We start from the raw sequence: 72089 nt of genomic DNA on the forward strand, positions 1-72089 counted from the left end.
TTTAAGGTCAGGCTTGACAAAGCCCTGGCTGGGATGATTTAGTTGGGAATTGGTCCTGCTTTGAGCAGGGGGTTGGACTAGATGACTTCCTCAGGTCCCTTCCAACCCCGATATTCTATGATAATGCTTTACACATACTGTGCAGAATATAGCCCTTTGACAAAAACAAAGTGCTGTAAAAGAGCAGAGGTAGAGTTTAAGTGATTTATACAGTCAGTCAATGGCAGAGGCAGGATTAGAGCTCAGAACTTCTTGGCTCACACCTCTGACTTGAGTCCACCAGATCATGGTGACTTTTCCATACCCCTAAGGGAATTAATAAGCTTTTTCAGTGAGCATTATACATGGGAGACATCATGGCCACGCACAACATAACATTTCTCAAAGATCAGGGTTTGATTCACCACAGATCATGTAGCCCCATGTCACAGCAGAGACAGCTGTGCCCCAGATAGAATTTCCCACTAGAGGCACGCATAGGTGTTTTGTACCACCACTTTCCCCCAGATGGCATCTTTATGGAAGTAGATCCTAGCGACATGCACTGCCTACAGGACCCTTCGCTGCATCTCCTCACTGGACAGGGCCATGCATGTCATTCTTAACCCCACATTCCAAAGACTATGGCAGCTGGAGCAGGAGCGCCAGATGGACTTTCTGACACTGTAAGGAGCCCGGTGGAAACATGGAAAGCATCAAGTCGTGAGTATGGCGCCTTGCTGCATACGGCCCTTCTGCAAGAAATGAAATACTTCCATCCCTTCTGGACATGGGCCCTTTGCAGCGCTCAGACACCACGACTTTCCTGGTCACTGGTACTGTTCAACTGGGCTTTAAGAATCCCAGCTTCTCTGCTGCCCTTGGCTGGACTGCCCCAGCCACCATGTTTTTCAGGAGAGCAGCAATTCATCATCACAAAATGCAGCTTGAATTAAAGTATCACAGAGTGACCACCGTGAAGCTGCAGAATGCATTCAATTGCACTTTCTGATAAAAGCTGCCACTACATAAAACATTTACCTGGGAAATTATATTCAGTGAAATGGACTAAACTAAACTAGAAAAGATTCACCCATTAGCCATTGTGACAAAGTTCCTCCTCTATCTTGGTGGGTCCTGCGCTTATTGGCAGATTTTCTTGCCTCAGAGATTCACCATGTGGGTTGGGGAACAGCCCAGAGACCTTCCCCTCTGGAAGAACCCACAGTCCAGGTCAATTGGGAGGTTTGGGGGGAACCCGGGCCCGCCCTCTACTCCGGGTTCCAGCCCAGGGCCCTGTGGACTGCAGCTGTCTATAGTGCCTCCTGTAACAGCTGCATGACAGCTACAACTCCCTGGGCTACTTCCCCATGGCCTTCTCCAAACACCTTCCTTATTCTCACCACAGCACCTTCCTCCTGGTGTCTGATAACGCTTGTGCTCCTCAGTCCTCCAGCAGCACACCCTCTCACTCTCAGCTCCTTGCGCCTCTTGCTCCCAGCTCCTCACACTCTTGCACTACAAACTGAAGTGAGCTCCTTTTAAAACCCAGGTGCCCTGATTAGCCTGCCTTAATTGAGTCTAGCAGCTTCTTAATTGGCTCCAGGTGTCCTAATTAGCCTGCCTGCCTTAACTGGTTCTAGCAGGTTCCTGATTACTCTAGTGCAGCCCCTGCTCTGGTCACTCAGGGAACAGAAAACTACTCATCCAGTGACCAGTATATTTGCCCTCTACCAGACTCCTGTACCCCACTGGTCTGGGTCTGTCACACCATCCAGTGCTGGTATCAGAAAAAAAGGTGAGCAAATGTGTTCCAGAGAATGCCCTGCTAGCCCCCCCCACCCGGACCCAAGCTGCTGGAAGCTCAAGTGCTTGAATGGTTTAAGGAGTAAGGAGGGAGTTGTGAGAAAAGGGGAAGCCCTCCCCAAGGGTCTAGCCTCCTTCTGCCCCTGTAGCCCAGGAGGAAGCACCTGCTAGCTAAAAGTTCACATGCAACGTCCCCATTGGCCTTCAGATAGTCAGCCCTGTCTCAAAAATGGGCCGTGCTTGCTGGGGAGGGGTGCTGCTGGCTTGGTACAAAGCAAAGGAAATTGGGGGTCAGGGTCAGGCTCTAGACAGAACATGGCTTCTCATCCCAGTGCTCCAGCATATCTGTAATATAGTCCCTATGACTAGGCTGGAGACTTCTCTGACAGTAGCTGTTCAGTTCCTGCAATTAGGCAGCCATCCTATCAGTTTCCTGGCCTACAACTGGCAAACCTTCTAAGCCACCCAGAGTCTGTTAAGATTTACAAGCTGCTAGCACACACGTCTAGGCGTCAGCTCTGAGCTATGTGTCCTGTGGAACTCTCAGAATTTCCATGTGCAGTGAGACATAGGAGAAGGGAACAGAGCGGTTTTGTAAAATTGCCTCCCTGTTCTGAGAGTGGCTGATATGTTGTCAAGAGGTAAACGGGAAAAACTGCTTTCAGTCAAAATGTCTTCAAGCCTTTTTCTTTAATAACTTGTCATTGCTGGGTGAGAAGAAGTCCCGCAGCAACAATTTGTAGTGAAACTGTGAAAAACACGCTGTTAGAATTATGAAAAATAAAACCCAGCCGTGCAACCATGGCAGTTCACAGGAAAAGCAAAAGGAACCAAGTGAAACAGCAGTTTACAAATATATATATTTGAAGCTGTGTTCATTAACTAATAACCGGACTCAACCTAGATCTAATGAGCAATGGCTGCACTAAACACTCAAAAAGGTTGGCTTTATTCATTTCTCTCTAGAAAACTATCCAGATGCACTTTTAGGCTCCTGCAAAGACTTACGCATATGCTTAACTTTACACACTATGACTAGTGTCATTGAATTCAAGTAAAGCATGCATGGAAGTCTTTGCAGCATCAAACCTTAGCGCTCAAACCTACAGTCCTGATGCAGCCAAAGCTGCCACTGAAGTGTATGAGTTTTGTCTTTGTCAGGATTATAGTACCCAGCCCTTTTAAGGACAATCATTTCTAATCTGGTTTGAAAACCTATGAACCAAATTCTGCTCTCACTCAGGTGCAAAAACTGGGCAAATGTGCAAAATGCAAACACCTGCTCTGCACAAGTAAGTTAGGTAAACGTGGCATGCATAGTTTTGCATGCCCAGTTGCACGTCTGGTTGAAAATGACGCTGAGTGTGTCTAGAGCTGGCTGAAAGGTTTTGAAAATTTCAAAGTTTTGATGAGAAACGTTACATATTTTTCACAAAACGTTTCATGAAAAATGCTGCTGACCAACTCTCCTCTGAACACACTAATTCTGTGAGAATGAATGTCCTGGCTTAACAAATGGAAAGCTACAGATTGGGAGTGAGTTTGATCTAGCAGGCTTGTATCTATGTAAAAAGTTCCCAAGTGCTATTAGTTACACACAGTCTGTAAAAATAACCATGAATAAATAATCACAAATACACATCCGAAGTGAGACCTCTGTAATAAAATAATAATGAAACTACGATAAAATTGCATTTCCTAACAGATTGTAAATACACCACTTTGTGGGGTGGAAAACAAGGTATCAGCACAGAAGTCAGACTTTCAGGTTAGGAATTCAGTAGCAGATGGTCAAAAAATAACTAAACCCCAAATTTTCAAGCCCAGCTCCTGAACTTGCTTGTGCAAATTTTGCCTGGACACCAGTCTGCATGAATAGGTATTCGTCGTACAGGAAGGTTGGACAATTGTGCATCTATCCAATTAGATAAAGTCTTCTGAGATTAAATTTTGGGAGAGTTCAAGTATACTAGGCAAGAGTACTGGAAGTGTAGACATTAGAGACGATAAATTCCTGGATTATAAATGAGTGCTGTCTTTCATCACTTACAATTACTGTATGATCACTATGATGATATTCAAAGAATTATCATGCTTCAAAGCAGAAGCTAATCACCATTCGTGGACAGGAAGAAATGTCCCCCTATGGCAGTTGTTCTCAATTTATTTATCATTGTGGGCCGCATATGCGGCTCTGTGTTACATGGGTCACATCCTCAGGTATATACTACCTCTATGGCCCTGAGGGGGTCACATGGGCCGCAGCTGTATGCTGATTGGGCCAGAAGCAGCCTGTAGGCCACAGGTTGAGAAGCAGTGCCCTATGGTATAGTGTAGCCAAGTTAGATACATTATGGGGGTTTACTCCATTCTTCTGAAGCATCCAACTTTAGCCATTGCTGAAAGTAGGACACTGGGTTAGATTTGCTATTTCTCTGTTGCAGTATGGCAATTTCTAAAGTCTTGTAAACCAAAAGAGATTATTTATAGATGTAGGGAGAGAAGATAAAAAAAAAACCCACAGAGAAAAGGAGAAGAAATAATGAATCCAAAAGGTACTACTTTTGTATTAGACTGTCCCATGTTTGTATACAGGTCTTGATTAATGACCTAGCCCTTCCTTCCAACACACAACCTGCTTGCTGTGTATCTTGATACAGCACATGCCTGTCCAAGAACACCAGCTGATATTACAATATGCCAAGTGATGCATGCCTTGTATCTGATAGAAGGCTCAATTCCCAAGAATTAGGCTGTTGCTTCCAATACAGTGGATCCACAGTATAACAACAAAGAAAACATTTTGGAGACACAAACTCCTTTTTGTGGTTGTTGTCTAGAAATTTAATCAGAAAAGGAGTTGCAGGCAGAACATCTGTAAAGCGGACAGATGTTTGCAGTATACAATTGGGTGCTTTACCTTTTTCAGAACTCCACATATTAGCATGGCATTTCCTCCCCAAACCAGCTGATTCTCTTTTAAAGCAGTTTACTCTATTGTTTCACTGTAAACGGGGAGGAAAGATTTATTTATTAATCATTGCCATAAATATTAAATAGATCAGGGTTCTGTTGAGAGGACATCTAAACAAATTCACATTGCTACTAGCTGGCTCTTTGGAGCTTTTCCAGATCTCTTTTTAGTCTTTTTGGGGACGCTAAATCAAGATTTAAAATGAACTGCACAATTGGAACAAAAAACCCCATAAATAATTCAGAAGAAAATTAATGGCATTCAAGATACTCGTTTCTGATTATCAACATGGCTGTTTTTTTTTTTTTTTATATACAGTAGCAAGCAGCTGGTACAAAACAGAACGCTAATCAGTTAGTGTCTTTCACTTTTTTTTTTTTTAAACTCCTTGGAAATGCATCCCCAGTTAACTGCTTTGAAGTTCAATTTTAATTTAGATGCAAACTACCCCAAAAGTACGGATAGTCTAAAAAGTGCCTCTGGCAGTCTATAATTACAATGCAATAGTGCTGTCAGATTTGATTAGAATGTCACTTCACTCACTCATTCCACACAGCACAGTTTAGCTTCACCTGATGATTTAAATATTCCTCCTCATCCTTCAGTCCCTAGCCCTGCTGTTAGGGTATATAATGGATAGGACTTTATTTACTTGCTGGTTTTCAGTCATTCAGGTCCTCTAGACCATTTGAATGATAAAATAGAGCAAAATAAACCCCAACCCTAAAAACTTCTTGGTGATGAAATATTTCAGTTGCAATGTTTCATCTGCAAAAGATTCACAGCATAGGCTTAAAACAATCTATCAGTATTAAGGCTTAATAAAATGGCAATACTGAATTATAATGCACGGCTTTCAAGAGTATCAAATTAGCTAAAAGATGCTTTTCTACCCAAATAAATAATCTTTGGGTTCACTTCAATAATCTTGTATTTGGGAATACTTCAGTGCTTGTGAAGGGTACTAGACTGAAGTCCTCTATTTACCCACTGAACAAGTATACAGGGATCGGCAACCTTTCAGAAGTGGTGTGCCAAGTCTTCATTTATTCACTCTAATATAAGGTTTCGCGTGCCAGTAATACATTTTAAAGTTTTTAGAAGGTCTCTTTCTATAAGTCTATAATATATAACTAAACTAGTGTTGTATGTAAAGTAAATAAGGTTTTTAAAATGCTTAAGAAGCTTCATTTAAAATTAAATTAAAATGCAGAGCCCCCTGGACCAGTGGTCAGGACCCGGGCAGTGTGAGTGCCACTAAAAATCAGCTCATGTGCCGTCTTCGGCACACGTGCCATAGGTTGCCTACCCCTGAAGTATAACATGGTCAACAGCAATGTAATATCTTTCATGCTGTCTTGCCAACATATAGCAATCCTATTCTGATGGAACCACACCTGAAGATGAAGACGTAATTTTGGCTCCATATCCATTCAGTCATTGGCTTTGCTGCTTTGACTAGTAATGTCAAAAGTGGAGGTGGCCTTGTAGCATAGATACTTGTAATTTAACATGTGCCTGTCATATGATAACATTTGGTCACTATGTCCTGGGATGGTTAGGAACTGGGGACCAAAAGGTGAAAGGCTCTGTATCCAGTTGCTACTCTCCTTGAGTCATCCATTCCCTCAAGAGTGAAATTTACTGCAGAAGTCAGGATTTTATTAACTAAAAACAGGTGGTAATTGACAGGCTATGCATTAGCTCCACGACAGTCTTGGCCAGATCCTCACCTGGGGATCAAATCAGTGGAGCAACACCAGTTTACGCCAGCTGGAGATCTAGGAATCAGCTGGTGCAAATCAGCAAAGCTCCATTGACTTAAATGGAGCTAGAGCAATTGACACCAGAGAGGGATCTGGTCCGGAGTCTATTTTATTAATATTTGCACTTCTTGCTGATTTCTGTACAAGCCAAAGGTGGTGAAAATGGATCTGAGCTCTGGAGATCTCAGTCACAGACCCAGCACATGACAAACAGGCTTTAAAAGAGACTGGTGTTATGCCATCCAAAATGAAGGATGGTGACAGGCCTGCAGAATTTTCATTTCAATACAGGCTGTAAGCCAGAGGCGTGAATAAAAACGTAGCTGAGTAAACATTCTGATTTCACGAGAGGCATATTCTCTTGTGGAACTCAGGCAGGAGCATTCCAGAGTCGTCATATCATTAATGCAGCTGAGATAAAAAAAGAATATGGTTGGAAAGCAGCAGTGTGGCCAAGTGTTCTCTGGGTAAAATCAAAGTTTTAGGGCAAGAAGTGAACTGCATCCTGGGAGATTTCTTCTTCCTTAGCAGTGCACCTCTGGACAAGCATGGGAAAGCCCATGCAAGGCTTTCAGGGGACATGAACATGTGTTCCAAGTTTGCCAGGTTCACAATGCGAGTGGGGAAATGAAGCACATATAAAAGTTATTCTGGCCTTGTCTTGTGATCAATAGCAGCAGCATAATGCTGCCTCTCTGGGGATCTCTTCAGATCTCAGGCTCCATCCTGAACATCGAGGCCAACAGGGTCTGCGAATGATGCAAGATGGATGACCATGGCCCGCGGGAGAGGAAACCACAAGGCGTTCCGAGGCCACAACTTCCTACAGCTAATAGAGCTGTGCCAGCTGACTCTATAAGTGACTGATTCTAGAGGAAGTACCAAATACCTTAACTAGTGGGCTCTGAAAGGGTGGTGGAGAGATGTACTGCTACTCTACAGGGGGAAATGATATTGGGACTGTGAGAAAAAGACCTCACAAGTCTCACCCCAAAACAGTTTGGGTCTCCCAGAACGTCAGTGGTAAACACAGGTGATATTCAATTTTTTCCAGCCATGGGGTTTGTTTTGTACAGCCATCCCCACCTCCCCTCCTCTGAGCCAGCAGACAACATGCTCTCCCCCCCTCTTGAATCGGCAGGCACATACCTCCCTTCTCCTCATGGAGGCTACATACATGGGCTTCTATGCAGATGATTTGTGAAAAGAAACCCCCTTTAAACAATCCGAGGCACTGGTTTGAGCTCCCATTCCCTCCTGATCCACTGCCTCAGCTGCTCAGTAGGGGCTGGGGAAAATTTGGCATGTTAGGACTTTGACCAACATTGCCCTCTTCACCCACTGCTCCCTCCATCTTTCAGGTGCTTTTCAAAGGGAGAAAGCAGACGAAAGCACAGTCCCCTTTTTCATTGCACATGTTGTATTGGAAGCAAAGAAAGCAGGGAAGACTGGACGTTCATTTATAGCCTCTGGGGTTTCTATTTCTCTCAGTCTCTCTAGTCCTCCCCAGCCCTAATCCATGGTCTCATCACGGCATCATGGTCTTGTTCTTCACCATGTCTGAAGGTTCCAGCAGCAGTCCCTATGATTCCAGCCCTTGTAAAAAGTTTAATTCTCCATCTGTCTTTGGTGTCATGAATGTTATGTTCAAGGCACACAGAGAGAGAGGTTAGATAAAAAACAGGTGGCACTCTTGCTGGAAGGTTGCAACGTGATGTTATTTTAAATCTTGGAATTCCAAATGATGACACACCAGAACCCTAAAATAGAAAGGGACAAAGCAGGCTGCTCCCCAAGGCAGAGAAGCACAATCACCCCACGTTACTCTAAGCTGCCTGTCTGCAAACTGACTGCTGCAAGGCCCAGATTGCACCTTCCCTACAGATGCCCCTACCCCGTAAACAGGACCAGGAAAAACTCTGAAATTTAAAGTGACAGCGTACAATTCTAAACAGTTTTAAATACATCACAATGAACTTCCACAGGGAGGGGGGTTAAAGGAGGTAAGGGTGAGACACTCTTCATCAATAGCCTTTTGGACCCATTTAAGGTTGTGCTGAAAAATAACCCTATTAGTGTGTTAGAGTTCACAAGATTTCAGGGGCTAGTGCACCAGGTTTTGTATCTCCTGGGCAAACTTCCCCGGAGGCTGTGTTTCACTAGAGCTGGGTGAGAAACAGTTTTCTGGCTTTTGAGATTTCAAACATTTTTCCTGTTCTACATACAGATGAAACATCTTTAACAAACAAACCGATAGGGAGAGCCCACCTCATGATAGTTACTAGTCTGGTGACTAGGATACTCACCTAGAAAATGTGAGATCCCAATTAGGAGCAGGGCTTGAACGTGGGTCTTCCATATCCCAGGCCCTAACCACTAGCCTACCTGGCTAGACTGGAGTGGGTGGGTGGGTGGGGGAAGGAGCGTCTGTCTCAGGTTTTGACCAGAAATTCCATCCCAACAAAAGTTTTGTCAAAACCGACCCTTATACAGAAAAAGTTCCAGTTTTGACAAAAACAGTTAATCATTTTCCAACCAAAACCACCCTCTCCCCAAACCAAACAGGACAGCTCTATCCTTCACTCTGTACTCAGTAATTCTGAATATCCGACAAGACACTTTACAAGCCATAAAAGACCTATAAACAGAACTGAATCTTCGATCCTTCCTTCTGTCCAAGTGGCTATGGACCCAGGGGTTTCGCATTTCGAACAGAGTCACTGAAGACAGCCTAATCAGGGAAGATTACTTGGAACGTTAGCCAATACCTCATTGCCAATGGAAATGTTTCTTAGGTCAAAAACAGTGCAACCCTTGAATACTGCTTACACGGGGGCTGTATTCATTCTTGCTCCTTCATCTGTCACAGCGGGAGGTGTGAGCATATGTGGGAGGTGTAAGATGAAAAAAAACCCACAAAGCTATAATATTAAGATCTTCGTTGCAATCATTCATCTAGAAAGAGAGCAACAGCAGGTAGCAAGGAAGAGTTGGGAGCCAGATTTTCTCCATTTTAAGTCTGCAACAGAGACAGGCAAAACTGAATCAAAAGCTTGTGAACGCATTGAGACTAATGGGCATTCAGTTATCAGTACGTGATACCAGCTCATGTAAGTGGGAGCACTTTCCGAAGTAGGGCTTTATTTTCCTCTTGGAGATTCTGTGTTTGGGGGTTTGCTTGTGAGTGTCCTTTTCATGCTGTCTGACAGTCTGAGAAAAGTGGTAGGTAGAGAACAATTAAGGGTAAGCAAATTAAAAAATAAATGGAATAATCCTTCACACAGCATGTTGTCATCCCCTGGCATTCACCACTTCTGAGAGGCAGAATCATACATTGAGATTCTACTTTCTACAAACTTTTGCAAAGAGTCAAATTTCTGGACCCTGATGTGGCCCAGAAGGAAATTGTGAACATTTTAATGTGATGTCGCTGTGATATTTTCAGCATTTTACATACCACTAATTATACTTCTCTATCCAGCCCTTTCTCTCTCTCTGTAGATCTACCATTATAATTAGACAATATAGGCAGCAGGTGAGCTGTGACCAGTACTTATCATGTTGATCACAATTGTCTCACTCTTACTTTGTATTCCCCCCCTCATCTGTTTGGTGCATGCACCTGTTGTCTCTCACCTTAAACTTAGACCGTAAGCTCTTTGGGGCAGGGAATATCTTTTTAGTTATATGATTGTACAGCATCTAGTACAATGGGACTCAGATGTATACAGATAAAATATTAAACAACAACAGTTGAAATGTGTGTGTCATGGGTACCTCACATAAAGTAGCATGCAATTTAACCAGACTGCATTGTATTAACAAGGTAGCGTTGTTGTTTTTTTAAAATAACCAGGAAGACATCTATGTAGATTTTCCTATTTCTTCTGTGGATTTGGACTGAATCTAACTCAGGAAAAAACAGGCACACAAGGTGGTTAAGAGGAAGAGAAGGCTCCATGCCTGAATGAACTATTTCCCAGGAATAAGGAAAGAAAACAGGATTGGCTTGGGATTTATTTCTCTTGAGGCAAAATAAGACAACAATGCAATCCATTTGTGTATTAAACGGTGGGAGGCAAGAGGGTACAAGGATGGGAATATCTGCACAAGCAACCCCTTTGAATAATAAACAGCATACAGTGGCTTGGGATAAACGTCTGGGCAATATGCAACACACACACACACACACACACACACACACACCACCAGTAATGCAGTAGCAGAAATGTGGGAGGGGAGAAGACACACACGATGGGCGTAGAGTAGATGAGGGACAGGTATTCCATTAAATGGCACAACATCCATTATCCATTTCCTCATACACACTCAATCTAAGGGTAGCGTTAATGGAAGAAGCTGTTGGCAGGCAAATTACCTGTCACATGCCAGAGGCTCTTAATGAAGAAAGATTCAAAAAGCATAGGGAAATGCAGCCTATAAAACATCCCAGGGTCTCCACGCTAAATGCAAAATAGATGGGGAGGCTTGGCAGAGGTGCGTAGTTCTTGTTTTATTGTGGAACCTTAAGGCTTGCAAGAGCTGATAGAATATGCTGCCCCCAGATTGGCACATATCTGTAATAATCTAGCTTCTTCATCAAGAACGATCCAGAGCTACAGAATACAAAACTCTCCAAGCAATACTGACAAGCATCACCCGGTGCACAGTGTATGTGGGAACGTAAGGAGGAAGACTGGAATGAAAGGGTGGCAGAATGGGTTGGTCTCTAGACTGGGATTTAGAAGACCCGTACTCCATTCCCATGACCTTGTGCAAGTCATTTAATCTAGACTGTGCCTCAATAGTCCACCCATAAAATGATGATAATACTTCCCAATCGCACTGGGGCAGTGAGAGAATAAAATCCATTAACACTGGTGAGGCAGTCAGAGGCTCCTTAAGTACCTAGCCAGATGATAAAAGCCTAGCTCTTACAGATATTTTATGAGGTAGGATTCATGGTCTAAACCGCACTGCTCACTTTATTATTTATTTCTAACATGCATCAAAGAGACAAAATAAACTGAAGCTTCTAAGACCATTCTATACAATATCAAAGACAACTCTACAAAGCAGCATATTATTTGGACACAGATATTATAGCGATTTCGAAAAACCAAAGCCAAAAATGGTTTGGACGTAGGTTCTATTCAACACTGCAGAATTTGATGGGGGGTTTGGAAAAGTGATGTTCGTTAGGGCCCATTTCTAAAATGGGCTATTAAAAAATCTGAATTCACAGATTAGAGCTGATTGGAAACTTTTCCAATTGGACAGTTTTGTGCCAGAAAGTGCTGATTTGACAAAACCTAAACGTTTCACAGGAATGTATCCATCACTTGAAAGTTTTCTCTGGGAAAGGTATTGTTTTGATAACATCAAAATGTTTCATTTTGACTTTAGATAGAACACAAACGTTGAAATGATAAAGTTGAAACATTTCAAGTTTTATATTCTACTTTCAATTTTAACATACGACACTATACATCAAAGTAGAGTCAAAATGCAATCTTTCTGTAAGGTCAAAAGAAAGTATTTTGGAATATTTCATTTCAATATTTCAATTTCCTGCAGGATGGAAAATCCACTTTTCAGCTAGCTCAACTACAGATATCGGAAGCAAATCATACACAATGCTAATATTATTCATTATTTGGATTGTGGTAGTGCCTAGAGGTTCCAATCAAGGAGCTCCACTGGGCACCTTAGAGGTTAACTTCTCATTCACTCAAGATTAGTCCTGAACCCTGACTAAATATTCAACTGCAATTGGACGCATGAGCAATGAATGGCATACAGAAAGGCACTGGATGATAATGATCTGAGGACTTCTGAGCACCCTTAGTTTTGGCACTATGTAGATTCATCTGAACCTATTTGGTTTCTCTCTTCTAAAAGTTAATATGCTATTAGACAAGCAATTCTTAATACTACCTTCCCACCTTAAATCCTGTCCCTTCTGAGGAGATCCTGTCTACCAGCTGCTATTTGATTTGAAATGCATACACGAGAGATTGAAATGGACAGAGTATATTATCTCTGGAAGCATTTGTTACTGACAAAAAGTATTAATTGCACATGGAAATCAATGCGGAGCACTGTAGCTTTCAAACAAGACACCGAATTAAATACAAGGCCTATCAAATCTGATAATCCCTCATTGAATCAAACACATTGTCAAGGTCACCACAAATATGCAGCTTGTAAAATGTCTCAGTCAATAGTAAATCACATACTTGGCTGTATTGGTGCATTATACTGTATATACTGTGTGGTGCTTGCCATTAAAAACCATCAGCAATTAGCAACAGCTATTACAGTAGGCTATCTAAGAGAATAGAGTTATTTTCTAAAATATGTCAGTGTGGAGGAAAGGACAGTTCTTATGGTCCAGGCCCTGAACTGGGACTCTAGAGATCTGGCTCTGTCTCAGACTGTGTAGGATTTTGAGCAAGTCACTTAATTTTTCTCTACCTTGGTTCCCCATCTATAAGAAATGTGGATAACACTACTCCTTTACCTCATGGGACATTTCTGAGGATAAATAAACTTACGTTTGAGAGTCTTTCAGATACTATGGGGATAGGGCACAAAAGAACCATGTAGAAAAACTTAATGGTGCACTCCATATAGCAAGGCTGCTGGTGTAATACAGAAAATAGGACCACTCTTCTTTTGATTGTCCCCTAAGCAGCTTATTTTTCTCACTTTAAAAAAGTCCAGCTTTTTAATATAATTTGATACGCCCGTCTCATCCTTTACAATTTAAGTTCATGTCTTCAAGTATTTTGTAAAAGCATATTCCAGGCTCTGCTGCCCCATTTTTCAGGGTAATATACTTTCTTTTGTTTTTCAGAAAAGGTCAAGAAACATCAAATATTTTGGAAAGGATGCAATTATCAGGATAAATTACAATCAGCCTAGTTCATTTTATTTTAGATGGCTGCATTTCAACTGCCTGTGACTCTCCCTTTCATTCTTTTACCTACCATAATCCATGAAAATGTAATTGCCGGTAGATTTTGCTCATCATCCCAGAAAAATATATCAATAATAAACCATAATTGTTGCAGTGGGAACAAGAGCCTAGCATTTATCGGGCATACACACACATTTCCCATCATTATAAATCCTAACCTTGCTAATTTCAGTGTCACAATCGGTGCCTTTTCAGATGACCTGTCACACCATGGAGAGTTGCCAAATATTAGCTTTAAGTTAATATTCAGTTGCTCCAGTGGTTGTCTGTGAACTATTCTGCTTGGATGGCAACTGTATGTCATACGTGGAGTTATTCCATTCAAGGAGCTACTGCCACTACAGGCCAGTCCTCGCTTACAGACAGCCCCACAACCTGAAGCAAATACTCACCAGCAACTCCACATCACACACTTAGGCGCTGACGTCTGCTCCCGCTGGTGGGTATTCGACCCCCACTCTGCCCCCGGCCCTGCCCCAACTCCATCCCTTCCATGAGGACCCACCACTGTCCCCTCCCACACCTGCCCCCATTCCAACCCCTTCCCCAAAGTCCCCGCCCCAACTCCACCCCCTCCCTGCCCCTATTCTGACACCTTCCACAAATCCCCACCCCAGCCCCACCTCTTCCCTGCCTCCTCCCCTGAGCGCACCACATTCCCACTCCTCCCCGTCCCTCTCAGAGCTTGCTACGTCGCTAAACAGCTGTTTGGTGGCGGCTGGGTGGGAAGCGCTGGAAGGTAGGTGGAGGAGTGGGGAAGCGGTGCGCTTAGGGGGGAGGCATAGGAGGAGGAGGAGGTGGGGCGAGGGGTAAGGGGAGCTTGGCTGCCGGTGGGTGCAGAGCACCCACTAATTTTTCCTCGTGGGTGCTCCAGCCCCAGAGCACCCACGGAGTCAGCGCCTATGACCACACAACAAAAACACTAACCCAGGAGCCTATCCCTGCAACAAACCCCGTTGCCAACTCTGTTCACATATCTACTCAAGGGACAACATCATAGGACCTACCCACATTGGCCACACCATCAGGGGCTCATTTACCTGCACATCTACCAATGTGATATATGCCATCATGTGCCAGCAATGCCCCTCTGCCATGTACATTGGCCAAACTGGACAGTCTCTACGCAAAAGAATAAATGGACACAACTCAAAAACCAGTCGGAGAACACTTCAACCTCCCTGGACACTCAATAACTGACTTAAAAGTGGCAATTCAACAACAACAACAAACACCTTCAAAAACAGACTCCAACGAGAAACTGCAGAACTGGAATTAATTTGCAAACTGGACATCATCAAATTAGGCCTGAATAAAGACTGGGAGTGGATGGGTCACTACAAAAACTAAAAACTAATTTACCCGTGCTAATTTCCCCCTACTGTTACTCACACCTTCTTGTCAACTGTTTGAAATGAGCCACCCTGTGATTTTTCATTCTGTTGATAATATCCCTCTTTAATTGAATTTTCTAGTTAGAACTGACTGCCCCACTTGGTGAGGCAACTCCCATCTTTTCATGTACTGTTACATATATCTTCCTACTGTATTTTCCACTACATGCATCTGATGAAGTGGGTTTTAGCGCACAAAAGCTTATGCCCAAATACATTTGTTAGTTTAAGGTGCCACAAGTACTCCTCGTTGTTATTGCCACTAAAGTTTACTCACTGAGTTATTTGTGCCACCAAAAAAGGTCTCATGCAGTAATGCAACTGAAATAAACTGTGGCCACTCAAAATTACATGGTGATTTTTAAACATAAATTTTTGGCTGAACGTGATTACTTAGGGGCTAAAACCCCACAATATTATGGCTCTCTAAGCAGAGCATCAATCTTTAATTGGATTTCATTGATGTGATTCTAAGTCATAGACCTGATTGTCAGAAGCATGGTTTGACATTACACTCCATATTCTTTATAGAAAAATGCTTATGATATGAATATGGCATAACTAAGATATATTTCATGCAAGATGGGTCATGTGAGGTATCATTGGAAAGGTTATGATTTACTGAATGATTATCTAATCTGTATGCATGTATCATTTCTGTATCTAAAGTTAAGAATATTGACTATGTAAGAATTACAACTGTGTATACTTGGGAAACACTCACCAGACAGCAGGCCATCAGCCTTGATGGGCCATTGCTTTGACACTACAAGTACATGGGGTCATGTCACCTGGTACCATCTTGGACTTCTAGTGATTTTCTACTAAAAGGAGGAGGAGGTCAAGACTGGGAAACAAAAGGTTCCTGCCTTATGTAAATTCTATTTAAGGCTGGGGAGTAAGTTGATCTTGTTTCACTCTTCACTGAATCCCCACCCAGGATGACAGCTGGAAGGATCTGAGAAACAAAAACACGGGGGGTAGGGGAGAAGAGTTGAGCTCAGGGTGGAAAGGGGATCTAGTCTGTGAATATGGTGTCTGAAGATTTAAGCTGCAAGCAGGGTAGCTAACCTTCAGGAATTTCTGCAACCTGCCCAAAAGCAATATTTAGGGTGAGAAATTACTTCTTGAAACCAATCTCTTCAAGATCTTAAGCTTAGTATGCGTGTTATGTTTTATTTACTTGGTAATCTGCTTTGTTCGGTTTGCTATCCCTTATAATCACTTAAAATCTGCCTTTTGTAGTTAAACTTGTTTTTGTTTATTATAAAACCCAGTTTGTGCAATTTATAACTGGAGGGGGGGGGGAAGAGGTTGTACACATCTTCCTCCACATTGAGGAAGAGGACGAATTTATGAGCTTACGTTGTATAGATTTCTCTACAGTGCAAGACAAGATAATTTTGGGTTGACACTCCAAAGGAGGTGCACGTGAGTGCTGGACAATTTCCTAGCTGAGTCTTCCCATAGAGGGCTGTTTGCAGACTGTGTGATTCTACAGCTGGGCGTCCCGACCTGTGTGTGCTGCCAGAGAGCCTGATTCAGCAAGACAAGGAGAGGGAGCCCAGGCTAGTATAGCAGGCAGGCTCAGGGAGACCCCAGCACATCAGGTGACATCTGGGACAGGGCGTCCAACCTGTCACATGTGGAATCCCGACAACCAACTGACATCACTAGGAACTGTACAGTGTCCCCCTCTCCCAGCCATATGAGTATTGGGAAAGAAACTGCAGGAACGAGCCAGCCAGAGACTGAACCCAGCAGAGCACTGCAGAAAGCAGTTCACACAGGCACTGTCACCAGGCTGCTTCCTGCAGTTCTCCCTCCCCTGTGCTGACTGGCTGTTTGCTGCACCCCTCCTAACCCTTCCCTTCATTTGTCTCTCCACAAAGCTATTGTTCTCCTAACATGACCCCACTGAAATAAAATAAAAACCAAAACAAATCATGGAACGAACATGATGTTTGCAACCACTGCATTTTCCTCTCTACTTGTGTGTTCGATCCTTTTCCTCTTCCCCTTTGTGAGTCTCATCTATTTACACTGTAAGCTCTTCAGAGCAGGGCTTGTCTTATTCTGTGTTTCTACAGCATCTACCACAGTGGAGCCCCATTCTCAGCTGACCCATAGGCACTCCTGTAACAAACATGATTAATAAGAAGAGGAACGGTGGGTACTCAGCATTTCTGAAAATCGGGTCCATACTCTTCATTAAAAAAGTCAAACAAAAAAGGAAAAAGCAATGCCTGGCTTTTCCCTTGGTATTTCTGGCTGTTGCATTCTCAAGAGTTCCTTTGATTTATTATCCCAACATGTTATTAAAATAATGAATTATGTGTTGGTACATTACATTTAACACCATATACACAGAGGCAAGTTACATCTGCTAGCTATTAATCAAATATTCACCAACAAAGGTTGATTAACAGCATTTTACATATTTACAGCAAAGATGAAAAGCATAATAAAGCTCAACCAAAGTTAAAAAGGTAATAAATTATTAAACTGCATTTATACAAGCACTGATTAGAGCGTGGAATAGATAGAACTGTAGGTAAGGTTTTGTTCATCTGGCAATACCATTTACATATTGACAAAGACAAGGCATTTGTTGCAAGCTTTTGTATATATAATTTTCTAATAAATTACTTCCAGCTCTGCCTGCTATACACAATGTAACCCAGAAGAAAATGGAACTACCTGGAGAAACGCACGTGTGAAGTCAGTCAGTGATGGGGTGTTAATTTCAAATAAGTTCCCCCACACCACTATGTGTCTCAGGCCTACAAACATCAGGACCTACATTTTCGAATTTAGTGATTTTCAGTGCCTTAGTTTTTTGGGGCCAGATCCACAAAGGTATTTAGGCTCCTAACTGCCATTTAAGTCAATGGGAGTTGGGTGCCTAAATATCTTTCAAGACCTGGGCTTCAGTGCCTAACTTGGACACCTGAATGGCACCTTTAAAAGTGCTGAACACCCACCCTTTGCCCATCTGCCAGCTGGGTAAAGCCTTTAATGAGCCACACTTTGTCTAACGAGATTTGAGATGGTGGGTGCCCACCTTAAAGTGGGTTAATTTTCAGGGGGTGGGTGGTCAGTGATTACTGGAACTTAAATAGAGACCTTAAGTTGAGCACGCAAAAATAGAGGCATTTTAAACTGTTGTGTTTTTCCCCCAGACCTTTAGATAGTGTGGGGAAACACATCCTTTTTGGAACCTCAAAAACAGCTGGGTTCAAATTTGGGTTGGGATTTGAATTTTAGCTGAATAGATTTGTACAACACTAGATGCAACTTCCCTACCCAGGCCCAGGTATTCTCAAAAAGTCTGAGCTAAGTTTCTGGACTCCTTGCAAAGCCCAAACTCCAACTGAAGTCAATGGGAGTTTTGAATGCACAGGGAATGCAGGATCACTCTGTTGTTAATTATTGGCAGTTTCTTTAACTAGACTTTAGAGAGAACCACTTTTTTTCTAAATTGCCTTTTTATTGATTTTCAACAAAAGAGTATTACGGAAAACAAACGTGGACTATAAATTAGAGATTAAGGATGCAGCACACATTGTTGAACAGGAGAGAAAAATGTAGTATGTTAATAAACTCTACCAAAAGAATACAAAGCAGAAAGTAAATAACCAGATGCAAGAATTATATGAGTTTAGAATCTGAGTTCAGTGAGAAGAGATGAAGGCTTGCATTAGAGAAAATTACAGCAAGAGAAAAATTATTAGGGGTCAGATCTCTAGCTGGTGTAAATTGACCTCAGTGGAGCTATGTCCATTTACTCTACCTGAAAATCTGGCCCATATGCATTTGTACTGGGGAGTGGGAATAGATCCATTTATTCTTTAAGGAAAAGGATTCCATATGAAAATCTATCTTGATAGATAGATATCACTTATCTAACAGCACATTTATAAGGCATTCTACAGAGAGTAAATCACTTATCAATCTTTTCTATAAAACAAAAGGCAGAGATAGTGTCTCTCAGGTTTAATCTACTGTGAGTGGCATCGTCTGGCCAAGAAAGCAATTTATAAAATAAGACTGCAATTAAACTGACCTTCAAAGTTTTGCAATCCACTCTAAAGAAGAACAAATTTGAGAAATGTAGGTAGTATGGAATCTATAGAACTACACATTGCATATTTCTTATCCACTTCCAACTAAAATCAATGTGAACTGTCCATGGCTTTCATGAGATTTGGATCAGGTCCTATTTAATTTTATGGTAATTGGCTGAGGCCCTTCACGGACATAATTAAAGAAGATAAGCTGGTTTGGATGAAATGGAACTTTTACAAATCTATGCTCAAAATTAGAACCATACTTGTTTTCGTAGCTTGAAAAGTTGGGTTTAACTTTTATATGTGGTTGCTTTTATTTTCTCTCCCTTAAAAATTGTTTTTGGCACCTCACTGCACTTACAGGCCCCAATAAGAAGCAAAAAGGCCTTAAATACTCTCTCATGCCATTTCCAGCCTAACCAGAATCAGAAAGTGCCAAAAATCTCCTCAAGAAGAGGTCTAGGTGTTGATGTGAAATTTCCAGCCCAGTTATGTAGACTCAGACGATCTATGGACTGGTATCTTTGGTTGGCTTATAGAAACCAAACCCTAATTCAGATTCTTTTGCTGGCTTTTTAGTTCACCCATCACGATAGATACATAGATAGAGTATGTCTGTGAGGAACTCATGGTGAGTGTTCTCTTTGAATTTGTACTAAAAGGAAAGACTTATGGCGCAAAAGCAGCAGATTGGGGTTATAGGCACTTCTTGGCCTGCTGTAAGTGGAGCAGCTGGATTGCCAAAAGACTGCTTCAATGGCTTTTGTGATCTCTGTGGATGTGATTAACCCAAAAGCTACTCTCCAGACTAAATGATAACTCATTATCCACCCTCACCTCTCTCCTTAAAGCTCTCCTCTGCTGTGAAGCAAGATTCCCAGTACCATTTTACTCCCTGAATGGGGACATCAATGGAGTAACTGAGCAACAGTCATTGAAGAGCCGAGTAAAACTTCTGTAGTTTACTCTGGGCTAAGCCCATCAAAGTTCATGGAACTTTCAGGAGGAGAACCTTGAGTCTTTTACAGTTCTGTAGCAGTTCTACCTAGTTTACATAGGAAACATTGTGAAGGCTGGCAGATTCGGCAGAGGCCTGATCTGAGTTCAATTTAAGTCAGAACTCCTGGGGTAAGAATCTACAGGGACCAAAACCAGAGTTTCGCACAGCTTTATTATGGAAGGCAAAATCCATTAGATCTTACCATCCCTTCCTTTTTCCTGCATGAAAACGTGGACACTCTCAAATTTCAGGATTCAGATCAAGATTCCAAACAAAAGAGATGTAGCAGCCACACAGAGGATATGAACTGTGACTCAGAATACAGCTCAATACTTGGCGTGAGACCAGTGCCAGCTTCTGAAAGACTCAGAGGCAAAAAGTGATCGCTTCCAGCAGGCAGGTTACAAACATGTAACAGGAGGGAAAAGAAGGCTAATTGATTTAAACGTCTCATCATTAACAATTAAACGCCCTGCTTCTAAGTTTGAACCACGTTTCTTCTCTCCCATCACATTTCTGTAAAGTTGTCAAGCATGCAGGCGATCTATGATTTTTAGCCACATAAGAAAAGTCAAAGGCGTTTATTTTTCTAGCTGAAGGAAAACAATTTTCATTCATTTTCATTTCACTAATGACATCGCTGGACAATCAGATAGTCAAATGCAATAATAAAGTAAAAACAATTAAAATATAATGCCCCTCATCCAAGAATCTCAAGACACTTGATAGTTTCTTGATTAATCCCCACTGTACCCCTTCTTTCATAAGTGGGGAAACTGAGGCACAAGGCAGTTAGGTGACTTGCTCCAAGTCACATGGAACACCTTTGGCACAGCTGGGTATAGAAGCCATTGGCAAGATCCTCACCGCTTCTATGGCCTCTGTATGCTGGGTTGAAGGGCTGGAGTGGCCTAAAGAGACCCTAAAATCCCAGTTCAGGCTAGAGGAGGATTCCCTCACAATAGAAACGGAGGAAAACAGCCACAAGCCCTGGTGTCGGGAGCCGCCAGAGGAGACTGCCATAAAGGCCCCCAGAGCCACTTTAGCTCCGCCATACCCCCTGGGCGGTGAATCTCAGCTCAGATCTCGTTCCAGATTCCTATTCCTGAGCTTGAAGGCCTCTTCTCCTTTCTCCGAATCACCTAAGCAGTAGGTGCCAATACCCAAGCACTGGGCCCTGGTGTGTGGAAGAGATGTCACAAAGTCCAATAGAGACTTTATGACTGCTACCAATTTCTTGTGGAAGATGCTCATCTACTGCAGTGATGGGCGGCAGTCTAAAACCCTACACAGATGGCTGGGTGGATGAATTAGTGACTGCTCCACTGGGTAACATGCTTGTTCACCAGGAGGTCTAGATAAGCAGTTACTGCAGATATATATGGAATAGACCGGCATACAACAGCTCAACAACATGCCCTAGACATCTGCCGTCCTACAACCAACCCGTCTGTCTTTTCCCCCTCTAAGAGGAGGTTCAAAGAAAATGACATGGACAAGCCTCATTTACAATGTTATTTCACATTCCCCTTCTGCAGCAATGGCTAATTGAGTGCCCCTGTGTAAAACGTGCCAGCTTTTGACTAGCCCTGGGAAGTGAAGTCCTCAAGACAGCTACAGCGTGGTGATGGGTAGGACCCTACCAAATTCATGGCCATGAAAAACACGTCACGGACTGTGAAATTTGGCCTCCCACTGTGAAATCTGGTCTTGTGTGCTTTAACCCTACATGATACAGATTTGACAGAGGAGACCAGTGTTTCTCAAATTGGGGGTCCTGACCCAAAAGAGAGTTGCTGGGGGAGGGGGTCACAAGGTTATTTTAGGGGGACTGTGGTATTGCCACCCGTACTTCTGCGCTGCCTTCAGAGCTGCGTGGCCAGAGAGTAGCAGCTGTTGGCCGGGTACCCAGCTCTGAAGGCGGCACCTCACCAGCAGCAGCACAGAAGTACGGGTGACAATACCATCCTTACTTCTGCGCTGCTGCTGGCGGCGGCTCTGCCTTCAGAGCTGGACTCCTTTCCAGCATCCGCTGCTCTCCAGCTGCCCAGCTCTGAAGGCAGCACCACATCCAGCAGCAGTGCAGTAACGCAACCCACCCCTAAAATAACCTTGTGACCCCTCCCCCCAACTCCCTTTTGGGTCAGGACCCCTACAATGACAACACTGAAATTTAATTTAAATTCAGATTTAAATAACTGAAATCATGACATTTGTGATTTTTAAAATCCTATAACTATGAAATTGACCAAAATGGACCGTGAATTTGGTAGGGCCCTAGTGGTGGGTAGAGGCCAAGCATTCCCCACTTGCGCTGAATTTCTCACTCTTTATCAGTATGAGATCATTCCAGGCTAGTTATGATTTGTTAATCTGAGTGATTCTAGGTTTCAATTTAATTTTCGATGGCGGTAAGTACATCTCTGCTCTAGGACTCAGGATTAAGCTAGAAAGACCACGGCACCATTCATTCTCAATAGTCCACTTTCCAACATTTACAACTCAGACTCTTGAGTTATTACACAGAATTGTACACTGTGATTTAGTTCCAGTTTGCATCCTAATTTTGGGGTTGGGACTAGGAATATTTATGCCTTCAGCCAATTCATTTTGCATTGATTTTAAATATTCTTCCACATGCACCTAATGAAAAATGGGATTGGTATATATTGAAAATGAAAAAATGTAAATGCTTATACAGGGGGGTTGCCATTAAAAAGACATCAGGCTCTGCACCTTGTGACCTCATTTGCTGTTGGATAAAATTATTTATATTACAGTATTGCCTAGACATACCAAGACTAGGGCCCCGCTGTGCTAGGTAATAATCAAATACTTAACGAGGGGCACTCCCTGCCTCAAAGAGCTTACAATCTAAACAGACAGAAGATGGGATGACACTGCAAGGTGAAATGACTTGCTCAAGATCACACAGCAAGTCACTGGTGGAGCTGGTAATACACCTCTACCCCGATATAACGCTGTCCTCGGGAGCCAAAAAATCTTACCGCATTATAGGTGAAACTACGTTATATTGAACTTGCTTTGATCCACTGGAGTGCGCAGCCCCGCCCCCTCGGAGCGCTGCTTTACCGCGTTATATCCAAATTCGTGTTATATCAGGTCGCGTTATATTGGGGTAGAGGTGTATAACCAAGTACAATTACCAGTCAGATGCCCTATCCACTAGACTTCATGGTCTTTCTTGAAATGAGAAAGTAAAATGACTAAAATTTTACCATTCTGAGCTAATCCACTCTATCAGTTACCACACTGTGGTAAGGGACTGGACTAGATGACCTCTCAAGGTCCCTTCCAGTCCTATGATTCTATGGTTCAATATTCAGTAAAGCAATGTTTCCTTAAATACAGTACAAAAATAATTGACATCTCAGATAGTATGGGAACGGTTAGTAAAGATTAACTTGATAATGGACACCACTAAACGTAGCAGACAGATAGAAAGATAGACAACAGGTGGACGGGTAAATGTCAAGATGAGGGCTGACCTAGTAACAGAATATTTGGTTCAGAAACCAGTCCAATTTCTTTTTAATTTGGTTAGTCAACCAAAAATAATATTTTGAAATTTTCAACAAACCTAAATGTTGAAAAAAAGTTTTGTTTTGTATCCATTAAAACACTTTGTTCCATTTTTGGGTTGACCATTTTGTTGTGATTTTAAGGGGGGGAAAGAATTAAAAATATTTTAAAATGTTTTTTATATAAAATTGAGAGAAACTCCACAATGAAAAATAGCTTTCCGATATGAAAAGTAACTGTTTCAGAAATGCTGAAATGAACCATTTTGTCATTTCTGAAATGTCTCTTTTTTGATTGAAAAAATTTGTCAAAATCAACCCAATTTCCTGAATTATTTTGGTCAACTCAAATCCATATTTTTCGTCAACATCTAGTCAAGATTAAGTGTATTACATAGCAAAGCCCATGTGGTAACTAAACAAATGAAATAATCTCCCTTCTACCAGGCCCAATATTCAATACAGCCAATTACAGTGGTATGTTATGGCATGAAAAATATACCATGGAAATCAATAGCATCACCCGAAACCACTCAAATCAATGTTTTAACTAGAGAGAGGACAATACACAGGAAATAATTTTTCCAGTGTATCTAGTCTTCGTTTCTGAACAGGCATATATTACTGTTCAATGCCATCTACTTAAACTCCTCCAACATTTGTTTGCTCTTGATTTGACTCTATATCCCAGGGTTGGCCAAACTTCCTGACCCTCCAAGCCATATACAATAATCTTCAGCAGTTCGAGAGCCAGGCACGCCTGCTGGGGCCCAGAGCTTCTGCTGAAGTCCTGAGACCCTCCTCCCTGCAGGTCAGAAGCCTCTAGCCCCACCACCCTTCCATGGGGGAGAAGCCCTGAGCTTTCCCCATTCCCAGTCTGGCAGGTGGAGAATGGGTGGTGGTGGTGGGCATGCGAGGCTCTGTAAGCCGCATTTTAAGTGTAAAAAAGCTGCATGTGGCTCGTGAGCCACGGTTTGGCTGCCCATGCTATATCCTCTAGCTTTGGGTTGTCCAATCACATCAAGCTTCTAAACCCCCCCCCACACACACACACGCTCAGTGGTTTGCGCATTGGCCTGCTAAACCCAGGGTTGTGAGTTCAATCCTTGAGGGTGCTATTTAGGGATCTGGGGCAAAAAAATTGGTCCTGCTAGTGAAGGCAGGGGACTGGACTTGATGACCTTTCAAGGTCCCTTCCAGTTCTATGAGATAGGTATATCTCCATATATTATTATTTAAAACACATATCGAGTTTAAGGAATGTGTTTAATCTAAATAAATATCCACATTCAAGCTACATCGATTGGTGATCATTGCAAGGTACTGCTGAAAGTTTCTAGGAGTCCAGCTGGGACACTGAATATAACAGAATATTCAACTTGCATACCTTTTCAGCATGTTTGGCTATTATACATTAGTGGAATTGCACTACCATTATGATGACACATTACATTTTAAAATGTAAAGTTGGGTTACAGTATCTGTTAAACTTATTAACTTCACGTATACCATTAGTAGCTCCTTTTGTATAGCTTTAGTATGGAGGTCTCCGACACCTTTGTCTTCAATTTATTAAAAAAAATAGGAGCAATTCTGCTTCCTGGAAACGTTCAGCTGTCAGTGGTTGAGATAATATTTCAGATCAAAACAACTGCTGCCCAATGGGCTGAGGGACAGCTAACTTAATCTGCAAGCTATTCTGGAAGAGAGACATCCTAATAGGTTGTAATGTGACATCTCACCTCTTGCAATGACCAAAAAAAAAAAAAAAAACCCAACATGAACAGCTCATTCGTGTCTGTGTTTCTTACCAATGCTGCTCTGTAGCTCATTAGTGCTCAGCCTCTTGCTTCTGGCTGAACATGGAAACATTTCATATCACATTGCGACCTCATTGATTGCAGGCTTTTATGTCAGTGGCTTGAATTAGTCAAAATCTACTGTTCCGGGTGTCTGACAGCAGTCATGATAGGAATGGTTTCTAGGCTTTGATTGATGCTGCAAAACATAAGAAAGACTGGATAAGGAACAGTGGGAAAGATTTACAGTTGGTGCAAATCAACATAGCTCCCCTGACCACAGCAATTGCAGGCAATCTCGAGAGGTTGGCGAACGGAGTCAAATCCTAGAACTGCTGTGCACTTGTAATTCCCATTGGGCTGAAATCACCAACACATTTGTGGGTAGGAGAGGCCATGTCACTACCTATGAAATGTTTTTATTTGCACTCAGCAGCATGTTTTAATTTGAACAGTGACACTGTTACATTGCAACACGAAGGTTAAATTTCTGTCCCAGGGAGAAGCAGGTACAGAACCAGGTAACAAATATTTTCACAAACCATATGTTATATTCAATGTCCCATTGACCGAGGCTGACCAGATAGAAAGCATGAAAATTTGGGACAGGGGATGCAGGACAATAGTCATGTATATAAGACAAAGTCCCTGATATCTGGTCACCCTACATCTACCACTGCGCTGTCTCAAAAAAAAAATCACCCTTACAGTGAGATATCTTAGAAGTAGTAATAAAATATATAGGAAATAATCATTCTACTGTGCCCTCATTCAGGCAATCATTTTCCACTCAAGGATCTTAAAGCACTTTATGGACATAAATTAATGAAGCCTCACCATAGCCCATCAGATAGGGAATTATCTTCATTTTACATCTGGAAACTAAGGTATAGAGGCATGGCTGTTTTATCCAGGCTATATATCTTAGATACTTATATGGTCCCCTTTACTGTTGTATCCAAGTGTGACAAGTATAGCAATTTCCTGCAATATCCTGGACAAACCTTACTGAATTAAGTGCAAGCATTTTAGGAGCTCACTGTAGTCAAAATGGAAATGTGTGTGTGTTATTGTGGGATTGTATGTAACTTGTCTAGGAGACATGACTAATGTAAATCTTGAGAAGTGTTATGAGCTTCACAGGACTCTTTTAAACAATGGGCTAAGAAGAATTAACTGTTAGTTGTGTGGGATTCTGGCTGATTCCCTATTCCCGGTCTCTTCACAGACCCAAGTGACCCTCAGATTCCTCAGGGTGCTGCTTCTGAGCAAAAGGATTCATGAACTTGTAGTCACAGGAAAACCCTGAGTAAGTTGCAAAGGACGATTCACTGGCCAGAGCTTTGTTGGAGTCAGGGGGTGGTCTCTGGTAAGCTCATTAGCATGTGTGTAGGTTTTTAAATGGTTTTTAACATGTTTTCTCTGTAACGTTTTTACCTCAACATTTAATGTGCTTACTAGAAAGATCTGTGTGGTAACTTATAAGTGTGGCAATTACACTGTTAATCGTCTGAGGAGAAAAGTCAAGCAGGCCTGCTTAGGTAGTGTGACTTTATTGGGCAATTCACAGTGTAGGTAGGGAGCTGTGCAGCCTTGAAATACCCCCGCCAGGAGAGAGAGAGAGACAGAGAGAGAGAGAGAGAGAGATGTGGGCCTCTGCCCAAGAGAGGCAGTGGTGGGGGAGCTGGAAGCCTGTGAGCAGGTGCCCTAGCTGGACCATACCATGGAACACAGGTGCAGTTGCCCTGAACTGTGACACTGAGCGCCTCAGAGTCCTTAACCTCACAACATCTTGGTGAGGTAAGGAAGTGCTATTTATCCCCATTTTACAGACCAGTACAGAAAAGCTAAGTGACTTTCCTAAGGTCGCACAGGAAATCTGTGGAGCAGCAGGAGCCTGGACCCAGGTCTTCTAAGACCTAAGCTAGCTCCCTAACCACTGGCCCGTCCTCCTTTCAAGCTCACATGAGGAGTCTGAAGCCAAGAGAAGCTGTAAAGAGCTTCACAAAGGAAGCCATTTGCAGTGCCCAGCAACAACTTGGATTGGTTTTAGAAAGCCTGCATACACTGCTGCATATTTCCGATCACCATTACAGGCACATTTATTAACTGCCTACGTACGTCGACATCTCTTTTGTAGAACGTAGTCATAACATGATTCTTTTCCTGACTCTGTGACAAGAGCTCCTCACATGCAGTCTTGTGTCTGAACAATAAAAACACCCTTGCTGTTTGACAGATACGATTTACCATTGTTTCATGAGGTCTTGTGACAGCATTACTTGATTGTATTCACTGGCACTGAGCTATTGCAACATATCAGCTATTTTGTAGCGATTGTCAAAGCTCTGATCTTAATGCCTGTGATTTACCTATAGATTGCTATGTGTCAGCCCCGCAAAGCATAAATATGGACAGTCCAAAGACATTTTGAGAATTGTGCATATAATTCTGAGAGCCCAGTGAAGTTATACCAGAGATGGATTTTCTGGTGTCTCTTGATTCTCATTATATAATGGGATCAAAGTCTGAGGGATCCCATTGTACATGAAATGGTTGCATTTGTCAGCGTTCAGATGCCCTATGAAATATTGCACAGTGCTTTCTCCATTGTAAAAAACAAAACAAGACATTCTATGATAAGACCAGACTGTGTAGGCAGCTGCAAAACTGGCAAAATGTGAGTTTACTATAATCAGAAATCTAATCTAATCTAAACCTGAGCAATGATTTAGGAATGTATCAGTTTGATACATGCTGATAATGGTTCTTGATTACACTTTCCTGAAAGCAGTTAGCTGGACTGGAATGTTCGAAAGCAGACATCACTATTTCTAGCTTTCTAACTGAGAAATAAAAAGTGATTATTAATACCCCTGATGTGTTCCTAGCTATGCTGGACAGATAAGCTATTGCTAGGTTGGTGGTGACATTTCCCCCCAAGATTAGGTTACATTTACCATAAATAGAACAGTAGTTCCCAGTTGTCATTTAAAATTGCAGTTTCCAGCAACAGCAGTTTATGCCTGCTCCTCTAAAAATACTTGTAAGATCTGTCACTAAGTAACACTCACAGAAAACTTGGTTTTCATTTGCATTAAGGCCCTTTTACTTTGTTTAATTGTAGTTAAGGCTGCACTGTTCTATTTTAATAACGTTTTCTTCAAATGCTGAAAAGCTAGGAAATAAATAACTGAGGTCAACCCCCACACTTCTGTTTCTGGATCTACACCAATACAAAACTTATCAACTCCAAACTATTACTATTTTTCTTCCACAACACATTGTTAACATCCAAGGCTTAAAAAACTACCATAAATCATAATGCTGATATGTATGAATGAAGGACACATGTTAATGGTATATGTCCTCTTTTAAGATATGCTTTTGGTTTGGCTTTCTTCAAAAAGCACTATCACATCTCATCTTCTTGGATAAACTACCCTATAGCCTTAATTCCAACACACATATAAGAGGCATATGTTAAAAATAGAATTCCTTCTTAAAAGATGAGGTTTTCCTTTTGTTTTGTTTTTAGCAAAAAAGAACCATTTTTACCATATGTCTCCTTCGTGAATTTATGTTGAGTTAAGGCTTTATGGTAGTTTAGACAAGAAGGAGACATATGTTAAGAGCTGTTCTCTTTTCTATATTCAGAAAAATAAAAAGAAATAAATAGGACTTGATCCAATTCTCACTGGAATCTAAAGCAAGATTCACATTGATTGCAACAGGAGCTGAATCAGTCCCATGACATTCATGAATTTAGTTACTAATTTCCTTTAATAAAGGTTAGGCAGAATGGTTGATTTGTTACACTAACAGAAATCGAGGGCATCAGACAAAGATCAAGGAATACAACGGAGCTGAGGCACAATTATGAGGAAGTGTAGATACTGTTATAATAAAAGCTATATCAATTATTTGTTTTAAATAACTACAAAAATCCGAGATTTTAAAAAAATACTTCCATGAATTACTTAACTAAAATTATAGCTTGCCCTAAAATTTTCATTAACTATTGTTTTGAATGAAACTGTCTTTCCCTGTGACATGACTATAATTCCTCAGATGCTAGTAAAGCCCATAAAACCAGAACACAGAAATAGAACAAGGCAAGTTACAATATTAGCAATTTCACTGAATAAATACTTGAACCATTGCTTACGGTATCAAACAGGCCTCTGGACCCAGAATAGGCCATGGTAATTAACTAGCTCATAAAAGGACCATAGACCATTAAATTCTATTACCTGCCTTTTAAAGAGTCTTTTTACTACAAAATGAAAACCTGTTCTTTATATTTTGTGGTTACCCGTCTCTGGTCTTGGCAAACCATGTTTATGGTAGAGCTGACTAGACAATGGGGATTTGCCCCCTACAGAAATTTTGACATTTAGCTGAAAATGATTTGGGGGGGTAAGAGTTGGTCACTGAAAAATTACAGTTAAACCAAAAATTACCAAAAACCAGGGAGGTGAAATGATCCTGAATCAAACCCCTTTTTGTGGTTTGCAGATTAAAATATTCAAATTTTCCGATACAGTTTTCCAATGAAAACTCTAAAGTTTTCCACGAAAGCAGACACACACACACAAAAAAAACCTGTAGATGAAAATTTTCCCACCAGCCTTTGTTTACAGACATGGAAGTGACAAGGTTAAATATTATCCTAATGTTTCTGAATTAAAAAACAGTCGACATGAAGAAATGCAGATTGTTATGCCACTTTAAGTAAGTCTCATACAGAAATTGGGTGCCCTGCAAGGAATCCCCTGCCTCAATTTCCCTCTTCTGGAGGCCCCAGTAACTCCACACAAGCTTTGCTGGGCTAATTTATTACAGAAGCCCCACACCCAGAATCCAGAATTCCCCAGCAGAGTCCAAACGGGACATTTAATCTTAAGTCCCAACAGCCCTGTGACGGTGCCCCCTATAAGGCTTTATGGAAATAGGCTTATGACTACATGACATAACTGGAATATGTTCTATACTACATATGCCATGTAACATATCGATGTACAGGTTATGATCGACTCACTCTATTAATCCTATTTGTATGCATGTATCATTTTTGTATTCAAAGTTATGAATATTGGCCGTGTACTGGCTGGATTTCTAAATAACCTTAGAGCATTTGGTCAGTTCCTGGAGAAAGGAATTTGCAAAATTAAATGCCCAATCAAGAAGCACTTAAGGAACAATGCATCTTGGAATGCTCCAATCCACATAAGGAGACATTCAAGATATCATGTGGGTAATGGCTTCTGCCTGTAAAAACTGAGTCATGCATGGACATGTGACTTGCCCAGGTGACTCCAGAACTCCATCTTGGAGGTGGACTTTGCATAGGAGAGAGGAGGGGGTCTCCACTCACAAGAGAAAGTCTATTTAAGCCCATGGGAGACCCCTCCATTTGGTCTTCAGTTGGCTAAAGAGAGAGCCTCTCCACCCCCAAGGATACCAGAAAGAAACTGGAAGAAAGGACAGTTACTACAGGGGGTGTGATTGCTGGACCCAGACTAGCAGGAGACTAGCCTGTAAAAGGAAGCTTACTGAAACTGATGAGGTGTTATTTGTATTCAGTTTTCTTAGACATAGACTTGCATGTTTTATTTTATTTTACTTGGTAATTCACTTAGTTCTGTCTGTTACTACTTGGAACCACTTAAATCCTACTTTCTGTATTTAATAAAATCACTTTTTACTTATTAACTCAGTATGTATTAATACCTGGGGGGGGGGGACAAACAGTTGTGCATCTCTCTATCAGTTTTATAGAGGGCAAACAATTGAGTTTATCCTGTATAAGCTCTATACAGGGTAAAATGGATTTATTTGGGTTTAGACCCCATTGGGAGTTGGGCATCTGAGTGTTAAAGACAAGAACACTTCTGTAAGCTGCTTCCAGTTAAGTCTGCAGCTTTGGGGCAAGTAATTCAGACCCTGGGTCTTTATTAGAGCAGACGGGGGTGTTTGGCTCAGCAAGACAGGGTGCTGGGGTCCCGAGCTGGCAGGGAAAGCAGTGGCAGAAGTAGTCTTGGCACATCACTTGGCAGTTCCCAAGGGGATTTCTGTGATACAACCTGTCACAAGCCCATCAACACAGTGGGTACAGCTCGGGCTTCCCTCACTATATTCACCTCTCAGGTACAGGTACAGCTCCAGCATCTCTCACCATGCCTCACCCCAGCCCTCTATCTGGTGTGCTTCTCTGTTCTGTTTCCTGCTCAGGTATGGTTCTAGTTCTCACCTGGAGATGTCAGCAGGCTCATCTCTCCATCATTCCCCAATCTTCAGCCCGCTCTGCCCCTCCAGCTTCGGCTCTCGAGCTCAGACAGCCAGCAGACATCTCTCCCTTTGTTGCTTTCAGCCTTCAGCCTTCTTGTGGCTCTCCAACTAGGGGAAGTTGGTAGGGGACACCCTGTCAACCTTCCTGATCTGGCTCCAATACCCAACCAGGGAAACACACTACTCCCTTCTCTCAATCCAGCTTGGCGCTCACTTTCTGGCACTCTCAGTTCTGGATTCTCTCTTGCCTTTGGGTTGTCTCTCATTTATAACTCCCAGGGCAGCCCCGCCCGCCTCATTACACCAAACTCAGATGCACCTGGACTGGAAGAGGAGAGTGGGCCTGATTTCATTTAAGGGGCCAGCTACCCTAGTATAGGCTGGTATGCAAATTGCTGTTGACTATGGAAAGGAAACGGTTATCCTTTCTTAAGGTTACAGTGGGTGAGTCTGTCCCCCCTCTACTGGCAGGAGAGCCAGCCTCCCACATGACTTCCTGAAAGGGGGGCATGGATCAGCATTCACCTTGCGCTCCCTGTCAGTACCTGGCCCAAGCTGGGGAAGCTAATGAGCCAACCAGTGGACCAAATTCAGTGATGAATCCTGGTCACATGCCACCTGAGTCACATTGCACATACACTAAGGAATCTGTCTGAATGTGCTGATCAGCAAGGGGTCATAACTGTTACTCTTAGCTAGCAGGGTATTTTACCTAGCAGAATATGTTTTCTTTGACTGAATTTATAAATCACAGAGTGCTTGTGGAAACAGCCTTCATAAATCTTTTGTAGTGTGGTGCCTATTGTAGTGTGGCAAAGAGAATGCAATGTAAAGCAAAGGAAAGCCCTTATGGGTTTTTTAGGGGGTGTGGGTGGGAAATGAATGAGTGTGGGTGGGAAATGAACTGGGGGAAAGTAAATGTTATTCCTGTTTGCTTTTACAACCAGTGGCTGATTTCTCCTGCTTTTGGCCCTTAAAGACAAATCTAGGAGTTACCGGTTTCAGAGTAGCAGCCGTGTTAGTCCGTATCCGCAAAAGGAACAGGAGTACTTGTGGCACCTTAGAGACTAACAAATTTATTAGAGCATAAGCTTTCATGGGCTACAGCCCACTTCTTCAGATGCATCCGAAGAAGTGGTCTGTAGCCCACGAAAGCTTATGCTCTAATAAATTTGTTAGTCTCTAAGGTGCCACAAGTACTCCTGTTCTTTTTTCCAGGAGTTACTGATTCCTTTCCTCTGGCTGGAAGTCAGTTATACCTTTCTCACAGCTGGCTTTAGTGCTGTGCCAGGTCAATTCAAGAAGACCCTGTCCAACTGTCACAGCTGGTTCTTGCTCTGTCGGCTTCCTCCCCTAACAGCTCATCCTCCATCACCCATGTGTAAAAGGCACCCCTGACTCCAGGAAACACCACCCCAGTGTCAGGTGCATTTATACAAAACTGCTAAAGGAATGTTTTTTCCTTGTGTTAATTTTTGAATTCAAAAACACTTTCCATAAAAAACCACCACACTTTTCATTGTAGCTAGTTGGCAGCTTCATATCTCTTAGACCAGAATGGGCACATAAACTGGACTTCATTTTGGGGGAGGGTGCATCTCCTCCCTCATAGATCCCAAGGCTACACCTTGCAGTTAAACAGGATGAGCCTACCTCATGTATTCCTTCAGGACAGAAGTTGGTCCATCTCCATTCCAACTAAAGATGGACATAGACCAAGTGCTTTGGGGGCAGGAACTCTCTTTTTGTACAGCACCTGGCACAACAGGAACTTGGTCCACGGCTGGGGTTCCTAGGCACTAATGCAAAATAAATAATTAAACAACCAACCATCAACAACCAAGGCAATAGCACTAAACCATCCCAGTTGTGTACCTTGAGTTGTTTGGTTTTGTTTGTTTTAAGCACTAACGTTTGGGAGAATTGCATAAGAGGCGCTAGTGTTTGCCTGTAGTCATTATAAAATGCAAGACCAGCATGGGCTGCACTAAACAATTCACCAGAGAACCTTAGAAAGGTGGTTGGGAGGGCGTAGGATAGGGTCAAGAGCGCGAAGATAGGGATGATCATGATAAGGTAAGAAAATGCCTTTTTCTTGAACTAACAAAATATTGGTTACAAACTTTCCAACAAGGCTATTTCTCTTATTGTTAATTCCTTTTAGGTGGGATATGTTCGGTTTCCAGGATTGTATTCCCAGCTCTGCTTCGGACTCATTGCGTGTACTAAAGTCGGTCAAACTCCAAGTTCTGTTTTGCTCGAATAGGTGTTTAATAATACTTGCGTAGGTCATGTGGGCACCGAGCGAATCAAGTCCCTAATCTCTGTAGAGAGCTTTGAGATCTTCATCTGAGGAGTGCTAGAGAAGTTCCAAAGTATAATAATGAATCAAATTCCTGCATGGCACCAGCGTAAGCTCAGGTGCAACACCAGATGTATACGAATCTGAGTAAACTAGAATAGAGGTGACCCTCTGGGTTCTGCAAAAAAGCCATAGTGCTTGCAAACAGAGTGTCTCCAGCCGGCTCATTCCCACATGACATTACCCTGCATGACATTCTCCCATTGTATGTGCACTGTGTCTCAGGCTGTACATCTGACTCAGATGGAAGTAGAGTGGGAGCACAAAGGGGATAAAAAGGCTGGTGGATCAACAGTTGCCTACCTGGAACAAACAGATAAACAGTGAATGTAGGACACATCAAGTGTGCATTAATTGAGAGGTTATTTTCCTGTGATGATTTCTATTCATGTTTACTTTTAAATAAAAGATTTGTTGACAACTATGAATAAACTTCTTTATATTATTGATGCACAAAACAGAATAAATACATATCCAATGAAACCAAAGCAGTTACACAAGAACTCTACGTATCTTTGAGAGAACGTTTTCAAACTGTAACGCTAATAATCCTTCCCCTCCCAGTTTCTAGGGCAGTTTCCTATGAATATGATTTTTTTTTGTTAAAACAGAAAGATCACAGTATAAAAGTACATGGGCCAAATTCGCTGCCCCCTCCCCCTCGGTGTAAGCCAGTTGAAATCACTGGAGTTATGACTTTGACCCACCATCACTCAAGTCTGAATTACAGCAACCTATCCTTCCAAGGAAACCTTTTCCATTTATTTGTGTTCATTTAAACACGCACACACACACACACACACACACACACACACAAGTTGGATTATAACTTTGCCGTGTGTCCTGCATGAGAACAAATTGTGACTCAAAGAACTACAGTTCCTCCCCTGATCCACCTTGCTCTGGTGGACACATGTTCCTTCTCCCTTTTTTGTGGATCATCTTATTCCCCGTGTGCATCTGGGAAGAGGAGGGGCAAATCAAGGAGCTCCTCTCACTTTCTAACTATATTTCATCTACTTGCTTGCAATGGGGAGTAGCAGGAGACTAGCCCTTGTTCTCTGCTTTCTCCGGAGCCAAGTAATGGAAGAAGGGTGCTCCTTACTCCCCTCCCTGGTCAAGAAAGAGCTGTTACACTAACTCTTTACGGCTACTTCATTCACACACGTCCCCTCTGTATATTCATTGCTTACCTGATACCAAAACTAGCAGCAAGAAAGAAAAACAGGAGCAGAGTTACCCATAGCTGTCTCAGAAAAAGACATGAACAGAGAAAAAGGAAGGGAAATCAATACACGTGATTGCTCTTCTCCATCCACTGTGAAAGTGTTGGTGAGGGACATGATTCATCTCTGCTGGTGAAAATTGGATTATAAGTGTTGTTGAAGCAGAAAGGGAATTTTGAAAGGAAAATATGTCCCTATGTTCATGGCTGAGCTGGCTGCTCAGAGATTTTTTAATTGTATGGCAGCTTCTGGAGTGGAAGAGCAATCCTGCAACGGAACACACAGGTACAAAAAGTCACCAACCCCCATACTCTGCTCTCACAGTCACTGAGTTTTCTTTTAATCTCCCATAGGAACCCTTGGGTTGGAATCACCTGGAGTGCAGAATAAGGCAGCACAATCCACTCGGATTGCAACACCCATCTTGCTTTTCAAGTTAAAAAGGCACGAGGCAGGTGTTAAACATACTGTGCACTTCCCTAGCACCTTTTATCAGGCGATCTCAAAGTGCTTTGCAAAGGTTCATAACCTAAACCCTAATAATCTAAAGCCCCTGGGAGGGAAGTAAATTTAACTCTCCTCCTAGGTGCCTGCCCTAAATCATGTCTAAAACCCCATTTTACAGAGGCTGAAATTGACATGCAGAGAGGTTAAATGACTTGCCTCGGCCTGTTTCATTTCCCTTCTGATAAAAATAATTGTCAGCAGGTCTAAATAGTCAAAATAATCAATATTTAAAGGGTTGCAGAACATTATTACAAAGGGGTTTGATTTCATTTCCCTGACACCTCAAGAGGTAACCAGATTTATTAAGGAAATGTGGCCGCAGCAAAGCTGCTGAGCCCTTGTGGCTAATTCTAAAGATCTCACAGTGATAAAAAGTAACAAAGACTGAGGACTAATAAAAACAAAAGCAGTGAGGTTTTAATCAGCAGCAGAAGGACACAAATGGAGTATTAGAAAACATTTTTTGTAGCGAGAGTTAAGCTCTTATGTACAGTAAAACAATTTGCATCGTTGTTTTGTCATGCAGTGCATATTGTAGAGTAATCATTTTAATAGGCATGCAGGTTACTAATGAGTAAAATAATAATAATTCAGCCCAGACTGAAAGCACAGGCAGGGAGAGGAAAGCAACTGGCTTTCTCTCTGACCTTTTCCAATTCATAAGCTATTTCATAATGACCCAGCTGCTGTTCAGGGACATGTGATATTATTTACATGTTAACTCTAACAAAATCCATATCACGTGTGAAGCCATAATATGTGTGTGTGGGGAGAGAGAGAGCGCGCGAGAGAGAGAGAGAGCGCGAGTGCACGCATTATTTCTATACCATCAGCTAGCCACAGTTCCCCATTCATTCTGGTAGATATCCACAACAGAGAAAAGTGAAAGCTGCTATCACACCCACTAGTCAGACTTCCTCTTGAGTTAGTCTGGAGAGAGAAGAGAGATACAAGCAGGCATGCCAGATCCTGTCAAATCAATAGCAGTAAGGCCAGCAAGACAGCTAAAACTGTGTCCGTTTCCTCAAGTGCCCATGGAACCAGCAGCTAGCACCAGCGATTGTAAGAGACATGTTTAATCCAGTGCACGACACTAAGGCTGAGATTTTCAGAGCTGCATAGAGGATATGCATACCCAATTCCCATGAAAATTAATGAGAACTGGGTGTTCAAATCCTGGAAGCAGAACTGTGAATCTCTCCCTACACACGCATGTATGTTATTTACATAGATCAGAGAGGGCATTTAAAGACACCTCACTTGGACACGTGTGCCAATTCTGCGGACAAACCAAAGCCATGCAAATAACTGGTTCAAATCTGGACCAGATGGACAATAAACTAAACTAAAGTCATGACCATTTAATGGCTCTCCTTTCAATGGAAATAAATGACCTTTCATGCCTCAAACACTGGCTCCATGGCACTGGATGGAGGAAAGTAGGATTTGGGGAGGTGCGTGCTATAGAACACTGCTCCCTGGGGAATGGAGATGGGGCTGATTTAGGGAGGTTAATGACAGGGTTACTTCTAGCCACAATAAGGTTCCCAAAACTAACACTCTTTTCGCACAGTGGGTGTCTTCTCCTCCAAGCTGTACTTGAATAACTCACAAGAGAGGGTTGAAATGCCAACTCCCCTGCAATATATACAGAGCAAGGTTTATAAGATGCTCCATCCACCTGTACCTTGAAGAGATTTCTCCTGTCTCTGTTTGGGGCAGTGATGCTGAGAGCTCTCCTAGCCCCACCCTTAACGGAGGAATAGGGAGGCTGAGGTTAAGCCCTGCCCATTTGCAAAGGCTCATTAGCTCTGGGGGAGTGAACCGCAGTATTATATATGTTGTCCCCTGTCCTTATTTTAGCAGCCAGGAGCAGGAGCTTGTAGTGATGGAACTAGTTCCTGAGAGACCACAGACTTCGAGCTGTATTTATGAATATTCTATAGTGCCCTGAAATCCCTATGCCATACAGCCATATACTTTCTATGTTATTGCCATAAAAGGGCTTGCCCACAGCCTATCACTTTCTATGTTACCATGTAAGGCCAGATTAGAGTAAGTGCTTGAAGCTGAAGTCAGAGTTGCACTCAGTGAATTTGGCCTTTAAACTTAATTCAGGCTGGAACATGTAGCCCATCAGCATTTCTGCAGTAGGTTGATTGATCAGATGATTTCCATCATTTCAAATAAACAGGCAACATTAGCCTGCCATTCCCCCCACAATGACACATGTTCCCCAGAAAATCTAGACAACCAGCCCCTCCTACTTCTACAAAATACGCCAGTGTAAAAAAAAAAAAAAAAAAAAAAATCAAACCACAGCTGCAATTTGCAACCATAGCTACATTTTCAGAGATTCCTTATTGCAGCACATGCAACCAAACTCTGCAACTTTCTGCTATGAAAGCAACACTGGTGCGGTCTGAAATCAAGTTAAGCTTGTCCTTTGCTGGACAGTTGCATTAGTTGGGCTGTCTCCTATAGTAAACTTGCCTCCATCAAAACAAAACAAAAAAAGGGAGTTGAGGAAAAGCAATGTAATTAGAAGGATTTGCTGACTCTGGTGGAAGCAAAATGGAAGGAAAACTGAATATGAATATCTGTGGGAAAATCAATCCAATATATGCTACAGGTTTTAAAAAGGCTTAAAGAAAGGATTTTCATAGCTTAAGGTTTCTCAGAAAGCATTTGTTTTTTTACTTGATTTGGTGCTGTAGTTTATTTTTGTACAAAAAATGACATCAGATTTGGTTGCAGTTTAGTGAGGGCTTGCCTACATGGTACATTAGTCCATGCTAGGAGGATGTAAACTCTAGAGTACATGACATGCTAGTGTGCAAACTGCCCATATGGACCCTGCTGGCACACACTAAAAGTTCCTTAGTGAGCATTAATGTAGACCATTTCAAGCAGTTTACCCCAGGGAAGGATCTGCCCCATAGAGTACAATTGTACCCCACCTTTAAACAACCTCCACTAAGAAACTAGTTTTTGTCAACCTCCTTTAGTAGATTTGACGCTACCATATAAAAAGAGTGTTGCTTTGCGTAACGATGGAAGCTTATTAATGGACTACAGAGCTTTAGAGTTCTAAGACAATAGTAGAAGTTCAATCCAGGAGGAGAATGTTGAAAGATGTTAATATCAGAAGGTTGTTTGGTGGCCTCTGTGAAATAACAGGATAGTCTCAGTACATCAGCTGGTGGATAAATGTTCATGTCACAAAAACCACGTAGAGATGGCTTGGCAATGCATGCACTGACCAGCAGGTTAGGCAACAAGTCCTACTACTCTATTCACAAGTAATCCCACTGAAGAGCTAGTCCAAAAATATATAACTGAAGCCAGCAATGAAAGTTTGTTCCTGTTTTCCAACAAGCTCTAATTCTTAGGGTTTAATGAGCCTTGCCATTTCACAGGCCCATGTATGGAAGGACAGTTAACAGTTACACAGAGCACTCCCACTCTATACCTTGTCTTTTGATGCTGTAATGACAGCAGATCAACGATAAAAGAAAACGTTGGTGGGCCCTTGCTTGTCAGATGCATGACAGAGCTCTGCCCTGTTCAGAACACTGTGACTCAATGTGCCAAGCTACCTCCGTCTGCAAGCTATCTATGGATATGGATCATATAATGCATGTACTCACACCTTCAACTCTGACCTGATACCATCAGGACCATTTCTCTAGTAGTTTCTCTTTCTTCCCCCCCCCCCGCCATTCATCAGTTGGAATTGTGCCCTTTCAGCTGGTTGTCCGCCTCTCACAGCAAGCGTGCTTGTCTCCCGAGTTCAGTGGTATTCACTCCTTCATGGCTCAATTTTCTCCTAGGTGATGCTGTCTAACACTTGATTGCCTGCCTATAGAGAGCACCATGGCAATATAATTTTTGTTACATTCTTCCAGACACCCCAGTAATTGCAACAGGTTTCCAGTGCACCCCCTGCAATACAGTGTAGCAGCCAGCTACATTAACTCAGTGCCTTCCTTACCTGCAGGGTTCTGCTTTTGATCCTGACCTCTGTGACTTGAGCTGTCAGATTCATGCCGTCCTTGTCAATTTCACACTGGAAAGCAACACATACGAGACTGTGGCTGGGAGCATGTTGATCAAGCGTGGCATGAGTACATGCCAAAAAACTACCCAGGATACAGTGTCTTATGCTATCAGACAAATCTGGTGAAATTGCCAGATGTTGTAGTTTGGATGGGAAGAACAAAATTTACTCTAGGGCCACACATTTAAAAATGGTAGACAAGACCGATCATGTAACTTTCATACTGAAAAATGAGCAAAAACTCCACTACTGTTCCAGTAACTTACCCAGAAAATAGACTGAATATTGAAGTACATCTGAAAATTCAATAGCTAATGTGCTAGATATCATGAATGCCCCCTAAGCCAAATGTCAATTACTGTGGTGCTTCAAATAGAAAGTTAATACAGGATACAAACAAAATGTGATAGTATCTTCGTTCCATAAGAAAATGTATATAGGACTTTTTACTCCAAGAATTCTCATGGCACGTTTCAAACAACGGGCCCAGTCCTGCAAATGTTCCCTGCAAAACGTTTCTATTGGCTTCCTTTTTAGGTCAAATACAGTGGCGTAGCTGCACCACAATATATAAATACAATCAGGGTGAAATCTTGGCCCCTGTGAAGTCAATAGGGAGTTTTGCTATTGACTTCAATGAAGACAGGATTATATATAATCAAGTCATCCACTGCTAAAATTCAGCCCCCTCCAGGGTAAGAACCATAATACTGCACAACAATTTTGCTCGGATAAGACTACATTTTCATGAAGTGAGACCAGTTACCTATGCACACATTTGTTCCCATACTTTCTTGTTGCAGGAGGTAATTTCAGTACATAGCAAATCATTTAGCTACCTAAATGTTAATTTGCACATACAAATGCAGGCAGTGCATGCGCAAAAATACATTAGTAAATACACACACACACACAAATCCACATGGTTCTTGGACCAATCAATCATTTTCCTCAATCCCACAAGGTGCATGAAAAAAAAAATCGCATCTTAAATATGCAGCAATTTGTATCCATTTAGTATAGGGGTAACCTGGCTAATTAAATAAATTTGCACCATTCCTGCATAACTCTAACGTATCTTACTCTGTCTAAAGCAGTGGTTCTCAAAGCCGGTCCGCTGCTTGTTCAGGGAAAGCCCTTGGCTGGCCGGGCCGGTGTGTTTACCTGCTGCGCCCGCAGGTTCAGCTGATCGCGGCTCCCACTGGCCGCGTTTCGCCGCTCCAGGCCAATGGGGGCTGCGGGAAGGGCGGCCAGCACATCCCTCGGCCCGCGCCGCTTCCCGCAGCCCCCATTGGCCTGGAGCAGCGAAGCGCGGCCAGTGGGACCCGCGATCGGCCGAACCTGCGGACACAGCAGGTAAACAAACCGGCCCGGCCCTCCAGGGGCTTTCCCTGAACAAGCGGCAGACCGGCTTTGAGAACCACTGGTCTAAAGTAAGTCGGAAATTCACAGACCAAGACCACAGGTCGTGCTTTTGAAATCCATTAGTTCTTTCCCCCAGTGACATCTTCAGTCACAGAAAGAGTAACAGAGAACTGTTTATAAGAATGTTTATGAAACAAAAACGAAAGGCATCATTGAAAGATATGATAAAGAAAAACCAATTGTTTATTTTTGTATTCACTAAGTGTAGCGAAGTGACGACTCACCGGCACAGCGCTGGTCATCCTGGGAATTCGCTCTTCACCAGCTTTGGCACGCCCTCTGCAAGCCAGTGTCTTGCCTGCCGCTGGCCCCCTGTCCCTCCTGGACCCCAGTGCCTCCTACCCTGGGGTTCTGCCCCCTGACAGTCCCCACACTCTGAGTCTCCCCTCCCAGGGGACCTCCAACCCTCTATTCCCATCTTGCCTCAGTAGCTACTGCCAGTCATCATCCAGCCCCTGCTCACTGGGGCAGACTGCAGTCTGTAAACCACTCAGCATTGGCAAGGGGGGGTTGGACCTGCTGCCTTTCCCTGCAGCCCAGTACCTCTCTAGGCCTTCCTGTCAGGCTGCAGCCTGGGAGGTCACCAGGCCTGAGCGCCCCAGCTCAGCCCGCCCCTTTCCCAGCACTGCTCTGTCCACAGTACCTTTTGCGCCTTTAGGCAGCTAGGTCCTTCTCTCTCCAAAGCTAGAGAGAGACTAACGCAGCTCCTCCCTGAGCCCTTATAACAGGGCCAGGTGTGGCCTGATTGGGGCGTGGCCCCAACTGTGGCTGCCTTCCCAATCAGCCTACCCTATCGGCTCCCCAGGGCTGTTTTAACCGCTTCAGGGCCGGAGCTGGGTGAATGCCCCGCTACACTAAGAAACAGTCTTTGCCCCTATAGCTGACCCAACTTTGCAGATAACAAATGTCGATGAAATGTGCATTCAGATAAGCGCTCACAAAGTCAAACAAACAAACCCTCTCATGGAGCTGTTTACCGTGTATTAGTGCTTTAATTAAAGAGAACACCAAAGTCTGCTCCCATTTACCCTCCTCTAAACCAAGCGTAAATCCCCCAGCTGAGAATTAGACCCAAGGTTTAGATCAAACCAACACACAGGCAGCTGAAACAAATCATATAAGAGAAAAACGGGCAAAATTCAATTTTTTGAGAATTTGTTATCCCAAATGAAACTCTGCTTCTTTGCTGATCCCTCGTCATCACACTATGTTGCACGTGCTATTTCCAAAATACATTGGGCCCAATCTTCAGATGGTGTAAACTGGCTCCACCAAAAACGCAATCCTCTGAAAACTGTGAATTTCCTTACAGGAAGAAGCTGTTAAATTTCCATATTTTTCTTTGCACCTTTTGTGCTGTCTCACAAAATTCTCTCCTATTTTTTTTTTTCATTTCACAAGTTAGCACATATGGTAGCACATTAATGAACCTGCCCTCCCAGGTAACTACTTGTGTGAAACCACAGACTTTTCCCCCATAGTAGATTCATGGACAGCTAATTCTGGGAAGTTTCAGGAAAAGAATTCTATTTGGCAGAGTGAAAGGGTTAAACATGGTCTTGAGCTGCTGAGAAAATGAGGAACCAAGCTGATATAGAGATTTAGGGGCTATTGTTTTTTATCTCTTCCCCTCCCCCACCCTCCCAATAATGAATGCTTCTTCCTACACCGAGTTGCCATAGTTTCAGATTTCTGTGCTTCCCTTGCTGCTGGTTACTAGGGCATTTGTATATGCCCTGATGATTGTGTGTGTACAGGGTCTGAATTTGTTTTCACACCATCCGCTGTCTCCTGCCTGATATTCTATAGCGGGCATCATTGTTCTTTACTATTAAAATCACTTCCATTTGGGTTTCTTTTTTAGCTTAATAACCTTAAAATACATTAAAAATGCCCCCTTTCTAGTTTCAATGCCGGTTTCTGGTTAGCCTCCAAAACTAATGTAGGAGAATTAGAATTTACAGGGGAAAGTAATGACATTTACATTAGTGGAGGCTTTTCCGATGGTGCACACTGGAGGGTGGTAGCAGTTAAAACAAATAACACTTACAATACTATCTTCTCTCAATAGGGAAATTCATAAAGAAGAGAATCTGGACACAGGGAATATGCAGTGGAATTCCAGCATGGGCTATGTTTAATGTCTCTATCATGTAAGTTATTAAATGGCTTAAGTAAAACTTGGTGTTAATGAAAAGATTGGGACTTACTATTTCCCCATCCACACTATCCTCTTGAAACTCAGATCTCCTATTTTCCTCTACCTCTAGGTGCTTAAAAAAACCAAAATACACTGCAAGAAAGCCTTCTTGTGGTGTCACTTTTTAGATATGGTATACTGAGTAGAGCTGTGGGGGCGGGGAACAGATTATTCAGTTTGCTGGCAATTAAAAAAAAATTAAATGTCATTTTAGATCAAACAAAACATTTTGTTCAACCTGAAATGAAATATTTGGTTTTATTTTGAGCATTTTAAAAACATTTTTGACTATTTAAAAATAACATGACTGGAAACTTTGCAACAAAAAGTAATTTTGAATTGAAAAATCAAAACATTTCAAAAATGTCAAAATGAACCGTTTTTTAAACCAAAAGAATTTGACAAAACGGAAACAAATTTACATAACATGTTGGTATTATAGAATCTGCATTTTTTTCCTGAAAAAAAATCCATATGACCAATTTTGACCAGCTCTAATATTGAAGAGCAAGGGTTGTAGCTCTTTTCTTAGTTCTGATTAGGCCTTGGATTCAGAGATAACCGACTTCAGAATGAAAAGTCATTTTCCACAGCTGGAAATCTAAAGAGATTCCATTGAATTCAATGGAGTCACTCCAGATTTACACCAATTTTGGGCTGGTTTTGTCTCCATAATTTCTTAACAAAGCCAAAGTCCCCACATGTAGTTTTCTCCCAATGTGCTGGTACAAACCTTATACATGCCTCATACCAGCCCAGTGAGTAGATATGTAACATTAATCTTATTTTACAGACTACTCAATTTAAGGTTGACAACCACACATAACACAGAGCAATCACTTGATATTTGACTAAAGCACCCTACAATAACCATTATCTCTGATAAAGCTCATCTAAGTATTAATACTGTGCATTTTCCAGATGATTTAAGGAAAACATGTATGGGAGGCTCATGATAATTCCAATTCCAGGCTTGCAGGGATTAAAAGAATGTAGGATTTTAAAACTCTCTGATCTCTTTCTTACTTAACATCTTTCTACACTTGATCTACATGTTGATTTTGCTTCTATTACTTGTTTCCCTCTCTCCCACTCTACGTTTACATGTCTCTCTGCAATGGTCCTTGCCTCTTTGTGTCCTTGCAAGTTATTCTTTCAAGTCTCTTTTCCAGGTTGCCAGCCCGCCTTTCTTTTTTGTGTCTGGTCTTGGCAAGTTCTCTCTGTGCCTCTTTTCCATCAAGGCCAGGTTTTCCTTTTGTCTCTGCTTCATTTATTTTGCAGCTGCTTTGTTCTCATGCCCAGGCTATTTAGGAACATGTCCTGTGGAAATGTTAAAAAAAAAAAAAAAATCAGAAATCCCAACAACTAGTTTCCTTAATGTAGTGCATCAAAGGCTAATGCTGCTCCTTGCACCAGATTGTCAACCTTTTGCATTTATTTAGCCCTTCCCACAAGAAAAAAAAATAGGCTTAATAACTTCAGTACCAAAATTCAAAGCACTTAGCTTTGGACAACTGTATTGTGAGAGCGCTTACTTTAAAAAAATGTTGCAGTACAGCAACAATTGGCCTGTCTGAGAGCAGAATGTGGCCCATTGATAACGTTCGCCCCCCTTTCTTTTGCAGGTTAATGTTACACATCAGCCACTTTCACAAGATGCAGACCTGTACTACACGTTGCTAAAAGATCTAAAGGCAGCATTCAGACTCAGACAGCCCTGGTATTATAATGGATTGTTTCAATATCCAGTGGTCCACATTTCTTCATGCTGGGATCTCAAGCAGCACAGCTGAGAGATAGGGAATTAGATCATATTAGACTCCAACAGAATGTTTCGTTCCATGGGCTTTGCTGCTTCAGATTGCAGCATGAGAGTGGAATACTCAAATACCCAAAGGTGCATTTAAATCTCCAGGGCAGAAGCCTTTTTCCTTGCCTGATCAAGGAAAAGTGAACAGTTGTTGAATCGTATTAATATCCGTTTTATTCATCTACATTTTGGGGATTTGGGTTTTTTATGTTTTTGCCAGCTCCCCATAGGAAGTACCAATTCATTCCATGACATTAGCGAAACCGCTGCTCTTTGAAATGGGTAACTGGTCAGTCGTTACTCTATGCACCATTTTCTCGTTTGATACATAGGATGTGCCACTGACAGAAGACTCTTAAGGGCCACTAACTAGTAGCATGAAGATAAATCACCTCTGCTTGGTAACAATACAACTGCCACTCTTTCTGCAGCCCAATGTCACAACTATTCCCCCTAACGGTGCATTTGAGACCCAGGGGCGAACGATATTGTAGGATGGTAAAGGATAGTATTGTACATTTCTAAAGACTGATTTGACTCCAGAGATAAATCTGAAATGCATCCCTACTTCATTATATCCTTCCCTTACAAATGGAAATTATTGAATTTCTTTTGCCTCATTTAATCCCTTTTCTCTTTGCCATTCAGTGATGGCTTTTGCTTCCTAACTGTCCTAGGCTGACACCCTGTGAGAAGCACAGTACTCTCATGCTCACAGAGTTATATGTGGTAACAATGACTGCTATTCATAGACTGACAGATTCCAAGGCCAGAAGGGATCATTGTGATTATCTAGTCTGACCTCCTGAGAATTTCCCAAAAATGATTCCTAGTGCATAGATTTTAGAAAAATATCCACTTTTGATTTTAAAATGGTCAGTGCTGGGGAATCCAGCACAACCCTTGGCAAGTTGTTCCAATGGCTAATTACTCTCACTGTTAAAAAAAATAATGTCTTATTTCCAGTCTTTTTCTAGCTTTAACTTCCAGCCATTGGATCGTGTTAGACCTTTCTCTGCTAGACTGTAGAACCTATTATTAAATATTTGTTTTCCATGTAGGTATTTATAGACTGTTATCAAGTCACCCCTTAACTTCTTTGTTAAACTAACCAGATTGAGTTTATCACTATAAGGCAGATTTTCTAATCCTTTAAATCATTCTCATGGCTCTTTTCTGAACCCTCTCCCATTTATCAACAGCTTTCTTGACTTGTGGACAACAGAACTAAACACGGGATTCCAGCTGCACTTGCACCAGTGCCAAATATAGAGGTAAAATAACCGCTCTACTGCAATTCGAGATTTCTCTGTTATGCATCCCAGGATCACATTAGCTCTTTTGGCCACAGTGTCACACTGGGAGCTCATGTTCAGCTGGTTATCCACAGGGTTCCCAGCTTTGAAATGCAAAAAACCTGGCAACCCCCCAAAACAGGCAAGCCTGCTGCAAACCCTACGCCCAACCCCAATAGCCACTTATAGTATTGAGAGAGAGAACATATATAGATACGACTGATAACATCTCACGTCTGCTCACTCTCGAGTGACTCAATCCCTCTCTCACACACACACGCAGTGGTGGACAGACAGCTGCTGTATTTTCAGCAGTTTTGATCTGTTATTGCTTAAACTGCGGAAGTGGGAACATTGCACCATCTTTAGCTGGACACAGAAACTTTTAACATTAGATATCCCAGTGTATTGTGATAATAATGCAAATTTTTAGAGCCATGTATAAAAAAATCTTTGCAGATCACATTATTTTTCTGCGAACTGGCAAATCCATACAAAAACCAGGCCAGGCCAGTCAAATACCGGCTAGGGGGCAACCGTAATTATCCACATCCCTGAGTCTTTTTCAATACTTCCCAGAATAGAGTGTCCCTTCGTAAATATGGCCTACTTCCTTTGTTCCTAGACATATACGTTTACAATTAGTCATTAAAACACACATTGTTTCCTTGCACCCAGCTTAGCAAGTGTCCCAGATTGCTCTGTATCAGCAACCTGTCCTCTTAATTATTTACCACTCCCTCCATTTTTTTTTTGTCATCTGCAAACTTTATCAGTGATAATTTTATATTTTCTACCAAGTAATTAATAAAAATGTTAAATAGCGTAGGGCCAAGAGCCAAATCACTGCAGGGCTCGACTAGAAACACCCTCATTTTGATTATGATTCCCCATTGAAAATTACATTTCAAGACTTACCAGTTAGCCACCTTGTAATGCATTTAACAGGGGCCATTTAACGTTATATTTTTTCTAGTTTTTTAATCAAAATGTCATGCGCCAAGTCAAACACCCTACAAAATTCTAAGTCTATTACATCAACACTGTTACCATTATCAACCGAACTTGTAATCTCATAAAAGTAATATATCAAGTTAGTTTGACAGAATCTATTTTGCATAAACTCGCGTTGTTTGGCATTAATTATGTTACCTTCCTTTAATTCATTATTAAATCGAGTCCCATATCAGCTGCTCCATTATCTTGCCTGGGATCAATGTCAGACTGACAGGCCTATAATTCCCTGGGTCATTTAATGGGGGCTTTTCCTCTCCTCCATGAAGATGACTGGTGCATAATGTTAGAGGTTGGTTTGTTCTACACCAAAGGAAAAAAATAAATCAATATTTGCTTTAATGTATTCTGTAGAACTTTGAGATAGGCAGGGTCAGATTCTGATCTCACACCAGTGCAAATCCGAGTAAGTCCACTAACTTCCAAGGGCCTGATCCTGCAAACACTTAAGCTTGTGAGTGAATCCAGTAAGTAAAAGTGGGCCAAATTCTGCTTTGTTATACCAGAGTAAATAGGGAGTAACTTCATGGGACCACATCCTGTACATGAATAACTTTACTCACATGAGTAGTCGTCATGTCCCTATTTGCTTACTTACATGAGTAGTTCCACTGAAGATAATGAAACTATTCATGTGGATAAATATTTGAAGGATTTGAAGGTCCCCAAGATGTTACAGTACTAAGGTTTATATCAAAATTTGGCCCATTTGGCATTTAACCTGTTATAGCAGAACACACCAGCATGGTCAAAGTAAATGCTTCTTGGGCTATACCAAATTTCAGCACATCAGTGCGACATTCTTGTATCCAGCAGCCTGAGAACTCAATATGACAGTGAATTTGATTGTGAACAAAACAAAAAGGTCGGATTATAAACACCCACTGGCATCAGCAAATAAACTGAAAATTTGCAACGTAATATGTTGATTATAGTAGTGCCTTGGCAGTGTGGTACGCTGCACTCTTAATAGTGAAGTCTGATCGAGGGACAAAGAAATACAAACCTAAAAACCTGTTAATTCAGTTAATGCCATTTTAATTTCTCTGTGCAGTGTTCGAAGAAAACATTACATAAAAGCAGAGAAAGTTAATCAATGAGGAGATAAATTAATCAACCTTATGATACACCAGAGTAGTTCCGATAAAAAAAACAGGGAGGCATAATGAAAACGTTAGTGAACTTTAAAAGTTCTAACCGTAGCACAAAAAATTGCTACAAAATGTCAGAATACAAATGATGTCTAATTTCAAGGACATACAATCTACGTCTAAATAGATATTTTAAATTATTTGGCTTTCCTCTCACATCCATCCTATTTCTTTCCGAAGATTATTAGTGTCTTTGGAGCAGAGAAAAAAGTTCCCTCTTAAACTAACAACTATACAAAACAAGGGCCTGATCCAAAGTCCATTGAAGTCAACAGGAGTTGACCCCAAATCAAAGCACATCCTTAAAGCCCATTAAAGGATCGATGGAATTTAAACACATGCAAGTGCTTTGCTAAATCAGGGCACAAAGCTTGAAACTGTTACCTTGGGTCACATTCTGTAAATCCAGTCCTCAGTCTTTATTGAGGGTAAACTCTTACTAGAGCCAATGGGAGCTTTGCTTTAGTAATGACTAAACAAAGCTATGAGAGGACTTGTGGACTAGGCTTAATGTACATTCATAGAGTGGGGAGTATGCTTATAAAATTTGCAGATGACACCAAGCTGGGAGGGGTTGCAAGCACTTGGGAGGACTGAAATAGAATTCAATGTGATCTTGATAAATTGGAGAATTTTCTGAAAGCAATACGATGCAATTCAGTAAAGTCAAGAGCAAAACACTATACTTTGGGGGGGGAACAAATGCACAAATACAAAAATAATGGGGTAGATGAGAATACTGCAGAAAAGGACCTAGGGATTATAGTGGATCACAAATTTAATATTAGCTAACGTGATGCTGTTGCAAAAAAGCTAATATTTTAGGATGTATTAACAGGAATGTTATCAGGGGCATAGCCAGGTGGAGGGAACAGGGGGAGCGGAAAAAAAAACAGCGCCACCCGCTGTGGCGCTTTTACTGACGGGGCAGCGCTCCGGGTCTTCGGCAGTACTTTGGCGGCGGGCCCTTCACTCGCTCTGTGGGTCTTTGGCAGCATTTTGGCGATGAAGTTTCAGTGCCACCGAAGACACCCAGAGCTAGTGAAGGGCCCGCCGCCGAAGTACCGCTGAAGACCCAGAGCGCCACAGCGGGTGGTGACTTTTTTTTTTCCGCTCCCAGGTGAGTAAAATTAAAAGGGCGCCACTTGTGCCTATGCGCCCGAGCTATGCTACTGAATGTTATATGTAAGACATGGAAGATAATTGTTCTGATCTACTTAGCACTGGTGAGGCCTCAGCTGGAGTACAGCGTTCAGTTCTGGGCATCACAGTTTAAGAAAGATATGGACACATTGGAAGGAATGCAAAGAAAAGCGTCAAAAATGAGTAAAGGTTTAGAAAATCTGACATATGAGGAAAGGTTAAAAAAACCCACAGTATATTTAGTCTTGAGAAAAGAAGACAGAGCAGAGAGCTAATAACAGTCTTCAAATATGTTAAAGGCGGTTATAAAAAGGACAGTGATCAATTGTTCTTCACGTCCACTGCTGGTAGGACAAGAAATAATCAGCTTAATCTGCTGCAAAAAAGATGTAGGTTAGATATTAGGAAAAAGTATCCTTATAGTTAGAAAGTTAAGCACTGGAATAGGTTACCACGGGAGGTTGTGGAATCCTCATCATTGGAGGTTTTTAAGAACAGGTGAGACAAATACCTGTCTGGGATTGTGTAGGTTTACTTGGTCCTGCCTCAGCGCAGAGAGCTGGCTTAAAGAGTGGGGCGGGATAGCTCAGTGGTTTGAGCATTGGCCTGCTAAACCCAGAGTTATGAGTTCAATCCTTGAGGGGGCCACTTAGGGATCGGGGGCAAAAATCAGTACTTGGTCCTCCTAGTGAAGGCAGGGGGCTGGACTTGATGACCTTTCGAGGTCCCTTCCAGCTCTATGAGATCGGTGTATCTCTCTCTATATATAAATTACTTCCTGAGGACATTTACCTCCCTCCTCCCACATGTCTATGATTCTTCTATCATATCATTCAAGTAACAAAATATCAATGCAATTCCAAAGGTCCCCCAATCCCCAGGCCTTTACCTAGTTCCTAAATTCTTGCTGAGGAAAGAGCTCATTGAAACTAATGGGAGTTTACCTGTGTAATAATAGCATATAATCTGGGGGCCTGATTCTTCTTTCACTGTGTGCCTGATCCTACACTATTCAAGTCAATAAGAGCATTGGCATTAGCAGGTGCAAGATTAAAACCTTGCACTGGTTTTAGTCCTATGTAATTGCATTGACATCACTGGAGTAACTGGCAATTTATTAGTGTAACAGAAAGAGAAAAAAAATCAGGCCCCGGGTACAGACTTAGGTATCTGGCCCAAATTCATGGCCTGATTCTGCAAGGTGCTGAGCAACCCGAGCACCCTTGTCCTGTCCAAAATTTGAGATATAATTGTACAGCTACTCCCCCCACCCCAATTCCACCCGTGTCACGCAATGTGTAAAAACATCAGGGGGGAAATAGACACAAATGGGCATGGAGACCCCAGCACAAGAAAAGACGTCTTGTGCTAAAATTCTCACCATTTATCTTGGAAGTGTTACATACATAATTCTTTGTAGACAGAGACACACAGACACACTGGCACCCTCTTACAGACCACAAGGCATTGTTGGGAGTCTGTAGCCGGTCTGTGGGAAATACAAAAGAGGAAAAAACCTTCAAAAGTTTATGTCAATTGCTTGTCCTCTCTTGGATCATTGCCAACTGGGGAAGAATGACTTCCACTCCCTACATTTCCAGTATGCTCAGATACAGTGCACTTAGGGGGCTAAGGGGTCAGATGTAACACATAAACATACTGGAGAGGTGGCGTTTCTCCTGCCTTTATTTAACATAGTTTATAGTGTATTGTTATGCTGCCCTCTGGATGAGGTTTTAATTCCAGACGTACACAATTTTCTGCCTATCAAACATCCTGAGGCATATTTACAGGGAACAGAAGAAAGGATGGAGTAGATGGGCCAATTACCTACAAAATTACTGACTCTCAAAAATTAGAGATGGAAAAAGATGTAGCAGTTTGTCTGTCTTGGTTACAGTCCACCTATCAAAAGCAACATGCATTTTCTTTACATAATATTAGTGCTATGGACAGTTTCCTAGAATGTCAGTAACTGTGGCCATAGAAACAGGCATAATCCGTATCTGTGGACATAAAGCTAACTATATGCTGAGATAGCTTTCTTCATTGCCAGACAGCACAGGCAATGGTATAAGATTTTTGATCCCAGCAGGAAAAGTTAAACATAGGGCTTGGTGATGCATTGGGGTAATACGCTCTACAGCTGTCTGATTGCTGAAGTGCACTGACGTGTTGCACATTAGTGTGCACCAGCCGGGTCTACATGGACCAATTAAATGATTTCTAGTACACTTTAATACACTACTGTTTCAAACAGTACTAGGTCAAAGTGCACCAGCAGGGTCTACATGGACCAATTAATGTGCAACATGTTAGTGTGCTTTAGAAATCACACCCCATAGAGCGCATTACCCTACCATGTAAACAAGGCCTACCTCGGATAGATAAATAAATGTCCAAGTATATAACATATTAACATAGAAAGGGGAAAAAAGGCTTGTTAATCTTAAAGCCCAAGTTAAATCTTGCAGCTGTTAATTTTCATTAAGGCATTTTGTTGTTATTCAACTTCCCCACTCTCCCCCGTAACAACTCATAACCATTCTGAACATTTGGTTTCTGCACAAGTGGTGAAAAATGGCAGTAGATTAAATGCAAGGCACTCGCCTCCTCTCTGGAAAACTGCCATGTAATCACCAAAGGGCAAAGCACTCCGAAGCAGCAGCCTTCTTTAAAGAATCTGAAAGCAGAGGAGGGCTTGTCTATAAAGCATCATTTTAAATAGATCACCCTAGGGAGTGAATTGCTGTATGATACTATTCTGACCTTTATTGCCAACCATGAATTTTATCAATTGAATATTAATTTGCCTGAAGTATAAATCCACTGTCTTTTTAACATAATCACTTATATTGGATACCCCACTAACTCTTGTTCTTTCATTGGTTGTCTTTGAAAGAACTTTTCTGTTTTTGTTTTTCACACTTTCCTCCAAGACTGCAAATAAATGCAAACTTTACTAGATTCACATTGATGCCTGAGAACCCACTAGAAGGTTTAGGTCCAGATCCTAAGCTGGTGTAAACTTCAGCTTCTCTGACATCAGTGGGGCTACACTGACTTATGCAAGCTAAGGTGCTGGCCCTCAGAGTAAAGAAAAGCAACTCAAAGTTTGGCTATTTATCCAAACTAACTGAACCTCAAGCACTATGTAACTGGCCTGGAAATCATGCAAGAACAGGCTGTAATAAAGCTCCCGTATGTTTCCCCCCAACGAATCCACAGAGAATCCACTGAAAAGGAACTCAACCCTCCTGCAGCTAGGAACACAGTTCATCATGAGCATAGACAGCATGATGAACTCCAGACAGCTCCATGGAGAGCACTAGTTTTCAGCATACCTCAGTGGGATCCAAGCATTTGGTCTCTGAATCCTCAACCCATTCAGTGGGGTTTGGGTGTTGAGTCCCCTTAACTATTCTTCAGGGGAACAGCCCACCTGCTGATGGATTCTTAGCATTTTTCCCAGTCTCTGAAACCTTCTCAGTTGCCACAGATCTTTCTGCGGGGGAGGAGGGGGGGCAAACCCATCCAAATCACAGAATAATCGACGTTAAAAGGGGCCTCTAGTGGGCCATCTCACCTATCCCTACATTATGGCAAAGAATTGTATTTAATGAATTGATTTCCCTCCCCTCTCTTTCATGTGAGTAGCTCCTCTGCACAATAAATACAGGCACTGCAGACGGCCGCTAATGCACCTGCTGTACCAGCCATTTCCCCAGCTTTCATTTCCTGGGCTTTGATTAAACTAGCTGTTTCTCCCCCTTTACCTCCCAGCGCTGTTTCTTCAGTCAAAGAGGGAAGGCGAGTGGCAATATAAATCATTTCCCAGAAGAAGGAGAGCAACTCTCTTGACTGGCCTGTGTACAAAGTTGTGCTTCTTTTCTAGTCCAGCTCACATCTTACCCCAGTCAGCTTGGGAATGGCAAAAGGCACATTCCTGACACTAAGGCCACTTTGCTGCCAAATTTCAACTCCCTGCGGCAAAGTGCGGAGGCGCTGTCGCTTCGCAGTGAAACAGCTGTAAGAATTTTGACACTGGCAAAACGTTTGCCTGCTCTAGTGTTTAGAAACAACTGAACCATTCTGGCTAATACTTTCCAAACAAAACCCTCACCCCGAGGAAGGCACCTGGAATGGAAAATTTCAACCCACACAGTTCAAGGCTGGGAAAGTTGCAAGCAACTGAAAACTAAGCACTCAACTGTGCTGAGCGGTGTAAGCAGAACTCATTCGACTATTCTAGGCTGTTGTGGCCGGGCCAGTATTTAAGGTTGCCATTCTGATGCTGAGCACTGGAACGGAGAACAGAGAACGTCTCTCCTATGCTCTCAGGGTTCCCTCTGCTGGGCCCAAGCAACATGAAGAGGAGGAGCAAGCGGCCTGATTGGAATGCAGAGGGATCAGGAACTGGACTTCGGAGGGATGACAGCTGCAGAGGGCATAGATTGAGATAAGGAGTTTGGGGGAAGACTGAGACAAGAACCCAAGTGGCGGAGACTAGAACTGCTGCATAGGCAACCTTAATTCTGGCATTTCCTAACTTTTGAGTGGTAGACTTTGCGCAACCAGTACGTTCTCTTACTATCGTTTTTTGGGTGTAACAGGTATATAATTTCCAGAATGTTTTCTGCAGCTGTGAGATAGCTTAACTCCATAAAGTAAATTGTAACTGTACCTAGTAATTAATGAGAAGATGCTGTAATTAACACAGAAACATGAAGAAAAGGCAGTAGTATTTTGTCATATACAGTATTTATATATGTAGGACGAAATTCTGTTCTTGGTTACACAAGTGTAAATCCAGAGAAATCCCAAGGAAGTCAGTAGCACAGCATTGGGAGTGTCCTTGCTCAGAACAGCCTGAGGAAGTCACGTACAAGTGTTTAACTCAGAGAAAAACAATCACTGGAGGTAGCCCTGTGCAAATTACTGGTTTTTTCACTTCTCTGGAAGTTCTGAAACATCAAAGAAAGATTATTTTGGGCTCCAACCACACTTTTCATTCCACCCAAAATAAAATGATTCATTCTGATTTTGAGCATTTTTGTAAATTTTATTTAAAAATTTTAAAAAATTAAGAAAATTTCAAAACAAAGTCTTTTCAAATTAAAAAAAACAGAGTTTCGTTTTGAAAATGTTGAAATAAAATGCTTTTGACACAATTTGGTAAAAGTAGATGACTTCATGAAACCAAATCTAAATTTTCCACCAAAAAAGTTTTCCCTAAAATTTCACCCCACTCAAATTGGAGATAGAACTTTCTAGTCAGATGGCTGACGGACAAGAACAAAAGTAGGCTATCCCAAATTGCCAAAGATGTGCTTGTTTTGGAGGCATGTTACTCTGTATAAAGTGCCCCTTGTTTGTTCTGGGAGAGAAGGACAGAATTTGAGGTCCGGTGAGCTTGCAGATTTTTTTGTTCTTAGAGGACCAAGACTTGAGTGTCAACTCATGCCTTCAGTTAGTTCCATTGGGCTAAATGCATCACTGCTATTACTCGGTTGACTTCAATGGGATTATAACAGGGGTGAGTCTGGCACAATTGCTTCAATGGGTCTTCACACATCAGAATGATGAGCAGCATTCAGCCCTCTTGTAGATAAATATAATACCCATGGCTATGATCTAAGTGCAAGAACATGAGACATCTCTGGTGAAGAGACCAACCTGGGGGTGTTGATTTTAAATAGATTATGCACTTGGTTAAGAGTATAATTTCAATGGGCACTGGATGGCTTAATTCAGTCTATTGTATCAATACCTGGTTTAATTACAGTACATAAACTAACTTTTAAAATGAACACATAGACACTAATTCAGTAGAAATGCCACTAATCCAGACATTTTAGAATTCAAAAATACATTGAGTTTAGTTCAAATTTATTCATTGAGGAAAACAACCCCTATGTTAAAAGGTTACGGTTCTGAACACACATCCACGCAAGCAAAAATCTTCACCTAGGCTATGATCTTGCAAACACTTATGCACATGCTTACCTTAAGCATTTGAATAGACTCATTGACTTCAGTGGGATTATTCACAATCTTAAAATTAGGCAAGTCATGTGTGTTTTCAAGATCAGTGCCATAGACACTGCGTGCATTAAAACTACCTAAAGGGAGATGGATTAAATTCACAGTTATGCTGACTTCACGCATGCAATTCCCACTGAGTCCACATGGGGGTCTGCAGACAGAATGGCTGTAGCATGAGGACCTCTGTACCTACATTTTGAGGAATCAAGTTAAAAACCTGTGTTTCAATGCTTTCTTGTCCCTCCATTTCCTCCTGTGCCTGGCTGTACATAGAGAGAAAAAGGCTTTGCTCATATGCAAATTCAACAGTTGTGAAAAGCCCTCAAGGTCAGGGGATAAGACAAATAGTAAATGAGAACAGTGCTGACAACAACTGATAAGCTGAGTTCTGCAGGTGTTGAGTATCTCATCAATCACATGTTGAGGTTATGTCTTGGAAGATCTATCCCACGTACTGAAATTCATAAATTATATCACACAATAGGAATAAAATGAGCCACAGCATGGGAGAATTTACTCTTCCTCCTGACCCACATTAGAGTGCATGTGTGGTACAGTGATAGATAATCTAATGTAAGAAACGGTGTTGAGGGAAATGGTTTGATAAATGAGAGGGTTTCCACTGTGAATAGCTGTCCCAGCATGGAGAGAGTTTATTAGAAATATAGGCATGCCAGTATAGTACGACCATTTGGTAAGAGCAGGTCTGAAACCAAACTGTTTATGCAATTGACTATAACAGCTCTAGATCAGCCAGGAAGTAAACATACCTAATGCACTGCTGGAATACAAAGGACTATACCTAAGAGGCAGGGCTGTCCAGTGGTTAGAGGTCCAAAATGGAATTCAGGAAACTTGGGTTCCAATCCTATCTCTGACACTGACGTACTGGGTGACCTTGTGCCTTAGTTTCCCAGTCTGTGAAATGGGGATAACGCTACTGACCTCCTTTGGGAAATGCTTTGCGATCTACAGATGAAACGCTCTATATAAAAGAGACAGCTATTATTACAGTAAGATTTAAGAGTGCACATTAAGCAGCCATTATGGGATGCAAGCCACCCCGATGGGGATGGGTGGCACTCACTCCAAGCCAGCCAACTGCTGCAGAGAAAGGAGGCCACTATATGGTCCTAAAAATGACTGAAGGGCCTACACACAAGGAACATTTGGCAAGGGATGCTGCCTCAGAAGGCACAATATCTTATGGAGCTCACCCTGTGGCAGTGCATACCCACTCTATCCCCTACTCAGGGCTCCAGATCAGATACAGAATCCGAATGAGTCTGCATGTTACTTTAGGACTTTTCACTAGTATGAATGTAGAAGCACCTTGAGAACCACTGCAGGACGTTGTTTGCGCAAAGGGTCTAGAAAATACATCCAGGCATCTAAACAAATTGTAATAATATTGTTCCTTGCTATTGATAGTGACATATAAAGGCATCCATTGCTACTCCAGGCACCTCTGAATTACATAAAACAATCCAATACAAACAAAAGCAGCAGCAGCAAACCTCCCCCCCCCCCCCAACACAACTCAATAGTCAGGGCCTTTCCCATCGATACTCCATTCTCTATAAACAGTCGCCCTCTGATGCAGAACACTGTCAGCATCCACCCCCTCTGTTAAACCAAGGCGACGCCAACCCAAGTATCTCTGTTGACCATAAATTTGGCATGGGGATTAAGGCAGTCTTTAGGCATGCAGATCCATGCAATTCAGGGCTTCATAAGTTAAAATAAATACCTTATATTCCAGCTGGAAACCAGCAGGTAGCCAGAGCATATCACAGAGCAGTGAGAGCACTGGGATCACATGTTCTTGGTCAGCCATGTTTCTTACCAACTTCAGCTTCCAGGCAGTATTAAGGAATAGCCCTATGAACAGCACAGAGAAACATTTCCAGTCTTGAGGTGACTGAGGCATGGATCACCGTAGAAGCCTTTTGCTGTGACGACCTAGAGGTGAACAATGCAGGGAATACAATACCTGAATTACAAATGTATTGTTTCTCCTGGGGTATGTAGTGGGGTGGCTGCCCCACTCCCTGAGAGTATGGGCTGCGGCAGGCCAGTGGGCCTGCGCAGACAGGGAGCCAATGGGAGAAGAGCTTATTGAGAGCCAATCAGGGCCCAGGTTGGAGACAGCCAATCAGGGCCAGGCTCAGGCCTATAAGAAGGCTGCTCAGAGAGAGGAGAGTCAGTCTGTCCCAGGCCTTTGACAGGGGAAGGTCTGTCTCCAGAGCAGGGAGACTAGCACCGTGGACAGCGCAGCGTAGTGCTGGCTAGGCTCGGGGAGCAGAGAGGAGCTCTAGCCTGAGGCCTGCAGGCCCTAAAAAGAAGGGCCTAGTGGGTGCAAGGGGCCGTAGGGGAAGCGGCCCAGGGAAGTAGGCAGACGGAGGGGAGAGAAGGAGGACAGCGCGGCTGCTGCCAGAGGGTCCCTGGGCCGGGACCCAGAGTAGAGGGCGGGCCTGGGTCCTCCCCTTCCCCCCTTGCAGTACACCCAGCCATTGGCCGTAGGGTGCAGCCATTACAGACCACACCAGATCCCTGACAGGAGGGATTAGACTTTGGGGTGTGTGGTTGACCACGGTGGCTGGATATAGAGACTGCTGATTGACACCGCTCCCCCCCCGGAAGGGGGTGTGGAAGGACTAAGGGGCACTGCTGGAGGGCAGTGGTCCAGAAGAGGACGCTGCGAGTTGGTGAGCGACGTGGGCTCAGAAGCCAACCGAGGGCAAGACAATGGGCGGCATACCACCAAGAGAGGGGACACTCCACTGGACTGAGCTAATTCCCGGAGTAACCAGTAGGAGGCGCCGCAGTGGTGAGTCCCAACCTGTTACAGGGTAGCATCTAGGAGCCCTAGTCAGGGACCAGGCCCCCACTGTGCTAGGCACTGTCCAAACAGAAAAAAAGACAGTCAATCTCTACCCAAAAGAGAAATATACAGGCCATCTTTTGTTGTACTATGTTATGTTCATGGCCTACACACTGAGAAATTAGATGACAGATAAATATTCTTGCAGGAAGGTTGCAATGTAACGAGAACCCAAAACCACAGAGAAAACAGGCTGCTCCCTAATGCAACAAGGTACAACTCACTCCACCTTGCGCTAGGCTGGTTTTTTTCCCCAGAATGGCTCTGCTCACACGCTTCTTTGCTACAGAGCCCCCTCTAGCCTGCAAGCAGGACCCAGAAGGCCCCCTGATCTTCAACGGATAGCTTGCAATTCCAACACTGTTCTCAATACACCACATAGTACATACCTCTTCTTCATGGAAAAAATATGCTGAAGGGCTGAACTCTGCTTCAAAGTTTTATGGTCTGCCTATAATCTTTCAAAGACTCCAGATCTAACCCTGAGCTTGCATTCTATACCTCCATTGTTGCTGGCTATATTTTCCCAAGCCCCCAGATATTCTGTGTAGCTCTTTCTTTATTGTTTTCAACAAGGTTATTCTTCATTAATAAAATATCAACAACTCATGCCTATAATGAGAGAAGAAAACTTCATCTGGTTGTGAGCAGTGATTACATTTTCTGTGTTGCTCAAAGAATCATCTCTTTGAAGCAGAACTATACTCTGAAAATAATGCTCGAATTTCTATAAATACTGCCTTGTTGTTGACTTTGTGCCACAAAAGCAATGCCAATAAAAATATCTACCTAGCCCTCCTCATGGCAAATTAGTGCCCTGCCTTGGCCTTCATGCACAGATTTAGTATTGTTAGTACTGAGAATTCGCTGTTTTTAAAAAGAATGAAAAAGAAAAGGGGAAAACAACTTTGGTTGTAGACTGGAAAGAAGGGGGGAAATGAAGAATATAGCCTTCAAAGCATAGGTTTTTAAACACCACATACTCTTTCTGTATGAGCATAAGAATTGAATAATCCACCTGAGTATTAGAGCTATTTGAAAGGTATCACCTATAAAGCATAGGTCCTGTGAAAGGTGGCCACACAGAAAGAAAAACTGCCAAGGTTTTGACTGTTAACCAGTTTTGCAAATATGAACAACCCCAAATGAAACATTTTTCATAGATGGAAAAAACTATTTCAGGTAAAGCTTTTCTTACATTTTAAGAAACAATAAAAGCATGCAAAGCCATTTTACTTAAAAAAAAATGCAAGCATTTGTTTTCCAAAGACACAGGGAACATTTAATATTGGAATCCTTTTTGTATAGCATCTTTTATACAGACAGTATCCCCAAAATGCTCCACAGCTTTCAATAATTGCAGCCAAGTTTTTACCTTGCTCTACATTCCTACACAGAGGATAAGGGAGGGTGGGCGGAGGAGGGACTCACTGCTGGCATACCCCGTTGCAGTTGGGTGTGGTGTAACAAGCTGTCCTCCTGCAGAGCCCCCTGCCGCTGGCCACTGGCCATGGTCTGCCATGTCTCATGACTCAGCCCTCTGGACAGGTCACGCTTTAGTCTCACCACTTCTGGGTGGACAGAAAGTCCAACAAATAACATTCCAATGTCCTTACAAAAGGTTTTCAGCCCCAACTCTAAGCCCTGGGGTCCCCACACCCTTCTCTCAGGGCTCTCAGTCATCTTCATCCCCACCTCAAGGGCTTCATGCCACCTTACCAGTAGCTGTAAGGGGAATCCAGGCCCACCCGCTACACTGGATTGCCGTCCAGACACCCTAGACTCATTGCTGCCATCTCCTTGGACATCTCCCTACCAGCCAGCCTCTCCCATATTATGTGTGATCATTTTCATACCCCCAAGATGGTCTTGCACTAAAAATAAAGGTGATCGTCAAAGAACTAATCAAAAATATGGCCAAGATTTTAATTGCACAGTCCTCAGCCATTTGCCTAGCAGCCTGGCACTGCATGTGAACACACGGCGAAGTTTACAAAAAGGGAATGCTAAAGCCATCAACAAGTGAAATCATCAGCATCATTAGTCTTTCAGCTCCCACTGCAATTGTCAGGACTTTAACTCCAGTCGGCATCATTTATCCCTTAGAAAAACGGATCAAAGGAAGCGTGAGGAAACACAAATGAGCACCTTTCATGACAAGACCATAGACGTGGGTATTAATAAACATTAATAAATCCCCTTGCACTGAAAACTTTGACAGAACTAAGATAGGGATATTCTGCTCCCTTCCAAAAGGAAGGGAAAGAATGGAGAATATTTTTCTAGCTACAAGATTTGCTTCAGCCAACACTTATTGTCTAATTCACTGTCGGAAAAAGGTGTTCCATGTTGTCTTAACCATCCTTTTACTGAAAACCTTTCACGTATCTGCTGTGTTCAAGGATCCCCTTAGTTCATCCCTCTAACACGTATCTTGTCTAGTTTTTGTAAGCCTTATTGGCATCTAGCTCATGCTTGCATTTTTTCCCAATGATTTGCTGTTCCTGTGGCGATACATCTTAATGACTGGTTTCTCTCCCTTTGACCTCATTCGTGTCTATTATTGTAGTGTAGGTGATAGCAACGCACCATGTCTCTTTGCACACCATTTCATTGCAATCACCCTCCATTGTACTTTTATAGGCGGTGTGGCTCTACTGCCTTAATTTAGAATGATGAGACTCAGCCATAATTCAGTAACAAGACTAAAAGTCAGCATCCACAGAGAATAGCGACATCACCTCAGAATCACAATACTCCAAGCCAACCTCGGCATGAACTCCATTGAGGAACATGAAATGCTAGCCTTATTAAATGGACATATGCCTAGAAGGGAATAATTTTACATATACTTGGACACGTGAGAAGGAGGGCTGTACAGTATTTAAGGTGGAGCCAATGGAGAGTGGGGAAAAAAAAACCCTTGGAAAGGCAGGTCATTATTTGTTGTCTGAAAGACAGAAAGACTCAGATGATTGGGATGAAAAAAAGTCCGGGAACTCATGTGATGTGGCTTGGAAACTGGAGACATTCAACGTGAAAAAGGAAAGGCCGGAGCTACTGCAATTTGGTATGACCAAGATTACAAGACAGATATATGTAAAATATATATCAACACAGGGGATCGTGACAGGTTATATACAGACAGAAGCATTTACCAAATGAGTTTGATAAAAAGAGGAATTAGATTAATCAATAAATTTCAGAAATTTGTAAATGTAAAAAAGGGGTCAGGGGTTGTTAGCCAGAGTAGAGTCATTTTATAAATAATCAAGCTCAATAACACTACCATAGATGTTAAAAGGAAATACTTACACTTCATTGCTGGCTGAGGGCACCTGGAGTCCATTCCTTTAACCTGTGGTAAGGTGAATTAATTCACATGTAGACTAGGTAAACTATGAATATAAAGAGGATTAACTGTTCCTAATTAACTTCACGTGTGGATGCTCTTATTCTGGAATCAGAGTGCCTTATCATGAATTATCTTAATCTACTTTGGAAGTGTCCAAGTAGTCCTTACTTATGCAAATAGTTCCATTTGCTTCAGTGGAACTACTCACATGAGTAAACAGTACTGTATTGGGCCCTTGGTCTGTAACATCACATAATATCACAATATGCAATAGTCACCTTGGTCAGTCATACATTTAACTTTGGAGAGACAGACTCTAGATTTAATGTGAAGTGAGTCAAATCTTCACCCAATTTACTGCAAATTCAAATTGGTTAGCATCTCAAGCCTAATGGATTAAGAGGAGGTATCAGAAATCTTGCAAGATAATTGAGCAGGCCCAAGAGGTTCAGCTACATTTTGTGTGAAGATCAGATAAGCCTCAGTATTCCTAGGAACTTGACCCAAATTTTTGAAGTCCATTCATCATTAAAACTATAACATGCTATCATGTTATGAAAAAATTGCTAGCGCAAGAAAATGACAATAGTCCTAAAAAGATAACGATGATAACAATATAATTGTACAAGAGCAACAAACCACCAGGCATAGATCCAGTGGGGTAATTAAGGAAAACAGAGGACCATTACTGACATATTAGATTAATATTGCCAAGATCTACAGCCCAGTTTGATGTCCAATGGGGCAGTTAAGAACAAAAGTGGAAAGTTAATGACAGATGAGACTGGTATAGCTCAGAGCTTGGATTATTATTATTTTGCATCATGATTAAACATGAAAGGCTGAAGGTCACATCTCACAGAGAGGGAGTAAATTTTTCTGGGAAGCAGGAAGTAAAAGTAAAAGGTTTGTAATTGTATGAGGACGGATGGAAGAGAGACCCAATCCTCAAGGAATTGTTAACATCAGTTCACCAGTCTGGCTCACTAGGCACAAGGTGATAGCAGGACACTGCATGCCCATGTGTGGCATACACACAGGAACCAGCACTTGAAGAAGAAGATCTTAAATTTCCTTAAAAACTTTGTCTTAGTAGATTTTGATGCTTCTGCTGTGTGTGTCTTTGTGATGGGGCTCTGTTCACCATGCTGGCACCTCCGGCTGGCCATCTTGGGGATCAGCTCTGCTGGTCAGTACGCCCTCTTCCAATGGTGTCTTGCCTGCCATCACGTCTACTCTCTGACTTGTGTCACTCCAGGGACCATGGCATCCTCTTCAAGACACAGCCCTCTGGCCGTCTTACCATCTGTGTTCCTGCTTTCTGGGGTTTAGTACTGCAGTCCAGCTGTCCAGCCACTTCCCTAGTAGGGAATGTGGGGAGGCGGGAGGGAAATCAGGGCCTGCCCACTACTCCGGGTCCTGACCCAGAGACCCTGTAAATGGCAGCTACATGCTGAGTCCCCTCCAACTTCTCAATAATTTTCCCTGGCCACTTCCCCACGTGCCTCAGGATGTCAGTCCTAGCAGCCAGCCAGGAGCTCCCTTTCACTCCCCTGATTCCTGCCAGCAACTGCTCTGCCCATGGTGCTAGCTTCCATGTGCTAGCATGTGCTTCCATGTGCTAGCATGTGCTTCCATGTGCTAGGAACCGTGTCCTCTCTCCTTGAGTTCCTGGCAGCGACTGACCCTGCTCTGCCCTGTAGTTCTTCTTATCTGAGACTGCAAGGCCTGGATTGGCTGCTCTCTGCAACTCCTCCCTGATTGGCTATGGTTCACACAGCCTCTGCAGGCCACACAGAGGACTCACCTCCTCTAGTCCCAGCTGATGTTAACCCTTTCTACTTCTGTGTGGGGCAGATGCCTCATCACAGTCTTGTTGTTCCATCCATGTCAGCCAGGGGATGATCTTGATAGAGGCCTAAAAATACTCCTAATTTTCTTCCCTATAATTCCTCTTCTCCATATGAAAATCATCACCATCCTTCAAGCTGAGGAAAATTGGATGGAACAAGTCTTAAAAAATGGTCAGAGGGTTCATTGCTGAGTGACATAAGGCCTGTAAACCTGTCCCATATCCCCAAGAGCAGCTTCTGGACAGAAGACCAGGAATGAAGCCCAGGCCTTACAGAGCACTCACATTTTGGGTCTGATTTTCAGAGGTACTGAAGATTTATGGCTCCCGTTGATTTCAGTTGGGGTTCTGACTGCTCTGCAGCTCTGACAATCTAGCCCTAAGTGAGCTGGCACAAAAACATAATACCCACCATGTGTCAAACACCAGGGCAACACAGGGTTTTAGAAACTTCACCAAATAGGCAACAATCAAAGGCTATGGAAAAGCAAAGGCAGCATTATGGGCAACATACTTTGGAAATGTTCTGCAAAGAATTGTGGTCCTGACATTATTATCATAGCAAATCCCAAAGGGACATAGCCACTAGGATTGATTCTGGTTAAGTCCTCAAGGTGGTCTGGCTGGGTATTCAGTTTGTGTCTATCACTGGCAATCTTATCACACCAGCTAAGCTTTTTGATTGCTGGCTGTGTTGTGGCATTCCTTGGTAAACTCACTTGGAATTCATTGCTCTTCCATTCTAATACATCTGTATCAAGAAAACTACTGAGTGCTAGAGATGCATCATTTCAGAGATTTTAAAGGTGCAGCGGGGCGGGGGGGTTGTTAGAGGAAAGGATTAGCTGAGGGCAGCCTATAATAGTTTGGAGAGACAAGTAGAACAGAAAGAAAGAATCTCATTGTGCCACTCCAGTGCATGTGGAAGGCTGCTGGACCTGAATATCAGGATGACATTGCTGAATGGATCCTCATGCAGTGCTGTAGCTGGGCTTCCAAGGAAGAAGAAAACGGGTGGATGGCTGTTGGAAACAGTACATAGTTCAGAAACAAGAGCAGCAACACTGATTACTGAAAAAAATAGCCCAGGAGCAATGTGAACAGAAATTCTTTACACAAAGTATTTTGCAATCCCCGAAGCCAGTTATGGAAACAAGCAGTGTGCTCAGGGAATTCACTGCGTGTTAATGTTGGATTTGCTTGTGTTCTGATCTTTTAGCACATAACCACTAACAGCTGATTGAATTCAGCCGCCTCCCTTTCTTGGTGCTGTTTTTCATCATCTCTCTTCTTTTACTTGGCTTCCTACCTGTCATGTTGTAATTCCACCATGATTGCAAGCATTTTGTGCACTCATTCATCTGTCATATCCCCTGAGCTGAGGATTATGCTCTATCCACCAGAAAATATTTTAAAGAAAGCATTTTCCAATTCTGTAGTTTTTCACCTAAGGATCCCAACGCACTTTACAAAGATTCAATTAAACACCAGCAGCACTGCTAAGTAGTAGAGAAGGATCATCATCTTGATGGAGGACTCTTTGCAAGCTTGCAGGGTTAGATGTCACTCCACTAATGGGGAATACAGAAGTCAATCTGGCCTGGAAATGGTCTTCCTTTCTTACCCATGTGCCTATTTTCATTTATCTTCTGAATGTTCCAATAAAATCTGGTTTGTAAAGATACTGGCATGTTCTCCCTTCTCTTCCTACATCCAGGCAGTGCCTAGAAATCTGCAAAGGAGCTTTTTCATGTATAATAAATAATACAGAGCTGTCCAACATAGGCTCCCACTGAGAGAAGATGAATTTGAAATAACATTTGCGAGATCAGTCAGAAATCAATAAACTCAATCAGCTAGGATCTTAATGCTGTCTAAGACAACAATACATGGAAACTGACGAACACTGCAAGGTTAGAAAGGTCTATAGAATCACAGGGTTAGAAGGGACCATAAGGGTCATCTAGCCTAACCCCCTGCCAAGATGCAGGATTTGTTGTGTCTAAACCATCCAAGACAGACGGCTCTCCGGCCTCCTTTTGCAAACCTCCCATGAAGAAGCTTCTACAACCTCCCAGGCCAGTCTAGAGTTAATGTGAAGTGAAACAAACAAGATTCCAAAATGTGCTCCCAAGCCACAGAGAAGAAGGAAAAACCAATAAAAAGATAACCAAATCCGGTGTATCCGCTGTTATATATATTGGAACAAAGAGCATAGGGGTTGCCATAATGGATCAGACCATTGGTCAATCTAATCCAGTATCCCATCTCCAACAGTGGCCAATCCCTTATGCTTCAGAAGAAGGTCCCCTGCAGTCAGCAGTTATAAGATAACTCCCAACTATAGAGGGTCAGGAGTAAACCAGCCCACAGGGAAAGTTATCGTATACCTTGAAATATGAGAGTTTATATCCCCATTAATGATAGAAGGATCAATGAAACTGGGGCTTATCCCATGCCTCATATAGGGTATAAACAAGTCCAAGATGGCCTTTCTGGTATCAAAGAACACCCCTTTCAGAAGGTCTCATTTATTTAACAGAAAGGGACAACACGCAAACAACAAAAGCTTCATTCAGCTATTCCACTGGAAACTCTCTGCCTCTGAGTTAATCATCTTATGTCCTCCCCCTACCGCCCCAGAACACACTCAGGCTGGACCTCTGCTGGGTGTTCAGCCAGATGCCAGTCTACCCCCGATAGTGCATAACACTTTGCTGAGCCAGTCCCATGCCCAGTTCATTCTCCAGCGCTGCTCCAGTCCCTTGCTTGGGACCACTTTCTCCCTGGGCCTGTTCCTCGTTCCATGAGCCCCTGCCCTCCAGGGAGACACCACTAGGAGTAGCTTCCTACCCAGCTCCCCTGAAGAGCCTGTCTCCTCAGGAGCTTCCTCTCTTCTCATATTTATTAGGCCCAGGTGTTCCTTACCTAATTAACTGCCACCCAACTACCTAGGCAATTCCACAGGTGGATCTGGGTTGACTCAGCCTCCTTAGCGGAGCCTGCCATAGGTAGTCTGGGGGCCTGACCCCCTCAGGGCCAAACCCTGGACAGACTTTACATTGGCCAAAATTGAACTTCCATTGAAGTCCATGGTCAATGCTGCTACTGATTTCAATGGCAGCAGAATTAGGCCAGCACTAGACTGAGGAAATCTCATTCTCAACAATGTAATAGCCACACAGGAAAACTATGAGCAGTATCATTTACATGTGTGTTAAAATGCCCTAAAAAGAAAACCTTTGAAACCATAGATACGGCTCCTTCCAAACGTTCAACGAGAGGACCTACGGGTGTCAATAATTAAAAGAACAAGAGAAGAAATGGTACCAAATAAGTGTTAAGTACTCAGATCAATATCCCTGTGTGCTTCATGTACCCAGAAAACAGCTGGTTTTAGGAACAGTGCAATGCAAAAGCTGAAAGAGGCAGCCTGGAGCAGCCAGTCCTCACTCCTCTCTGGGGGGTGGAGGGGGAAGACATAAGTTATCTCTAATAGATAAAATGCAAAATCTCTCTTTGGAAAGGTGTTAAAATGCCCTAAACTGCAGGAAATGTCAAGGTTTTTTAGGGAAGACCCCACCAAACCTCCCATACTTATCTGTTTTACAGCATCCCAGTTTCTCCAGCCTGGTCAAGTTTAAATTACTGCAGTTTTAGAAATGGGGACATTCACCCAAGAGTTCTGAAAGAACTCAAATGTGAAATTGCGGAACTATTAACTAGGGTTTGTAACCTGTCCTTTAAATCGGCTTCTGTACCCAACGACTGGAAGATAGCTAATGTAACGCCAATATTTAAAAAGGGCTCTAGAGGTGATCCCGGCAATTACAGACCGGTAAGTCTAACGTTGGTACCGGGCAAATTAGTCAAAACAATAGTAAAGAATAAAATTGTCAGACATATAGAAGAACATAAATTGTTGGGCAAAAGTCAACATGGTTTCTCTAAAGGGAAATCGTGTCTTACTAATCTATTAGAGTTCTTTGAAGGGGTCAACAAACATGTGGACAAGGGGGATCCAGTGGACATAGTGTACTTAGATTTCCAGAAAGCCTTTGACAAGGTCCCTCACCAAAGGCTCTTACGTAAATTAAGTTGTCATGGGATAAAAGGGAAGGTCCTTTCATGGATTGAGAACTGGTTAAAAGACAGGGAACAAAGGGTAGGAATTAATGGTAAATTCTCAGAATGGAGAGGGGTAACTAGTGGTGTTCCTCAAGGGTCAGTCCTAGGACCAATCCTAGTCAACTTATTCATAAATGATCTGGAGAAAGGGGTTAAAAAGTGAGATGGCAAAGTTTGAATACTGCGTACAGATGTGGTCTCCTTATCTCAAAAAAGATATACTGGCACTAGAAAAGGTTCAGAGAAGGGCAACTAAAATGATTAGGGGTTTGGAACGGGTCCCATATGAGGAGAGATTAAAGAGGCTAGGACTTTTCACCTTGGAAAAGAGGAGACTAAGGGGGGATATGATAGAGGTATATAAAATTATGAGTGATGTGGAGAAAGTAGATAAGGAAAAGCTATTTACTTATTCCCATAATACAAGAACTAGGGGTCACCAAATGAAATTAATAGGCAGCAGGTTTAAAACAAATAAAAGGAAGTTCTTCTTCACACAGCGCACAGTCAATTTGTGGAACTCCTTACCTGAGGAGGTTGTGAAAGCTAGGACTATAACAGCGTTTAAAAGAGAACCGGATAAATTCATGGAGGTTAAGTCCATTAATGGCTATTAGCCATGATGGGTAAGGAATGGTGTCCCTAGACTCTGTTTGTCAGAGGGTGGAGATGGATGGCAGGAGAGAGATCAAGTGATCATTACCTGTTAGGTTCACTCCCTCTGGGGCACCTGGTATTGGCCACTGTCGGTAGACAGGATACTGAGCTAGATGGACCTTTGGTGTGACCCAGTACAGCCGTTCTTATGTTCTTATGGGGGTAGGGAGCCATAGGGATGTGACCCAAGCAGGTTTGTATACGTGCAGCCAAATATCTCTTTCTATACCACCACAATAACTCCTTTCACAAACATTTTTTTCTATTTATCTTAAGTATTTATCCACCCCACCACTCATGGCCATATTATCTGAGCACCTCACAATCTTTAATATATTTATCCTCACAACACTCCTGTGAGGCAGGGCAGTGCTATTATCCCCATTTTACAGATGGGGGACTGAGGCACAGAGAGACTACATGATGTGCTCATGCAGAAAGCCTGTGGCAGAGCAAGGCCTTGCACCCAGGTCTCCAAAATCAGTGCTCTAACCAGTGGGCCATGCTTCTTCCCTTGTCTTGGTCTTTTTCCCTTGGTGTGCCCTATCACCATATGATGATGCAACACTGAATTGCGGTTTAACATGTTGTTTGGCCAAGGCATAGTCATCTTGCTAAATAGCTGAAGCCACCCATCAATGGCTCAGTTTGGATTCTGTATGGTTTTAATAAATGCATTTCCATGACAGCTGGCACTTGGTGGCTGTATTCCTTTGCAAACACGATTAAAAATTCAGTCAAGATTAATCCTTATTTTTCTACTCTTTAACTACCTTCAGACAAAAATCACCTACAGCTATTCATATGGTAATCAACCAAAAAAATAAAAAACGTAGACATGAAGAAGGCACATGGGTAAAAGGTAAAGTTATTAAAATTCAAATCATTTTCCCCATAAAGTTTAGGTAGAGCTGCCCCTCGATGTCTGCTCCATGTGATCTGAATAAGTAATTGACAATCTGCTAACAGCTCTTTATATACAGCGCACTAAGAAAAATCATGTGATAATTACAAACCCCTCTATGACATACCTGAAAGAGACTTGGCTTGTGGACTGTATTGAAGAAATCCAACTGCACTGGAAATTAACTCAGAAAAATATCACGATTGTTTAATTACAGCCAACAATGCAACAAGCTAGGGCTAGATTGGAGGTGCAGAAAGAACCGTCAAATGGAGCCTTCCCCCTACTACTCTGGCACTGGGGCTGGAGAACACAGGACCTGCTGTATTTCAGATCCAGGGAGTAGCTGATCCCCTCAAAAGCAAAAGGAAGGGGTGAGTTGAGAGAAGAGCCAATGATGTCATGCAACTGCCAACTAGTCAGCAGGCTAGTTCAGATCCAATAACACTTTGGGATTTGCATGAGATCATTGGCTCCATCCTCAGTTTCCCCTGCCTTCGTGAGGAGTGATTGCTTCACCCAACTGAAAAGGGTGCCAAATCTCCTGCCCAAGGGCGCTTTCCTCCAGATCCTAGGAGGGAAATTCCAGGGAAACCTGCTGCAATGTAACCCAACTCTTACAGTGGCTTAGAGTCATCATCTGGCCCAGATTCAAAACCAAGGTTCTCCTGACCACTTATTAAATTTCTCAGGACAATTTAAAAAAAAGTGTTGGGAGTCCAGTTCTTGCCAAATTCCAACTTATGTGATAGCTTCTGCCTACCTGAATTCCCTGTGCTTTGGCTGTTAAACAGATCACTCCCCAGAGGTGGCTAAACTCATCCTGATATATTCTGTACCTACCTCAAATGGCTGCTGTAATACTGAATTAGGTAGGGACAAACCTTAACCTAGCAGAATACCTAGGAGAACAGGGATGATGTGCATACTCTGCTGCAATAATTATTTCAGCTAGTGTTGAACTCTACAGGGAAGACTGGCAGGATGGAGCATTGTGTTGCTAGATAGCATATGGTGCTGCTATCGACAAATACTATGATCTGCTGGCACACACCCTAACTGGCATGCCATATCTGCAGAGTACAGGCCAATCCCAGCATCCAGTCCCACTTCCTAGACTGTCAAACGCCAGGCAGAATTCATGCCTTGACATTTGCCAATGGGCACAGGGGCACTGAGAGCAGGACCTAGTGTTGAGATGCTCAGGTGAAAGGCACTACAAAAGCACAGAATATTTATTATAAACGACTGTATTTCTTTTTCGGATTATGGTATATAGAGATGGCTGGAAAAGTCACTTGGGGACTTGATCTCCTCCTACTTTGGAACTTTGCACTGTGTATGAGGGGATGTGGTTGGGTGTTGGGGAGCTAGTTCCAGGCCAGCCTCGGTCCTAACCAGAATTAATGCCGCTTCTGGACAATTTGTGCCAGTGATGAAGGGTCCTTCATGGACCCTGCACCACTGGAGGAGGATAGTGGATCTGCACACTCCCTGCACTCCACAGCGCTCCGCTATATTGCAGTGGAGAAAGACAGCGGTCACAGCCAGCCCATGTGTGCCAGCAGGGAGTTTCCCTCCAATAGGGAAATGTCAAAAGTGGCACAAGGGGGCCAGATCTGAGTAGAGAATCTGGCCCAGAATCTGCCCACTTGTTGTGTGTTCCCTTTAACTTTTCGGTCCAGGAAGGAGAAGTCTGGCTGAAGGGCTGAGGTGCACTAGATTCCATCTAAACTTTCTAGCGTTTCTCTGCTTCCACCTGGAGCTTAGGTAATAGGACACATTTTATAAACTGAACTATAGACTCAAAGTAAGTGCAAAATATTTACATGGCTGTGTCGTTATGAATCTTACATGGAAAATAGAATTCAGTCCAAGCTGCAAACTCATTTGAACAGGTCTGGGGTTTAGGCCAATATTTAAATAGAACAAAATGAGGAGAGGATAAAGGTCTCGGTGAGATGCATAGAAAGAGTATGATGTGGAGTACCCTGAAATTTACTGGCCAGACCCTGGGCCATCACTCTGGCTCCTTTGCTTCATGTTTGCATCGCAAAGGGGCCAGACAGCTGCCTTTTCCTTGGCTCTACATCATTCCCGGGTGGTCTCCCCATAGCAGGTGTGTGAGTCATGCCGGAGTGCTGCTGTGCTTTGAGAAACCCTGGTAGTGTAACATTCCCTTAGGTGCTAACCAGCAGATGTCAATTACAGCAACTCCGAGGTCCCTATATTTATCGTGCTCCAAATCAAAACCCAGATCCAAACATCCTCAAACTTTGCAGTATTCAAAATTTGGATCCAAATTTTGCTGCTTGAGATCATCTCTCTAGATCAGATTTCACTCTCCTCCTAGCTCTTTGGTTTTATGAACTTAACTTTTTAAATGTATCTGAATCATGATGAGTTTGGATTTGACAATTCTGTACTTCCCTTCTTATTTCATGAACAAACAAACTCAAGTACTGACA

This window comes from Terrapene carolina, unplaced genomic scaffold (assembly GCF_002925995.2).
Source record: "Terrapene carolina triunguis isolate 2854851 unplaced genomic scaffold, T_m_triunguis-2.0 Scaffold234, whole genome shotgun sequence".
Taxonomy (NCBI): domain Eukaryota; kingdom Metazoa; phylum Chordata; order Testudines; family Emydidae; genus Terrapene; species Terrapene triunguis.